The sequence below is a fragment of the Camellia sinensis genome, chromosome 8, assembly GCF_055761805.1.
Source record: "Camellia sinensis isolate YWXY chromosome 8, ASM5576180v1, whole genome shotgun sequence".
Lineage (NCBI taxonomy): Eukaryota > Viridiplantae > Streptophyta > Magnoliopsida > Ericales > Theaceae > Camellia > Camellia sinensis.
Window position 1 is genome coordinate 107,429,938 of NC_138968.1, and position 72,089 is coordinate 107,502,026.

The 72,089-nt window shown below is 38.0% G+C and overlaps 3 pseudogenes across 1 annotated transcript; 1 reads left to right on the plus strand and 2 right to left on the minus strand.

The window, feature by feature from the left end:
* Nucleotides 1–5,323: 5,323 nt before the first annotated feature.
* LOC114323528 (uncharacterized) lies at nucleotides 5,324–37,338 on the minus strand (annotated as a pseudogene).
* Nucleotides 37,339–44,083: 6,745 nt separating this feature from the next.
* Nucleotides 44,084–49,811, plus strand: LOC114260044 (uncharacterized; annotated as a pseudogene). The gene is made up of 12 exons (XR_014337967.1): nucleotides 44,084–44,124; nucleotides 45,062–45,153; nucleotides 45,243–45,322; nucleotides 46,257–46,355; nucleotides 46,529–46,651; nucleotides 46,819–46,882; nucleotides 47,309–47,395; nucleotides 47,514–47,579; nucleotides 47,691–47,783; nucleotides 47,891–47,947; nucleotides 48,995–49,085; nucleotides 49,557–49,811. The product of XR_014337967.1 is annotated as an uncharacterized LOC114260044 (transcript).
* Nucleotides 49,812–54,565: 4,754 nt separating this feature from the next.
* On the minus strand, nucleotides 54,566–60,351 carry LOC114278325 (uncharacterized; annotated as a pseudogene).
* Between the last annotated feature and the right edge of the window lie 11,738 nt (nucleotides 60,352–72,089).

Below are 72,089 nucleotides of genomic sequence, written 5' to 3' on the forward strand. Positions count from 1 at the left end.
AATGCGACAGATAGGTTTGGTTCGGTTCGGTTCGGTCAATTTGGACAGATCGGAATATTCATTGCTCACCCCTAAATTACACCCCAGTGAAATTCAAAAAAAAAAATAATTCATGAAATAGTGTATAATTTTAATTATTAATATTCATAAAGGTATCTCATTGATTTGTAATTATTTTTTTAAAACCCGATAATATGATATTTCCCTATTTTAATTTGGGCTTTATTTTATTAAATTCAAAATATATTAGTAAAATCAAAAAATTTATAATACAAGATTTTGAAGCACATTACAATAATTAAAATTGAATATTAAATCATGAAAAATTAAAAATATAACTTTATTTTTTGGAATATTGTTTGGGGTTTTATTTATTTATTTATTTATTTTTTACTTTTTAACGTTTTACAAAAAGATGTGTAAAAAAAATAAAGAGAGTGATTTGATAACTTATATAACTTTTTTGCTTTTTGGCTTATTTATAGTGTCCCTAAACCACGCATTTAGATCCTTTAGAGTGATCCTCCAGAGTGTGACACATGTTCCCCTAATGGAACCAAGGGCTGACTCTCTAATCAAAACAATATCGTTTTGATAAGGCAAAAAATAAATAAATAAATAATATTTTGGATTCAAGTAGATTGAACGCGACTAAGAGTGATCTAGAGAAAGAGATATGGAAAAATGAGAGAGAGAGAGAGAGAGAAGAGAACGTGATTGAGCTCGCTCGTTGACGCCTTGTTACTGGTGCCAACAAAGTTGCATCGCCCACCGCCGCTCTGCCACCACCGAAGCTACTCTTCAAGAAACTTCAACAGATTTGAAATAAACACAAATTCATCCTCCAAACTTGAAAAATGAGGGTTTTGATTTCAAAATTTAGGGTTTTTTTTTTTTTTTTTTTTATGAATGGTAATGATAATACAAGCTTGTTGAATGTATTAATTGAGAGATTCCTAGCAAATAAACTAATATTATTTGATTTGGAGCTTTTTATATGATTTCTTTCAAATCTATTCTTGGGTATAAATTAGTGTTTTGATTTGGGGCTTTTTACATGATTTCTTTTAAATCTATTCTTGGGTAAATATTAGGGTTTTGATTTGGAAATTTTTACATAATTTCTTCCATGTTTTCTGTGTTGATTCAGAGATATCTAATTTTTTTTTATTAGTTTGTCAATATTTTCATTGGGATGATATTTATTGTCAAACAAAAAATTAGCTCATGGTAACTTATTTTTTTGATAATATTATGAAAAATGAAATTCTTCACTTTGAATATTTGTCACCATCTTGAATATTTGTCAGCTTCTCTCTCTCTCTCTCTCTACTTAAACCCAATTTTTTTTTCTTCCTCATCAAAACAATGTCGTTTTGATGAGAAAGTCATCTCAGCCCTGGTTCCATTAGTCAGACATGTGTTGCCCCATAGTTACTAATTTCATAGTTGGTCTACTACTCTCTTAATTTCTCAATTTTAATCTTAATATTATATTAAAGATGTATATGTGTGTATATATATAAAAATAAAAATAAAAAGAATAAATTATAAATATACCCTATAAGACTTGCTTAAAATATATATGTTGTTCTAGAAATTATATCATGCCCTTTAAAATCTTTATTTTCATAATAAATAATCTTTTCATTAATCAATTATTAAGTCAATTAACAGTTTTTAATGATGTTAGCAATATATTTTAATAGTTCTGATAATTTCATTATTGTATAAGAGGATAGTCGGTAATTTCTTCTTCTTTTTTTTTTTTTTCTATCATGTCCTTTTTTAGGGGGTAATTTTTTTTTTTTTTCTATCATGACCATTAAATGGCAAATTTTAACAAAAGGGTATGCATAATTTTCAAAATCACAGTGGGTTTTAAGAAAATCTCATGACTTTATTTGTAATTTACCCAAAATATATATATATATATATATATATATATTGTTGAGTATATATAGGCCTCTACTATGGGCTCATTACACGAACTCATTGATTAAAAATTTAGTTGCAAAAAATTCATTTTTAATCGTTAAAGTCATTTTACAACAAATTTTTTAGTTGTCACTTTGGTCGCAGATCCGTTATTAGCAAAACTCTTATACAACTACAAAAATATCATTTGCTAGTAAAAATTGATACTATTTGGCAACTTAATTTTTGATTGTTGAACATATAAATATAAGGGTAAATTATCAATAGATTCTAATAGTTAGATTTAATTTCTATTAAGTTCTAGTAAAATCGTCACTAAAAATAACTTTTTGTGACAATTGTTTTGCATATGTCACTAAAAATCAATCGTCACTAAAAGTTGACAATTAATAACTTTTTTTGTCATGATTTTTATAAGTTGTCTCTGAAACTTACAATTAGTGACATTTTTCTGTGATGAATTTCTCAAAATGTCGCTGAAAGTTGAAATTAGTGACTTTTTTGTGACTTTTTTTTTAAACTGCCACTAAAATTTATAATTAATAATATTTTTTGTAATAATTTTTAAAATGTCGTTGAAAATTAACAATTAGTAACATTTTTTTATAGTATTTGATAAAAAAAATATTATTAATTTTCATAAAACCTATTGAACAATAAACTTATTAGAATTTACACGTAAATCTACCATATATAATTATAATGACAAAGGTTTTGTAGCTGAAACATTTGGCCAATAAAAGTAACCAAACCCCGACTAAGAACTTGATTGCCCAAAAAGAGAGACTCTAAACCTGACCAAAGGAGAGATTCTAACGTTTGTTGGGTCAGGCCCGAAAAAGCCCATAACTTTGGCCATGGGCCTTACTCCTACGGCAAGCCCAACCAATACATTTTAGGATCAGGGTGGGCGGAAGCCCAATGAGCTGGCGTTTGAGAAACTATTTGGATATTCCTCAAATATTGCAACATATATGAGAAATCAACCAAACAATAAATAAAGGGAAGTTATCTAAATCGATGGTGCTATATGTACCAATTAGTATACTAACTGGTATATCAACACTAGTTATGATATTATTATTAACTCCACTCATTAATCACATTACAAATATCAAAAGCCTCTTAAATTATGTCACATTATCAATTGGTACACTAGTTAGTACACTAATTGATGCATATATCATTATTTTATCTCAATTATAGAAGTAATGGGTGCTCCATAAAAACATAAAGACATGGTACTGTGTGAAAGTATATTTTACAATTTTTTGCAAATTTAAGGTTGGTTTGAAAATTGACTTTTTTAGTAATTTTTCAACTTTTATCAAAAGAGATGTAAAAAAATGAAGAAGAATGGATTAACTTTTTATATTAATTTTTTAAAACTTTTTGACTATTTAAACTAATTGACAAACATCTCTTTATTAGGTTCTTTAAAATTTTAAAGGCCTATTTGGTACAACTTTTCATAAGCTAAATGCTAATAATTAAAAAGTGAACCTAAAAGCATTATTCACCTAACTTCTTAATAATCTTTTTTGTCACGACCCAAACTCGCCCCTATAAATTTAGCGTCATAAATCCTTGGATTACCAAAGGCCTCTAAACAGAATAACATATAATTAGGGACTGCTGAAGCAAATAGATAAAATATATATAGTCCATTGAGCTGATACATAGGATAGAAATTTAAAAGTTAAATATATTTACATATATACAGAAGTTTTACGTCACATTCATTACAGATTTTGCCAAAAGGGGACTTAGCCCGTTATACAGATAGACAAAACAAAACAGAAACATCTTTCACATGGGTCACAAAACTTGACTTCTACCAACGGGAACCTCTCTAGGAGGCACAAGGGCTAGCTAACAAAATACAAGCTCTAGCTCATCAACTTTGAGTGTGGTCACGCGTTTGGTCACTTACATACATAACATAAATAGTGAGCAGGAGCCTAGTGAATAATAACAGAGTAAAGGGTTAAATGAAGATGCCCTATAACAAATTTAGAAAACAAAAACAGGTACAGGTTCATATTCATATTCTTGTTCGAATCATATACAGAAATCAGAGTTCATGCTTGATCATATGCGGTACATCCAATAACGCTAACAGATAAAATACAGAGCATTAGGGGTCATACTTGTCAATTCTATAACGAAACCTTCGGTACCGGGAACAGATAACATATGTAAACCACGGTGTTGTTACCCCCAGGCGAGGGCTATGAAACCACGGTATTATTACCCTCGGGCAAGGGCCTTGTTTTAAGGATGCCACGAATATATTTCAAAAACTTGGATAATCATTCATTATACAAAATATAACATTTCATAAAATGGATCTTAATTCGTCTTACAGAAAATAAATTAAGTTAAACATAACTTTACTAAGTTATTACTCATAGTTGGCTCCAAAAGCAAAAAGACAGAATAGACTTATCAAATAGCATACGACGCATGACCTATGCAGCACAACATAACAGATATACATAATGAAATACACGCTCGAATAGTACTTCACTTATTTCATCTCGTTCTTAGTGTGTTTCTACATCTTATCCTCATTACTATGTCTTAACCATGGCCTAGGAATGCCTAAGATGAAACGAGGATGCTAAAATGTACTTGAAAACACTTAATCAATATGCTGAAAACAAGGGCCTTGCTCGAGCGCCAATTCCTTCGCTCAGTGGAGGGCCAAAAATGTGAGTGGTCGCTCGAGCACAACTTTGGTCGCTCGAGCAGTCTGTAAACCCTGCAAAAGTATTGGTTGCATGAATTTTTCGCTCGACGGTCGCTCGAACATAAGACTCAGGTATCCGCTCAAGCATAACTCTGGTCAAGCCAACTTTAGGTCGCTCAAGCGTGAATGCAAAATACAGAGTGGTCGCTCGAGCGCAAGGTCTACCGCTCGAGCGAAGAGGCTGAGTTCTGAAATTTCCAGATTGCACTTCCAAGCTCAAAACTCAAATTCAATGCTGCAAATCAAGCTCTCTTGGGCCAAAAACTCAAGGAAACTTGTGTAAGCTTGGAAAACATCATGAATTCAAAACCATTACTCAAAATCAAGGCCCAAGAGTAAGTCAATTGATCAAGAACAAACTCAAATCTTTGAAAACATAACATGCATGGGATGGTTTGGCTTCAAGGTTTCCAAGACATGATCAATTGGTATAAAATGATGGAAAGATTAAAAACGTTATCATTTTTCAACAAATCCTTTTTGTTTCTATCAATAATTCTCTCCATAATTCTAAGATCAAACACGACATTAGGATAAACCAAAAAAGATTCATGTAGTTCAAGAAAATTAAGTACATCGATAAAAATACTTAAAGATGACAATGAAAACACATTATATCGAGAACACGCATCCATGACAAGAACATAAAGTTCCTCCCATCCAAAATGACAATCACATTAAAGTTCTTCCCATCCAAAACTAGACAGCTGAACTTGATTTCACATTACTTGGAGATAACAGAGCCGTCTGTCATACTCAAGAGAGACATTAAGATCTAACCAAGAGCTAGACTATCATTTCAGAAGTGCACAATCAATTTCTTGTCTGTAAAAATTTGGGTCTTGAAGCTTTCCTCTCTATCTTTTCTCTCTTTTTTCTCAACTTTTCATCATCTCCAAGTCTTTGTTGAACATTATTTTGATACTAGTGAGAACTACTTGTCACACCAACTCTTACAGATGCTTTGTATTTGCTTACAAAGATATAACATATATTTGGTGGAAAAAATACCTTGGAACCAAGTGACATAAATCCTTTCACAAAACCAAGGAGTTTGTATGCTGCAAACATTGGTATCTGGAAAGCAAAAGCATAAGACAATTTGGTTTAGGTATTCACTTCAACAATATTTGGTTCTTTCACCAATACAGAACTAAATAATCCTCACTATATAAGTAACGGCCTGGTCAATTTACATTGTAAATGTCAAGTCAATGTAAAATCTTGCAAATATATCATGTGTAGACTCCAAAAGAATATTAACTTAAGCATTGTACAGGTCCAAGCAACATCTGTTTAAAAGGAAACACATTCAATAATAATGTTCTCCATTACTTTATTTGGTCAAATGATTATTCCAACAATGTAATAAATCCTAATTTTTTTTTATTCTTTTTACCACACATGACAGTTTCACTAAAAGTAGTGCAACCTTTCTCTAATTTCATACTGACGCAAACTTAATCATGCACTTTTATACCTATGACCACCTCAACTAGTAATCACATGCTAACCAATCTCTTCTTGAGATTGTGACCTTCAAAGAGCTACGGAATAAAACGAATTATTCAAAAAGCTTGGCAAACTTCCAAAATCAAACCTTGTGTGCTAGCCTAAACCTTTTTCTAGCCAAATTTTGAATGAACGTGAATTTTAATTAAAAAGGTCAAGCAACTCCATCATCCACCTTACAATGTCCCAACAGGTTTTCTAGATGCAGTTATTCATCACCATCTTGCAATTAGATGTACTCATTAAAAACCCTCTCAAAATTTCAATGGCAGCAAATAAAAATGATGGAAACACAAGAAGCAAGCATAGCAAGGTCCTCACACAAGCAGTGCCATACAATACATAATATTGAATAGTAACAATAAAAACAAAAACAGCAGCACAAATAATAACAAATTCATTTAGGAATAATACTGGGGATCATGAAAAAAATATCGCGAAATGCTTCATGAAGATTTTTCATCATTTGTTTAGTGTGTGGTGTTTTTATTATATGTGTAATCTAAGGGTGAAACTTTTTTCATGATCTTCATGATATTTTTTTAATAATCCCTAGCATTATTCTTCATTTAGTGGTAAGATGAGATAGTTCATTAGGGAATCCAAGTCCTCAAGAGCCATCATATTAAGTAGATGAAGAACATAGTTTCAAGTCAATCCATTAATTTAGTGATTTTTCTTTGAATGAATAAGCTGCAAAAACATATAAGTTGATCCTTTCCTTATGATAGTGCTGGCATTTCCTTAACATTAACCACTGCATTAGAATCCTAAATCTTAAACTGCATACTTATATATATAAACGCCAGCAACCACAAGCTGGCCTCTTTTGTTAATCAGTAACTCAAAAGCCTGACAACACTATAAAATAAGTCAGCTAATGCAGGTAGCAAACCAATTCAGGAAATGGATCTTACCACTAAATAAATGTACCAAAATTTTTCTGAGATGATAGTCGTGAGCTGCACAAAGCCAATAATGTAGATTACTTCATGCACATATCTACAATATAAAACCATTGGTTAGGAAAAACTCTTTTTATCACATTTATAAACAAAAAATACATGTTAATTTAATTGTAGCTACAAAGCATCTTATAAATATGAAAGACGATATGCATGTACTAGAGAATGATGTATACCTCCCTACAATGTAAACAAATCTTGTAACTCATATCAATTAGGAAACCCTAAAGAAGGGTCATAAAATACTACAAATTTCACATTTCAAACCAAGAAGTGATATTCTTCCAAAAGGTTATGACCACAAAACTAGAAACCATTTATTTTAACGACAGAGATTATCATTTATTATCAATTCACAACTTACAAAACCACTGACTTGCAATCAGGAACTCTTTTCTGCTCTAGACTTCCAGGTGGAGTAAGATTGAACAAGTAAGATTGAAAAATATTAAGTATTTTCTTTACTCTAAAACTTACTCAAAATGGACAATACCACCAAACTGCAAATATCATCCAAAACTGAATCGTATGTATGTTACTTCAACATAACATCAAAGGCGAAAAGCTTCCATAATCCCCAACTTCACCCAACAATTGATATTCATAAATGTTAATTTTAGGTAGAAGGAACAAGAAGTCTGTATCTTTAGGAAGCATCGTTGAGAAAGTAAAGACATTATAATTTTTGTTAGTATCAGCAATAGCACCAAAAATAAATGCCTATATTTATTCCAAAAAATACATCTACAATATGAATGAAACTAACATAAATTTTGCTGAAGTTCTCAAGTGTCGAGACATGATATATATCAGTTTTTGAATGGAAGAACATTGGTTCACTCAATCCTTTTACAATGATCTCAAGATTAGGATACTAAAAATACATTTGCCAACGTTAGTAACTAACTATCATATGACCAAAAAGTAACACATATACTACCAGCAAATAACCAAAATATCTTGATTGTTTCCTCATTGACTAGTCTGGACACAACTCTCTAATCGGATTCAACACTGATGTGCGGACCAGTTTCCGCAATAGATTAAAAAGGAACTTTGTGGACAAACCCTGGTGCACCGATGGGTGAAGGCCTGCACAAAGAACAAATGATTAGGCTGCCTGACCGGGGGTTGGTCGAAAACCCATCCGACGGTCGAGTCAGTACCGGAGTTTGGTAGAGAGAGAAGATAGAGAAGACCAGTGTGTTTCTACAGTCAAGAGATCACCCTTTCTCAAGGAGAGTAAGGTTACATTTTATAAGGATCATATGACTTGCTCATCAAGATCTCTCGTTCGCCGCCTGGTATTCAGCCGTGATGCTAATACAACCCTTAATAGAGGAGAGCGAAGATTTTGTTGAGCGGTTCCATCGTTCACGGGCACCACGCGCCCTTTACTTACATGGTGTTAGTTGACCTGTTAGCTCTCATGCGTATTGGAGTAGAAGGCTTGAAGCCCAAGTTTATGAACTAACCCACTTCGGAGTAGGGAGGGGGTGCTAGGGCCAGGCCCATGGTTTCCCCTCTTTGGAGTGGGGATTGGGCCAAGACTGTTCCCTTAGCTCGGCCCATCACAAAGTGAGAGAAAGGGCCCACTTCGGAGTGTGGACCTTCGTTCAGCCCAATGAGGTTTCATACAAATAGACTTGAGTAATTGTGTCTCGTTTATTTGGCCCCTAGCTAGCACTAAAAATTATTGAGTAGAAGCCATTATTTGTATCTTAGCCTAATTTGCTCAAACTTGCCTTCAAATTTAATTCTAACCCTTTTTTTTTTTTTTGGTTTAACAACATCACGGCCATTTTGACTTGCAATTGCAAGGTTTACTAATCAAAATGTGCGATTTTGCAGGTGGCCCCCCAAATCCACTAAGTTTGTAATTTATTCATCAACAATGATTCATCCTACTAAAAACATCACCACTAATAGCACTAATGCATTAAAAAAATTTAAAAAAAAAAAAAAAAAAAAACACAACTCCAAGATCAAAACATCATATCATTAATAACGAGACCCACTGCTACCTAATTAGTGAGAGCACTAATTAGTGCTCCCAAACATTTTTCTTTATTCATTTGCTCGGTCATGTATCCATGGCCTTTAATTTATATAAACAATTAGCCTGAGTGCTGGGCCATTGCTTTTGACTTTTGAAATATATATATATATTTTTTTTGTTGGAAAAATTGGTCATTACTTCAGTCTCCTGAGTAGCTCGGTCATCCTTCGTTAGTTGTATCCCTGCCTTCTGATTTTGCTCTGTCTTTGCACATGATGTGCAATTTACATAAACATAAACAATAAGCTTGAGTGCTGGGCCCGCCGTTTTTATCACTTGTACATTGAGCACGCTGTATGTATAACCACCTTTGTGAGTCCCAATATTTATTTAGATCCTCTCGGTCATTTCTTCGGCCCATTGCACGTGGCCTTCATCTGAAACAAATATCTTGGATGGCTGTTTGCTGATCGGTCGGTCCGAATAAAATAATTCGAAAATTGGTGCAGGAGTTTGGCCTTTCATAGACTCACAGTATAGCTCGGCTCTGTCCCTCCATGTACTATTTTCTACCAAATAAACACGTGGCCATCTTGGGTTGGCCTCCAAACTAGACGTTTTTGCACACTCTCTTTTTAAGAATTCAAATTTCATGAGCCCAGCTACTGTTTTTTTCTTTTTCTTTGCTTCTAAGACGTCTTCGATTCATTTTTTCCAACATCTGTTCTTGCTTCACCGTGGATTTGCCTTTGTTGGCGTCAACTTGTGCCACCAGTTCTAGTATTTGCATAGTCGCTGGGCTGTTGCGAAAAGCTACTGCTTTGCTGCCGGTGAGTTCGTACCATTTATTTCCGGCGTTGTTCATTTATTCCGTCGTTGTTCACAGTTGGTCCGCGACTTTCAACAAGCTGGTCTCCTCGACGTTGCTTCATCTTCAGCACTGTGCGAGATCGACGATTTGATCGCCAACATCACACCTCATTGCTTCAAGTTGCTGGTGGCAATTTGTTGCTTTTGATTTTGCTCCAATAAAGTTGAGTTTGGTGTCTTCAATTCCATGAACCCACATTTTCATTTTTGATTTGTGTGATGGTGAACCCCTTTTGGCTGTCTGATAGGGTGATTTATATGAAAATTGGGCCGAGTTAGGTAATGGGCTGTTATGGGCCACAGTGCGAAGGGCTGAGTAAAAAGGCCATGAAGTTACTCCGGCCCAAGAGAGGTGTAAAGTTACCCGATCCGCAAGAGGTGTAAAGTTACTCCGGTCCGCGAGAGACCTGAAGTTACTCCGGTCCCAAAGAGCTTACGGTAAGTTCGGTCGACACTCACAAAGTTATCCCGGTTTGGACCGGAGTATTGGTTATTCCGGTCTAGACATACCGTGGTTAGCGTTAAGAAGAGCCAAGCTAATGTTATCTCGGTCTAGTCTGCGGCTTAGCATAGCCATGCTTACCTCGGTCATGTTGAAGTCTGACCATGGTAGAACCATCTCACTTGGTTTATGCAGTGGGGGTGTTGAAGGATAAGTATTATCTTTCAGGAGTATGAATCCTAGGAGGACTCTACATAGAGGAGTAAAAGTCCTACTAGGATTGTGCCACGCGGAACCTATAAAAGCTTACAACATCACCTATGGAGAGGTAACACAACTTTGATTCCTAAATACACAGAGCTTTTGTCTACTTGTCTATTTTGCTGACTTAGGCATCAGAGAGGTTTCCGGCACACACCCGCCGGCTAGCTCACGTTTGTGTTTTCAAGGAGTAAAGCGACGACGTTTGGAGAAGCGCAGACTTGATCAACAGGATTATACGAGGAGGTTTATTTCTTTCCCGTACAATTGGCGCCGTTTGTGGGAAAGTCAGACTAGAACAAAACCTTTTGATCAAGCTTTTCCTCTTTAGAAGCAATGGCGCACAACGAAGATTTGCCGCAGTCCGCTATCGACGGACAAACACCAGAGGGGGGTACAAGGTGTGAAGGCCTACCTTCTATCCCTCCCATGGCGGACTTGGAGCCACAGCGGCAAAATCCTAGGAGGGATACAAGGGGGAGGAGGCGGACTAACAGTCCCCATCACTCTTGTTCACGAAGTCCTGACAGACAAAGGTGGAGGATTGATCCTCAAGTTCTGGAGGACCGTGTGAAGGAGCAAGATGAATTGATAAGGAAGATGGTGGCGAACATGGAGGCCATGAAGTGCTAGATCAAGGGAAAGGGGGTGGCGACAGGAGAGGGGCGCAAAGGCAATGCGCCTCCTCGCCACTCAGAAGATCGTAGTAGGCATACCACGACATCGCAAGCAGAGAGTAGAAGCCTCAGGACGAGCGACACTCAATCAAGGATTTCCAGAACTCGTTACTCCAGGTCTGAGAGAACGAGATCATTAAGGTCTTACACAGAAGGAAGTACCTATTGGCCCTCACACACGCATCATACATCATCCAGGCAAACGGAGTTGCCTAGATCGTCCGACTTACGAACTATGCTTGAAGAAAGGGCGCGACAGAAGGAGGATACTAGGGCACGCGACCCGCATAGAGTTTCAGCCCTTCGGCAGTTGGTTCCTCGGATGCATGGAAGGGTCGAGGTTGGAATGCCAGCACCATACCTTGCCTACGAACCAACGGATAAAGCGTTTGGCAAGACTACATAGCTCGCCGTTCGTTCCGGCGATAGAGAACACATCATTACCCTCAGGCTTCATCCAACCTAAATTTACCACGTACGAAAGGAAGACAGACCTTTACATGCATCTAAGCCACTTCCGCCAGGTTATGGCGGTATATCGACGAAACGAGACTTTGATGTGCATCCTCTTCCCATCAAGCCTTGGTGACCTCGGCTTGACTTGTTTCGAAAAACTTCCAGAAGGCAGCATAGCCTCCTGGGCGCAATTGGCGGAGGCATTCGTAACGAGGTTCAAAACAAACACCAAAACCCCGGTGGAAATTGATCAACTGCTCTCCATCGACATGGGCGAAAAAGAGTCATTAAAATCCTACAATAACCGCTACTGGGAGACCTTCAACCAGATTAGGGACTGCCCCACCAATCTCGCTATCGCACAATACAAAAGAGGCCTTTCAGTCGGGAACAGACTAAGGGACTCAATCACTATGACACCACCGCTCACGATGGAGGCCTTAATGGAAAGAGTGCACCAACACATTCGGGTAGAAGAAGATGGCGCTCGTGCTAAGGCAAAGTCTAGCACGACCGTAGTACCAGGTAAAAAGACCGCAACAAAGGTCAACGTAGTAGAACGTCCGAACAAAAACGGACGAGGCAGGCGGGACAACGGAGAAGACCAAGATAAAAGATGGTTGAGAATCCGCACTGCCATAACCACGGTATTCAAGAAACCGATCTATTGGATTCTGAGCGAAATACGCGATGAGCTTTTCGTCAGATGGCCAACTAAGCTAGGAGAAGCACAGAAAGACTACGATAAAAGATCGCGATGCACCTTCCACAAAGAAAAGGGGCACCGCACTGAAAATTGCATGCCATTGAGACAGTATCTGGAAGAGTTGGTGGCAGCCGGTCACCTGGATAAATACATTGAAGGAGGGACGCAACCAGCTCCCCAGGACCACAATAACTCCAATAGAATGCCAATTGATGCCCCACCTCAAGGTGTGATCAATGTGATACATGGAGTATTCGAACCTGAGCGTGTATGCGAGCTTAGAGGGTCGATCAAGAAGGCTGAACACTTAAGGGAGGTACTAAGTGCCCAACCTACCATCAAAAAGGGGAGAACAGAGGCCACGAACGTCATGTCTTTTTTCAGACAAGGACTTGGAAAGAATATATTGCCCTCACAACGATGCACTGGTCGTCACCCTCCGCATTAAGGACTACGACGTCAAGCGAATTCTGATAGACCAAGGTAGCTCGTATGAGATAATGTACTACGACACCTTCAACCAACTGAAATTGGAGGACAAAGACCTGGCACCGGCTGTATCCCCCCTAATCGGATTCAACTTAATGCCAGAATGGCCAGTCGGCAAAATTATCCTGCCAGTCAGGGCAGGAAGTGTGACAAAACAAGAGGAATTTTGGGTGTTGAAAGTCCCTTCCACTTACAACATAATCTTGGGAAGAACATGGCTCCATGCCATGAAATTAGTAGCATCATCCTACCATCAAGTAATGTGGTTCCCCAACAGAGCCGGAGTAATTGAAGAGGTCTTTGGAGACCAGATTATGTCCAAGCAATGCTTTGTCACGACTAATGGTAGCCGCGCTGCCAAGGGATATGTTCATTCGGTGGAAGAGCCTGAGAGCAATGAACTGTTCGCAGATGTCGGCAAAGCAGCTGATCAAAAAGCGGTGGAAGACTTGGTAGAGGTAAGAATAGATGAAAAGAACCCTGATAAGTTCTTTTTGCTCGGTTCGTCGTTGTCCAGCACTGAGAGATTAGAGGTCTTGGAATTCTTGACCTCTAACATCGAAGTGTTCGCCTGGACACCCTACGACATGCCAGCCATTGATCCAAACTTCATTTGTCACCAACTCAATGTCCACCCATCCGCCAGATCAGTCATTCAACGCACTCGCAGATCGGCATTCCACCACGCCGAGATAGTGACGGAAGAAGTGGGAAATCTGCTAGAGGCAGGAGCTATCAGAGAGGTGCACTACCCCAGATGGATTTCCAACACAGTCGTGGTACCAAAGAAGAATGACAAATGGCGTGTCTGCGTCGACTATAAGACAGTCAACAAAGCATGCCTAAAAGACAGCTTCCCCCTACCACGAATAGATCAATTGGTAGACCTAACGGCGGGGCACAACCGGCTTAGCTTTCTGGATGCGTACAGAGGCTACCATCAGATTGCCATGTACGAACCAGACTAGGAGGTCACGTCCTTTACAACTCCAAGAGGACTGTATTGCTACAAGATCATGCTCTTTGGCCTAAAGAATTCAGGGGCAACATTCCAACGGATGGTCACCAAGATGTTTGAACCATTGTTAGGCAAAACAATGGAAGCTTACATCGACGACATGGTGGTCAAGAGCAAGGACAAGAATGACCATCTAAGGGACCTAGGTGAGATGCTCCAGATTCTGAAGAAACACAAGTTGCGCCTTAATGCATCTAAGTACGCGTTCGGTGTAGGATCTGAAAAATTCCTAGGCTTCCTGGTGACCAACCGGGGTATAGAGGCAGACCCCTCCCAGATCAAAGCTATTCAGGATCTGAAGAGGCCTAACTCAGTAAAAGAAGTACAGCATCTCACCGGCATGGCTGCTGCACTCAACCAATTCATTAGCCGGTCGTCAGACAGACTACGACCATTTTTTCAAGCATTGAAAGCTAAGTTTGAGTGGGACGAAAAATGCAACCACGCTCTGGAAAGCTTGAAAGAATACATGTCTTCTCCACCACTACTGGTAACCCCAATACCTGGAGAAGAACTCTTCCTGTACCTAGTAGTCTCTCAGCACGCAATTAGTGCAGTGTTGGTCCGTGCGGAAGGAATCCAACATCTGCCCATCTATTATGTCAGCAAGACATTGCTGGGTGCCGAAACAAGGTACTTGTCACTGGAAAAACTGGCCTTGACCTTGATGATGGCCTCAAGAAAGTTATCGCACTACTTTCACGCCCACACCATAGTCGTCCTCACAGTTTTCCCATTAAAAGCTTTGTTTGAGAGGGCGAACTTTTCTAGGCAAATCTTGAAATGGGTAGTAGAGTTGGGACAATTCGACATCAAGTTCCAACCCAGAACCGCGATAAAGGCCCAAGCTTTGGCTGACTTTGTCGCAGAATTCACTCCAGGAAGTCATCATATCTGCCCAGTCGACCTGACTGATACAACCAAACCAGGGATAGAAGTTGATGCCGAAATAGCGCAACCCCTGGTGCAGGATATTCAGTCAGACCCCAAGGCAGACCAAAATAAAGAGAGCAAAGAAGAAGCGAACCATGCTACACCAAGCCAAGGCTCACCAACAAATAAAAACTTGGTTCAATCAAATAACGAGGGATAGACAGCCAGTATGGACCTAGAAGAAAACACCAGCAACATCCTTGACCCCACGGCATCATCTGATCCCTCCACTTGATGGAAATTGTTCGTTGGAGAGATGTGGAAGCTCTTTGTGGACGGAGCATCCAACCGGCATGGTGCATGACTTGGCATAGTCCTCATCTCACCAGACGGCCTAGTTATGAAGCAAGCAATCAACCTTGGCTTTCCAGCATCAAACAACGAAGCGAAGTATGAAGCACTTCTTGCAGGACTCAAATTAGCATTCTACATGATGGCCACCGAACTAATGGTCTACAGCGACTCACAGCTGGTGGTAAACCAAATTTCTAGTGACTATGAAGCAAAGGATGACAGGATGGCTAAGTACCAAGAATTGGTCAGAACAAAGATCAAGAAATTTGAAGTAGTAAGGATAAAACAGATTGGCAGGGAGGAAAACAGCAAAGCAGATGAACTAGCAGGTTTTGCGTCAATGGCAGATACATCCATCCCTCACCCACTACTAATTGACTACCTACCGAGACCAAGCATTGAGGACCCCGAAGTAGAAGAGGTGTGTTGCGCCGAATTAGGCCCCTCATGGATGGATCCCATCATACTGTTCTTAAAAGACGGCGTCTTACCGGAAGAAAAGAAAGAAGCCAACAAAATTAGAGCAAAATCGCAGCGATTTTGGCTCTCCCAATCTATGGCATTGTACAAAAAGTCATTCTCAGGACCTTATCTAAAGTGTGTCCACCCCAGCAAAGCAGAAGCATTCTTGTTTGAAATACACGAAGGGGTGTGCGGAAGCCACCAAGGAGGAAGATCGTCAGCTTACAGAGCCATTTCACAAGGATATTGGTGGCCATACATGCAGGCAGACTTAGAGAAGTATGTGAAGAAGTGCGAAAAATGTCAGAAGTTCGCACACCAAATACATCAGCCGGCCAGAGAACTCCTACCATTGACCAGCCCATGGCCCTTTGCAATGTGGGGCTTGGACATAGTAGGACGACTTCCAACAGCACCCGGAAACAGGAAATTCTTTCTCGTAGCAACAGACTACTTCACAAAGTGGGTGGAAGCAGAAGCATTAGCATCAATCAAGGAAAAAGATGTGAAGAAGTTCGTCTGGCAGAATATTATCACTCGGTTCGGCATACCTAAAGCCCTAATATCAGACAACGACACTCAGTTTGATGGCAGAATCTTTAGAGGCTTTTGTGAAGAATACAAGATAGAATTCTACAATTCTACACCGGCGTATCTCCAAGCAAATGGCCAAGCAGAGGCATCAAACAAGGTTGTTTTGGATGGATTGAAGAAGAGGTTAGAAAAAGCAAAAGGCAAGTGGGCTGAGGAACTGCCTCATGTTCTGTGGGCTTACCACACCACACCTCGGCGATCAACTGGAGAGACACCATTCTCTTTAGCCTATGGCATGGAAGTGGTAATCCCACTGGAAGTTGGCCTCCCCACAATTAGAAGCAAAAATTTTGATCCAGACTTAAATGGAGAAGCCATAGCATTGGAGCTCGACCTCGCCGAAGAAAGAAGAGAAAAAGTACTGGTTCACATTGCCTCATACCAACAAGAGTTATCCAGGAAATACAATAAAACAGTGCATCCAAGGCAATTCAAGATCGGAGATTGGGTACTGCGCAAAGTGATGGGAAACACCATGGTTTCAGGAGATAGCAAGTTAGGGCCCAATTGGGAAAGACCTTACAAAGTGGTTGGAATAGCAGGCAAGGGGGCATACCACTTAGAAGATGAGGACGGCAAAGCAATTCCCAGGCCATGGAACACTGCCAATCTCAAACTATTTTATTTTTAGTTTTTCTTCAAAATACTTGTAATTTTTCTTTTCCCCAATAAAACAAGTAGTTTTTTCAGTATAAGTGCTTTATTCTGTAAAAATTGTTTTAGTAAGTTAGGGGCATTAAAAACATGGTTGGCTGGAAAAATCAACACCCTTCCTAAGCCCAGGATAAGGATCCAGGTTGCAGGACGTTTGGTCGGAATACCCAAACATTTTACTCTAGGTTGGCTGGAAAAACCAATCTAGAGGTTGGCTGGAAAAACCAACACCTCTCCTAAGCCCAGGATAAGGATCCAGGCTGTAGGACGTTTGGTCGGAATAACCAAACATTTTATTCTAAATTGGCAGGAATAACCAATTTAGTGGTTGGCTGGATTAAACCAACTCTCAGTACTCTTTAGCCGAAGTAAGGATATCGGCTAAAGAGTGGTTGGCTGGACTAAACCAACTCTTAGTACTCTTTAGCCGAAGTAAGTATATCGGCTAAAGAGTAGTTGGCTGGATTAAACCAACTCTTAGTACTCTTTAACCGAAGTAAGGATATTGGCTAAAGAGTGGTTGGCTGGATTAAACTAACTCGTGGTACTCTTCAGCCGAAGTAAGGACATCCGCTAAGAGTGGTTGGCTGGATTAAACCAACTTTTAGTATTCTTCAGCCGAGGTAGGGATCTCAGCTAAAGAATGATTGGTAGTTGCAATATAAAGACCGAGATAAAGTATCTCGGCAAGAGAATGTTGTACCCAATGCAAGACATCAGTTAGAAAGTAAAGGTATAAAGATCAACCGAAATAAGGATCAAAGCCAAAGAGGCTAGAAAAACCAAACTCTTATTATGCTTCAACCGAGATATAAATCTAGGTTGAAGCGGTTGGCTAGTATGGCCAGTCTGATTACAAAATTAAAACTGGGATGAATTATCTCGGCAAGAGAATGCACTACTTCATTCAAACTACAGTAAAAAAACAAGTACAAGTAGAGCAACAAACCGAGAGAACAGTTAGAGCAATAGAAGATTTTTTCATTAGCAAAGTTTTAAGCAAATACAAAGAAGGGGCCCCAACCTGGTTACAAACTTTTTTTCCAACAAAAGGAAGAAAAATACAAAGTCAGTCAAACAGGTCATCAAGATCGGCATCAATATCTACACGAAGCCCAGTTTCATTTGGTAGCGCGGTCTCAGTTGGATGAACGGTTTTAGTAGGCAGCTCGCTGGTCAGGTCTTCCACCAATGGCTCCAACCGAGCTAATTGTTCGATAGGGTCATTGACAACCGAAGTATCCTTTGGCGCAGCTTCTTCTCCATCATCTGAGTCCTCAAGAAATTGTTGCTGAAGAGCAACAGCATATTCCGTCATAGAGCCTGGAATGAAGTATGCTGGAGTGTTGAAGAATTCGGTCCCTGGACCGTGACCGAGCTGCTCTACAGCCGCCCTCCAACCGCACTTGAAGAAGAGATCCTTGGCAACTTCACATTGTTTAATGTAAGTCGCCTCTCCCTCCTTGAAACCCCGGAGCTCGGCATCATCAGCATCCTTCTTCAGCCGCTCTATCTCGGCATTTTTCTTGCCCTCAAGTTTAGCAAATTCGTGCAAATATTTGTCTTTGATCACGGCTGCAGCTTTTTGTTTTTCTGCTTCAGCCGAGCTAACAAGACCGGCCAGACGACCGTTCTCGGATTTTAGCTCGGCTAGCTGCTTCCTAGCCTCTTCTAGCTCAGCAGTTTTTTCAGTTACTTCGGCCATGGCTTACCTTGCTGTTTTTCGGAGCTCCAACACACGCTTGTGGGCAATTTGACTCTTTTGCATGGCCTGCAGAAGAATGCAAAGAAACTAAAGACAAAACCGAGCAAAAAATTGGAAAAATTAGAGAGACCAGAGGGACTGCTTACCAGGATCATTGATTTCGTTGCAGACCGGATGGCCTTGAGCTCGGTCAAATTATTATGATGCTCCATATCAGGGGGCAGACATACACTCTTAGCCAGATTGAAGGCTAGCATATGATCTTTGTTAGCCACCACTGAGTCAGTATCACAGACAGCGCGGTTTTGGAAAGACATTTTTGGAGCCCACTTGGAGGAGCTAGCCCGGTCAGAATGCTCCGGCTGAGGGCTTAGTGGAGGGTAGTGGTTTCATCTTCATCAACAAGGCGTTGCTCGGTTTGGGTAGTCCGGGCACGCTTGCTGGGGCGAGATGAGGAAGGTTGTTGAGATGGAAGGGCCACCACGGTTTCCTGAGTCTGGTTCGGTGGTGGTGCCTCGGCTCGATTTATTTCAGTTAGCAGGGCCCTTACTTTATTCCTCTTGGCTATCTCTTCTTCAGCAGTAGTACGGACTAGGTTAATTTGTGGCAAGGTCGGATCCGGTTCAGGAGATGCCTCCAGCAAGAAGTCTGTTACTCTGGCTTTTCGTCGACTGCTGTATCGGTACGTCGGTTCAAAATTCAACAGCTTGGCCCAACTTCTTTCAAAATATCGTAGTGCGGCGCGAAGTGTGTTTAGATTGGGGTAGCTGTCCAGTGACTTGAGGTGGGCTGAATCTGTATAAAGAAGACAACTGTCAATTCGGTTAAGGAATAGAATACCGAAACAAAACAAAAGCATGCAAAGAAACTGAAGTAATGATACCGGGGGTTCCTTTATCCCAGTTTATACTGCGGCCTGGGATCTGAGCTTGGTGGTCTTCGAAATTGCCAGATACCCAGAAAAAATCGTCATCATTTAAGTCTTTGTCCGGTGTGTCCTTTATTATTTTCTCACGCCGGCGTCGTATTCTTAAATAATAAACCCACTCGTCTTCTTTTGAGCCTATGGAGTACTGATGGAAGAGTTCGGCTAGGCCAAGGTTAATACTAGCTCGGCGGTTTAGCTCGGTTAAGACATTTATTATGCGGTATGAATTTGTAGAAAGTTGGGTGGGACATATCCTAGTTTGCCTGAGGAATTCACAAAGTAAAGGCTGTATAGGGAATCTTAGTCCAGTTTCTATAATGGACAAAAGTGTAAAGGGAACAAAACTAGGGTTTCCCCATGGTATGGTATCTAGATCGGCTAAAGTTAGATGGACGTCGTCAGGAATGTTATACTCCCTTCGGAATTCAGCCAGGCCACCAGGTGTTTCTACTAAAAACCTATATTTACCCATTTTGTCTTAAGTTATGAATAAATAATACGTGGGTGTTAGCCTGGTCGCAGAAGTGGGCTGAGTATCTCGGTTGAGCGCTCAAAGGAGTGTCTGGGCAACCTAAAGTCTACAAAGTGAAAAAACAAAGGTGTTAAGCACAGACCGTTGGACCATGCTAAAGAGAAATAAAGGCAAGATATTTCAAATCTTAGCTCGGCTATGTGAAATGCTATATGTATTAGCCCGTTTTGTGCAAAGGTTAGTGTTAGCCCGGTTAAACCTCTAGGGGCAGCGCTCTTAGTTCGGTTTTAACTACGAAGGCTGGGTTAGCCCTAAGTTATAGCTCGGCCGTGGTTGAGACTAACAGACGCACTATTACGCAGACTTAGTATGGTTGGATAGCTCGGTTGAGTTAAAACAAAAGGTGGTTTGACTTGTTGAAACTATTGTTATAACGTGAAGTGTCAGTTCGGTTGAATGGCCTGGCTAGAGTGACATCAACTACAAACGACTTTTTAGTTCGGTTATATAGTGATTTTGGATCAAAATCAGTGTTTCAGTTTATTCGTGAAAAGCCAGAGGTTCTATTAAACGAAAGAAATGTATGTGTTTGAAAAAACACACAAAAAACATGTATTGTAAAAGCAAATGCAAAAACAACAAAAACAAGGCGGATTTGAGTAAACTTACCAAGTCAAGAGGAAGAAATCAGAGATGGAAGCAACGGCAATGAAGAACACGAACTCAGCAAGTTCAGGGTTGAAGAAGCTCAGGAACAAGAGAGAGAGAAGAGGAAATGAGTAGTGTGATGAGTGATTCAAAAAACAAAGAGTTTTTGTTTTGATGCAAGGACCAGAGGCGAGAACTGTTCAAAATTCATGGAGTACGAAGACGGCTTGACAGCTGCATTGGGCCAATCAGAGGGGGCCACTTGTCACAGGAATGAGAAGTGATTCAGTTACTGTGATTGAAGAGACGTTTTGACCGGACAGGTAGAGCCGGCGTGAATTTAGCTCGGCTGGAGAGGCTAAGAGTGTCTTTTAGCTCGGTCGGAAAGGCTAAAGAGTTTTTTAGCTCAGCTGGTAGACAAGGTAATCCCTTTCATGCTGCGCAGATGGAATTAAGGGGCAATTGAGAGGGTAATTTATATGAAAATTGGGCCGAGCTGGGTAATGGGCTGTTATGGGCCATAGTGCGAAAGGCTGAGTAAAAAGGCCATGAAGTTACTCCAGCCCAAGAGAGGTGTAAAGTTACTCCGATCCGTAAAAGGTGTAAAGTTACTCCGGTCCGCGAGAGACCTGAAGTTACTCCGGTCCCAAAGAGCTTACGGTAAGTTCGGTCAACACTCACAAAGTTATCCTGGTTTGGACCGGAGTATTGGTTATTCCGGTCTAGACATACCGTGGTTAGCGTTAAGAAGAGCCAAGGTAAGAGCAGTGAATGGAAGAGCCGAGCTAATGTTATCTCGGTCTAGTTTGCGGCTTAGCATAGCCATGCTTACCTCGGTCGTGTTGAAGTCTGACCATGGTAGAACCATCTCACTTGGTTTATGCAGTGGGAGGGGTGTTGAAGGATAAGCATTATCTTTCAGGAGTATGAATCCTAGGAGGACTCTACATGGAGGAGTAAAAGTCCTACTAGGATTGTGCCATGCAGAACCTATAAAAGCTTACAACATCACCTATAGAGAGGTAACACAACTTTGATTCCTGATTACACAGAACTTTTTGTCTACTTGTCTATTTTGCTGACTTAGGCATCGGAGAGGTTTCCGGCACACACCCGCCGGCTAGCTCACGTTTGTGTTTTCAGGGAGCAAAGCGACGACGTTTGGAGGAGCGCAGACTTGATCAACAGGATTATACAAGGAGGTTTATTTCTTTCCCGTACACTGTCCGAACTATATATATATATACATGTTTTATGTGTCTGTGTAGTGGGTTTGCTCCTCCATTTTCAATTTGATTTTGATATTCGCTCCTTGACTTGGACAAATGTGATTCTGATGCTACTTCAATAACTCTCTGTCAACAGGCCGGTCTTGCTATTGTGGGTTTTGCGTTGTTTGGTGGCTGTCATTGGTTCGTAGCTGGTGGCACTAACTTTGTATTGTAAGTCACCATGCTTGTTTTATTTAATAAGTAAGTTCCTTCCCTCCTTTTGCACCTTGGTTACTTGTGGTAATTTTGCTGTTGGACATGCCCGTGTTGTTCGGTTAGTTCTTCACTTGTTTCGAACCCTTGATTCTATCAAATAGGTAAGTTTAGGAGTCTAGTGAACACACCATCTAAACTAGCCCTCTTTCGCAAGAAATACCATATTCCTGAAGACGTTACATTGGTGTTAGGGGGGGTAAACAGACTTCAGACTCCAACCGATGACACTGTACCTTTTCCTATAGGAGCCATCGTAGAATGGGGAGTTCGGTTCCCCTTGGACCCTTTGTGGCTCAAATTCTTCCATTACTTCAAACTCCACCTCATGGAGATAACTATGAATACTTTTAGGATTGTAAGTGGCTTCGTGGCCCTTAACAAATTGCTTGGCCTTAATTTAGGAGTATGGGACATACTCCATTGTTACAACTTCTCTCATCACCCGAGTGTCACTTTCTACCTTAGAGTTCGGTCCGATGTACCCCAAATGATCTTAGACCTTCCTGATTTCGATAAGCATTCGAAAGATTTCTTCATGGTAAGAGGGAATTTCGAGTATCCTACCGATGTAGAGGACCAACCAACGCGAATATGTCATGAAGGTGGTGGTCCAGGTTAGCTTTTATCCTTAATGTTTTACTTCTACACTTTTGATGTTAACTCTTACTTTTGTTGTATGGCTTTGATAAGTGCTTCTCGAATGAAGAGAAAGATAAACAAAGAGCATCCAACCGACCTTAAGATTGTCTTCTCGTACCCCGACCGAGCTATGACAAAGTTGCTTAGTTACGTGGCCATTTACAAGCACAAGCTTAACGAGAGGAGGGTTCGTGTGGTTGACTACTTTAGAAAGTCCCCAGAGAGGTCATCCAAGCAACAAGCTTGTGACAACACCAGAGCTTCTACTTCCTCTATTGTTCGGTCATCAAGCGAAACTACGAGTGAGGACCCTCGTCTCGACGACCAAGAAGGCATGGCTCGCCGAAAGCTTGACCTTGCAGCTCTTGCTTATGGTACAAATCCTGTTTCTGAAGTGGCTACTATGACCATTCAACCAGCCGAACAAAGAGTCTTGGTTCCAAAGCGATCCGTATAGACTTCTAAGGAAGTTCCTTCTTCTATTCCACCTACTACAACCCATATTGAAGAATTGAGGGTTCCAAAAGGAAGAGGAGTAAAGGAAAGGATGTTGTTGAAGGCTTAGAAGATCAGACTTTAGCTGAGGAGTGGCTACCTCCTTTGGAGTATAAAAGTCGGCCTATCACTCAGCGTGACAGATTCTCATAAGCTGGCATTCCATTTGTCCAAGGCATTACTCTTACCCCTAGACATGGTTGAGTGTAATGTGGATTCTGAATCTTTAATCAAAGGATCTATTCAAATGGTGACCAAATTAAGTATTCTTCTCTTGATTTGATTCTTTTCCTTTCTTTTTTCAAGAAACTTCTCTGAGTGTTTTTATCTTGGTCCTTGATAGTTGGCCCAGCGACTTCATGTTTTGGAGTAGCATCGCCTGGAGTAAGTAACAGACTATGACCGAACTACAAAGGTGCTAGTTAATGCGGACCTTGCTCTGAAGTCAGCCGAAGCCGATCAGATAAGGGCCAAAGAGGAGGCTGCCACTGCTAGGGCATCGACTATTGCTAGGGAGAAGGCGTTATTGGAGGCTGAAAAGACTGCTATAATGGCTCTCACTGCCAAAAAAGAGGCTAAACAGAGAAAGGCTGGAGTGGAGGCTGAGCTAGAGGCAATGAAGGCCAACCAAGCTAAGAAAGTGCTGGAGTTGAGGGATGGCTTATTTGCCAAGGGTTGGATAGAGGTCCTTCGTGCTATTGGAACTGAGGAGACTTCTACCCTCTTTAAGGGCATCCTCGTCCCATTTAAGGCTACTACTGCAAGGGTTGCTAAAACAAAGGAAACGTTAGTGGCTGAGACTTCGGAGGCCACCCTTTCTGTTTCTCTCATTCGTCTACTGAGCCCTAATTCTGAATGAGCAAAAGCAACCTTGTGATGAGGCATGAAAGCCCATTACTTTATTATTTTTTGTTGTGCAAGTGTTCGAGTTCGGCTAGTTAGACATCGTCATTTTGTAAGGCCGAGCTCCCCTTTTGTAATGGGCGCTTCATAGTAATGCCATGCTTTGTTGAATTTTTGTAAGTCTTGAACTTCAATCTTCAATTTTTTGCTTGTATGTGTTATGCTTGCCCCCGGCCGAATAGGGGCTTTGTAGAGAAGGAGGTCGCCTGTTCGGTCTAACTAGGCTTTGTGCCTTTGAAAAATTGGAAGAAAGAACTTTCCATGCCCCCGGCCGAGCAGAGGCTCCGAGACTATATAGGGCGTTTGATCAAGCAGACCAAGCTTTGTGCCTTAGAAATCTCTAGTTAGATTCGGCCGAGTATTTCGTCGCTCAGCCTTTACTTGATTCGATCAAGTTTAACTCATCATAGAGTGTAACTCGACTCTTCGTTGAGCGCGAGTTGTTACCATGGACTGTGCTTTCAAGTAACAATACTTGGAATAAATTCCACCAAGCTATACCACTTGGCGCCCTATTCCGACCGAAGGACTGAGTTTGCAGGTTGGGGCATAGGTTAAGAACTATAACCCGTTCTTTCTCAATTACCGAACAAAAATATGTACACACACATATGTAAAAGAACACAATTCATAAGAAAAGGTGATTTCATTAGTACTTAGAAACTTGCGATTACATTCGAAAGTTGTTTAGATCATTACATCACTGATAGTATTTCTTCAAGTTGGCAACATTCCAAGGACGAGGAATGGGCTTGCCTGCAAGGTCAGTCAGGTAGTAAGCTCTGTTGCCCAAGGCAGAGGTAACTTTGTAAGGCCCTTCCCAGTTAAGGCCGAGCTTCCCTTCTCCAGGGACCTTCTTGTGATCCATGACCTTCCTTAGCACCAGATCTCCAGGTAGAAATTGTCGAATTAGCACATTTTTATTAAAACTTCTAATAAGTTATTGCTAGTACTGTCACGAACCAAACACACCCCTTAAAGTTTGGTCCATGACCGGCCTGTACATAGGCCTCAAAATAGAAATTTTAGAATAATATTTAATTACCTACGGGGCCTTAAGCGGAAGCAATATCAATAAAAGACAACATCCATTGAGCTTGTGCATATGTGATGGCTTAAGTAATTTAGCAGTTAAATACATTCCCATAGTTACATATACAATCACAGAATTATGCAGACCTCACACACACTTAAATAAACTCCAGAAATTACATAACTCCCAGTAATCAAAATTAAGGCCTCAACACGGAGGCGTACCCCAGGCGGCTTGGCAAACAGGTTGACCTCAATACAATTCTAGTGCCAATCCCCGATGGCTCACCTACATAAACATACATAAAAACAGAGTGAGCAAGGCTCAATGAACAATAGTACTTGAATGCGTTAATACTCAATTAAACTTGTAACACATATAAAAGCGTAAGTAATGCAGAAATCATGTAATTAGTCTGATTCCGTAAATCATTTGCAGAACGACTTTGTCGGTTCACAACTTCACAATTTGGCCCTTGGCCTGATGGGTTCACATATTCACAAATTAGCCTTTGGCTTTATAGATTCACAAATGAGGCTCATGACTTCACAAATTGGCCCTTGGCCTTTTGGATTCATAGTTTCACAAGTTGGCCCTCGACCCCGTGGATTCATATTTCACAAGTTGGCCCTCGGCCTCATAGATTCATATTTCACAAGTGGCCCTCGGCCTCATAGATTCATATTTCACAAGTGGCCCTCGGCCTCATAGATTCATATCTCACAAGTTCTTTTGATGTTTCCATAATTTCACAATGTTTCTCACATAGCATACATGTCAACATAATTTTTGCGAAGAATATAACGTCAATAACAATAAATATTAACGGTTAAAGGTACATTGAAGTACTAACAGAACAATTTATATCATGTCATGGCATAAACATATCGATTAAACCGAATAGAATATCCCTAGGTCCATAAAAATATAATTCATAACAGTGTTCATAAGATACCCCATGTCTCCTTGCAATTCAACATAATTATCTTATATGTATCAGAACATTAACAATACTCATCGACAGAAGTCACAGGTATCATTATTGTACGATCAGTAGGGACAGAATAATTCACCTTATAACGCGAGTCACATGATAAAGGTATTGATTTCCAGTTCCTTCCTCAGTAGTCATTAACGTATAAAACACCCTGTAGCTTTATTTGTTTATTATTTTCGGTGATCATATTAGGCAAACATCTATGTCATAAGGCATGTATTGCAACATATAGACTATTGAAGTCCTTGGTAGGACCTTCAGAATCTCATATTTCCGGTAAGCGGGATTTACATTCTGAATTCATTTCCAAACAACGTAAACGTTAACGTAATTACTTGCAACGAACAGAGTGTTAATAATAAGAATCATTAACGGTCCTAAACGTATAATTATAGTACTACTACTCACAGTGTTCAGGTGCTTGGTCCGCCCCTGTAGCTAACCCTACACAATTCACGTAATTCAAACATAATTCATCATAGTACAACACTATTCAATTCAATATTAGTCAACACGACATAATCCAACAAAGTCAACACCACTTAGTTCATTAACACCATTTGCAATTCAACATAATTCAAAATAAACCCTTGAATCTCATTTCAACAGTCCAAAACCGAGTTCATATCATCCATGTCAGTCATAGATTATTTCCCCAATTTTCCCTTCACATTATAGCATGAATTACAATGTTCATAACATAGTTCATTCGCAAATTTTTAAACATAATTTTCAAACATTTCTAAATTCCAATTAAACTTGAACACATATAATTTAATACCTCAATTTCATTATTCTACTTTCAATTTGGGCCAAATCATTGGTTATCATCATTAATCAACCTAGGGTTTTAAAGAAAATTGGGGGTTTTCCTATTTTCTTAGTTAAATCTTTAAATCAACAATTACTATTTATCAATATGCTAAAAACATTCAACATCCTTTGAAAATTGGAGTAGAAACCCCATTTGTAAGTAAATAACAAGCCATTAATGTTTCTAACCCATAATTAACTCAAAATTCCAAAATGTCAACAAAATCCCAAAGTGGCAACAAAATCACTTTGAATCATAAACATTCAATGCTAAGAGAACCCCCTACCTCAAGATTGGAAGCAAAGAAGCTAGATCGAAAGCGTCCTCTCGAAAATCTCAAAATCTAATTGGTTGGAAAAGTTGATATTCACTTCTTCTTCATCCCTTGATGCACGATCCATGGTGGATTGTTGGTGAGAATAGATGAAATCAAAGGTTTGAGGGTTAGGTTTTCGGACCTTGGAAGAGAGGAAGGAAGAGGGAAGAAGAAAATATAAGAAATGATCCAAAAATTCTGTTTTTCCGCTGCTGAGCTCGCGAAACCCGCTCGAGCGTCCCTATTCACGCTCGAGCGTACCTGCTCCCAGCACAAATTCCAAAACTTCAAACAGGTATAACTCTCCCATCCGGACTCCGTTTTAGGTCATTTTTGTGTCCAAATTGAAGCCTCAGAAATAAGCTTTTTAATGGTTCTAACCTCACATTCAAATTCAAAGTGTGGAAAAAGTAAAGGGCAAATGAGTGACAGCTGATCATAGAATAACTATCTGGATTATATTCTTTGGTCCAATCTTACTTTATCATCATACCACCACCTCAATCAATACCCCAAAATAAGATAAGAACATTCCAAATACACTAATAAGAATGTCAAAAATGAGCCCACGTGCCTCAGAAGTCCAAACTTAACCAGGCGGCCTGCTCAAGCGCCCAACCTTGCGCTCGAGCGTGGAGACCAACAAAGCCGTCCGCTCGAGCGACCATTTCTACACTCGAGCGGAAAATCACCACTCCCAGAATTTCAACCCGCCTGCACAATTACTGGAAACCCCAAAAGTCCGCTCGAACGCCAACTCCCCCTGCTCGAACGGAGGGAAAAATTTCAGACCGTTACAGTAAAGGTCGTCAATTCCAGTTTTAAAGTCATAACTCAACAGATAGTTCTTCAATTCCAATAAATATAGTTGAATTAAAACACATTAACCCCTACTTCCTCTACGTATTTTGGGGTCATTACAGGTATGCTGCCAAACGAATAAGCGCGGCCTCTCTGCACTCCTCTGCCAGGTCAAGAGCTTGGGCGATAACCTTATTATTGTTTGATGGTTCAAAGATTTCAGACCGAATAGTGGGAAGGCTGACCTCTAAGGGGATGATGGCCTCCATCCCATAGATAAGAGAGTAAGGTGTCTCTCCTATCAATCGCTGTGGTGTTATTTTATACGCCCACAGAACGTTTGGCAGTTCTTCCACCGATTTGCCTTTGGCATTCTCTAGCCGCTTCTTCATCCCATTGATGACCGTCTTATTAGACGCTTTAGCTTGACCATCACCTTGAGGATAGATTGGAGTAGAATTTTTGAACTTAATTTTTAAGTCAGAGCAGAGCTTCCTGAAAACCTTCCCATCAAACTGGGTGTCATTATCGAATAGTAGGGCCCTTGGTATGTCGAACCGAGTAATGACACTCCTCTAAATGAACCTTTTTATGTCAGCTTCCTTTATGCTTGCTAAGGCTTCAATCTCCACCCACTTAGTGAAATAGTCAGTGGCAACAACAAAGAACCTTTTGTTAGCAGTACCCCTTGCTAGAGGTCTAACGATGTCCAAACCTCATTGTGCAAATGGCTATGAGCTAGTGAGGAGAGTTAGGTACTTGGTTGGTTGATGAATGAATGAGGCAAACCTTTGGCACTTGTCGCATTTTTGGACATACTGTTGGGCGTCTTTCTACATATGCGGCCACTAGTACCCATGAGTACGGGTTCGGTGTGCCAAGGACCGACCTCCAGTGTGACTGCCATAGATCCCCTCGTGGATTTCATAAAGAAAGTTCTCCACAAGATTAGGGTGAACATAAAGAAAATATGGACTAAGGTAAGACTTTTTGTAGAGGTTGCCCGAGGGTGAGACCCAAAATCGCGCAGCTCGGTGCCTTATTTTATGTGCTTCTTTTTTGTCATCTAGAAGGGCACCATTTTTTAAGAAGGCAAGGAGATGGTCCATGTAGCTCGGATTGAGGTCAATACAGAGGACCGAACTGGGTGGATTGATAATCAGTTGAGGAACAAATTCGACCCATATCTTGCAACCATTTTTGGAGTCCACCGAAGAGCCAAGACAGGCTAAGGCATCGGCGTGGCTATTTCAATCACAGCCAATTTTGACAACCCTAATAGCTTGAAATTTGTGGATCAGGTGCTTGGCTTGTTTCGCATAGGATGCCATCCGGTCATCACGAGTTTCGTATACTCTAGTCAATTGGTTCACCACAAGTTGGGAGTCGCTATAAACAATCAACTCCTCTACATTAAAGTGTTCAGCGCTACGTAGACCAGCTAGCAGAGCCTCATATTCCGCTTCGTTGTTGGAAGCCTTCCATCCCAATCTGACGGCTTGCTCCCAAACAAACCCTTCTGGTGAAATAATGACCATTCCCACTCCAGAACCCTTTTGGTTGGAGGATTCATCAACGAACAGCTGTCAAACATCTCCAATGAAAAGTTTCCATGCCTCAACGGGGGTTTGATGAGTGTTGTGGATTCCGGTTGCTAAGGCTGAGCTCCATTTGGAGGGGCCAGTCGGTCCTGGAGTGAATTCAGCTACGAAGTTTGCTAACACTTGAGCTTTGATAGCAATCTGTGGCTGGAATTTAATGTCAAACTCTCCCAATTCTACTACCCACTTCGCTATCTGGCCCAAGAAATCAGCTCGACTGAACATAGACTTTAGAGGGTACTCTATGAGGACATTGATAGTGCGTCCTTGGAAGTAGTGAGCAAGCTTCCTAGAGGCGATCAGTAGGGCGTATGCCAGCTTCTCTAGTGGCAGGTATCTGGTTTCAATATCCAACAGGGTTTTGCTAACGTGGTATACTGGTTTTTGTTCCTTCCCTTCATTTCTAATCAAGATTGCACTCACAGCATGATCGGAGATAGCCAAGTAAAGAAAGAGCTCTTCGTTAGGGACTAGAGTAGACAAAAGAGGAGGGGAAGAAAGATACTTCTTCAACTCTGTGAGTGCTTCAGAGCATTGGTCACCCCATTCAAAGTCTGCTTTCTTCCTTAGGAGTTGGAAGAAAGGTCTCATTTGATTGTAAGACCGACTAATGAAACGATTCAATGTTGCGGCCATACCAGCGAGCTTTTGGAGTTCCCTAGCCTTCGTAGGTGCCTCAATGTCATGGAAGGCTTTGATCTGGTCAGGGTTGACTTCGATGCCTTGCCTAGTCACCATATATCCCAAGAACTTCCCTAAACCTACCCCGAATGCACATTTCGAGGCGTTCAAGCGAAACTTGTGGGTCTTCAGGATTTGGAACACTTCCTCTAAGTCTCTCAGATGATGTTCGGCCAATTTAGTTTCGACCACCATGTTATCTATATAGTCTTCTATAGTCTTGCCTAGTTGGTCCTTGAACATTTTAATGACCATCCGTTAATAGGTCGCACCGGTGTTCTTCAGGCCGAAGGGCATCACTTTGTAGTAGTAGGTGCCCCTTAGGCTAATGAATGTTGTCTTCTCCTGGTCAGGGCCAAACAGGGAGATTTGATGATAACCACTATAGGCATCCAGGAAGCTCATTTGTTCACGTCCGACAGTTGCATTTACCAGTTGGTCTATCCGTGGGAGAGGAAAACTGTCCTTAGGAAAAGCTTTGTTGAGCCTGGTGAAGTCGACATACACCCTCTAATTTCTATTCTTTTTCTTCACCATAACGGTGTTAGACAACCATTTCGGATATTGTACCTCTCGTATGACCCTTGCCACCAGAAGCTTGTTTACTTCTTGGATGACCGCTTTTGTGTGTTCTGCAGATGATCGTCTACTGTTTTGGACTACGGGCCGAGCTGCTGGTTGGACATTGAGTTAGTGACATGCAAAGGTTGGGTCCAACCTAGGAGTCTCGTAAGTAGACTAGGCAAATACTTCGATATTCTTGTGGATGAGAGCTAGCAATTGCTCCTTCTCTCCGGTGAGAAGCGAAATATTAAGCAGAAAGAACTTATCGATATTCTTGTGGATGAGAGCTAGCAATTGCTCCTTCTCTCCGGTGAGAAGCGAAGTGTTAAGCAGAAAGAACTTGTCTGGATCTCCTCCGTCCACCAAGATCGTTTCGAGGTCCTTCACCATCTTCTCTATTGGTACTCTACCAACGTCTTCCAGTATAGGTTGATTAGGCAGTTCGACCATTTGGACTTCCTTGCATGCTTGTTTAGACTTCATGGCGGCGATGAAACAGTGCTTTGCTGCTACTTGGTCACTCTTGATCTTCTCCACTCCATTCTTTGTTGGGAACGAACTACCTGGTGGTAAGTGGATAGCACCGCCTCCATTGTATGAATCCAAGGTCAACCGGGATTGTATTGTAAGGAGATGAAGTGTTGATCACCAAGAAGTCGACAGGGATCACTTTGGACTTTGCTGTGATGAACAAAGTGATTCGGCACTCTGTTTGTCCATTAAAGCCGACCAGAGGGGAGATTGTGGGGATTAAGTGTTGCTCATCAAGACCCAGGTTTTTGAAAAGGTCATAATACATAATGTCAGTGGCGCTCCCTTGATCAATTAGGACCCGTTTCATATTAAATTTGTTCGCCACACTGAAGGTGACGATTAGGGCATCAGTGTGAGGATGTTGGATCCCTTCCAAATCCTTTTTAGAGAACACAATGTCGAACTGAGAGGGCTTTGCTTCCGTTCTGGACTTCTTGAGCAATGGTCCTACTGACATGACTTGTTACAAGTGCGTGGCTCTCTGAATCTCGCCACGAAGGGCATTCTCCCTTTGGGGGTTGGTCATCCCATGGATGACGTTGTTCACTAGCCTTGGGGCTTGGTCCTCTGGTGGAGAGGCTAGGGGTTGCCCATGATTAGCCCTTGTCTTCTCTACATCAATCCATTGCTGGAGATGGCCGACAGTGACCAAGTCTTCAAGACACCTCTTAAGGTCTCTGCAGCTCTGCGTCTTATGCCCTTTCTCATGACGGTAGATGCACCGCCACTCCTGATTGCGCCGAGTAGGGTCCCCCATCATCTTAGGAGGCCAAACAAAGTAGGGTTCTCCCTTGATTTTTTCCAAGAGCCTATAGATCGGCTTCGTGAACACAATGGTTATGGCTTTGTAGAATCTACTCCTTTCTTCTTCGATTTCCATGGTCAGTTGCTTATTTTGGTTGTACCTCATTCTTTGGTCCTCTCTCCTAGGCTGTTCGACCCTATGTTTCCAAGAGGCCTTAACTCCCTCATCTGCAACTGACACTTGTATAGAGGCTATGTCATCTTCTATATGGGCTCGCTCCTCTATTCGAGCCCTCAGCTCTTTTAAGTCAGAGGCGGGTCGTTTCGTCCATGACTGCCTGAGCTTATGTGAAAGGGGGAGGCCTTGCTTGAAGTATAGAGCTGCCAACGGCTCACTACAAACATCTTCTTCCAAATCACCATACGCCTCCCAATACCGTCGAGCGTATTCGTGCAAAGACTCCTTTTTATCCTTCCGAGTATTGAACAAGGTGTCCAATCCCTTTGGGATTCGGCTATTAGAAACAAACTGTGCGAGAAAGGCCTTGGAGAGCTGAGCTTAATCATAGATTGATTGAGGAGGAAGCTTTTCATACCACCAGAGGCTGTGCTCACCAAGGTTAGAGGCAAAAACCTTGCACATGAATGTATCGTTCTAATTCCAAAGTAACAAAATTTGGCAATAATGGTTGATATGAGTCAGGGGGTCTGACTTTCTATCATAGAGGATGAATTTTAGTGGACTGTACTTATGAAGAGCTTCCACCGCTTCAACCTCAGGGCAAAAGGGGGAAGAGATTAGTTGATCCACAGCACGACGCTCTATCTGATGAATGGACCGATTTAGATGCTCCTTTTCCTTTTCTAATCGCCGCTCCGCTACTTTTTTCGACCGTCAGTCATCCCTTCGGTTATTGTTCAACCATGTCCTCAAGTCATGCAGTCGCTCATCACGACGACGTGAAAGAGGAGAGATTGCTGAATAATGACTGACAGACTTTTGTCACTTGCGAGAGTCTTCTTGGGGATTCTTTATCTTACTATTGGCTCGCTTACTACGTACTGGAATCGGTCGGCTACGCTCACCACGAGCAGGACCGTAGTTAGACCGTTCCCGTCATGGTGGTAACGGAGGAGTGTGCCTCCATCACTACGATGGTCTCCCTCCGAACTTCCTTGGCTTACCCTGAGGTATCATCTGCTTCCTCAGTTGAGCACGTAGCTCCTCAATCTCTAGACTCATCGAGTCGATGACACGATCACAGTGGTCCTTCTCAACAAACAGCCGTTGAGATGACTAATAGGCAGCAAGATGACATCACTCCACCGTATCGAGGGTCAAACTGTCGTGGTCCATCAGGTTGTCATTCCCGGTAGGGAAGGCTAGACCCTTGTCTTTGGTTCTCTCCGTTCTTGGAGTCTTCTCTCCAATCTAAGGTTGCGAGGTTCCTTCAATACCCATCGTCGGAGTTTGTCACAAAGCAATCAGAGAACAATTCCCACAGATAGCGCCAAATGTGCAGACCAGTTTCCGCAATAGATTAAGATGGAACTTTGTGGATGAACCCTGGTGCACCGATGGGTGAAGGCCTGCACAAGGAACAAATGGTTAGGCTGCCCGACCGAGAGTTGGTCAGAAACCCCTCCGACAGTCGAGTTAGCACCAAAGTTTGGTAGAAACAAGATAGAAAAGACCAGTGTGTTTCTACAGTCAAGAGATCACTCTTTCTCAAGGAGAGTAAGGTTACCTTTTATAAGGATTGTATGACTTGCTCATCAAGATCCCTCGTTCGTCGGCTGGTATTTAGCCGTGATGCTAATACACCCCTTAATAGAGGAGAGCGAAGATTCTGTTGAGCGGTTCCATCATTCACAGGCACCACGCGCCCTTTACTTACATGGTGTTAGTTGACCTGTTAGCTCTCATGCGTATTGGAGTAGGAGCCTTGGAGCCCACTTCGGAGTGGGGACCTTTGTCCAACTCAACGAGGTTCCATACAAATAGGTTTGAGTAATCGTGCCCCCTTCAACTGAGATATCAAGAATTTAGGTATCATTAAATAACTAATGCCAACTCAAATCTTTATTGATCAGTAGAGACTGGAAAAGGTAACTACACAAAGGCACTCATACATACGACATACATATACATGTTATAAATTTAAAGTAGTATTATGTTATTTTTTTCATTACAAAAAAATAAACTATTGATATATTTGACATAAAATAAATTTATAAAAATATAAATTGTTAACGTGTCCAAGACATACGACGCCTTCTATTTTTTGAAAATCTTCATGTCGGCGTGTCTGTGTTGTGTCACGTATCCGTTTTGTGCTACTTTGCCAATATTTTTCAGAATTTCATAACAATTATACACTGTGGATACATATTATTTGAGGAAAAAAATAGCAGGTCTATTGTGTTTGAGTTAATCGAGCTTTGCAGGTCAACAAAATTGTCATGATCAACCTAATATTGAAAAAAAAAGTGTTACAAGCATTCCCAAGTTTAAAAAAATACGAAGATCTAGATAAATACACAATGAAAAAGAGGTCATTGAAATTTATTTGATTGAGAAAAAAGTAAGGAAGTTTACTAATAACGATAATCAACAAGTTTGAATGTAGTCCAGACAACTAATGTCTCGCCAGTTAGCACCTTAAATGCCACAACAGTACATGCAACAAAAGATTATGTTACAAGTCCACAAATGGGACAAACACAAGAGAATCAATTTACACATCAAAAGATGTAGTACAAACTATAGGGGACAATTCGTATTTTGAGCAAATCTCAAGGGGTATATTTGTAATTTACACAATTAATATTGTACTAATTTTGGAAAATTGTCACATAAATATCAAGTTGGGGAAAGATTAATCTTGAATACAAATCTAATGCGACAAGTGTAAGCATATCAAATTACTTCAAACAATTGAACTCAAGGATGAGGGGTTTTTTTAAAAATAAAAAATAAAATAAATAAATAAATAAATAGAAGGAGAGTATGATGTAGGACAAGTTTTTCGGATTTTCTATATTTTCATTTTAGTATTTTGGAATTAGTATTTTATTAGAAATCTGGCAATTTGGCATGGAATAGATTATAAATATTAGATTCCCTAGTTGATGTTGATATAAATATCTACGTAAGCCTTGGGGCAAAGACAACATTTATCAATAATATTTCAAAAATTTCTCTTCCTTGTGGATTTAAGATTATGTCTTTCTCATGGATTTGAGTGCCCCTTTCTTCTACTAGAACAATATCCAATTCCCGTGTATATTTGATTGCGTCATTATCCTTCAAGATTTAGGTTTTCTAAAGCTTGAAAAAAAAGATATGAAAGAACAAAGATACCAAAACTTAAAATATGAATGAGCTTCTCTCTTTGTGCATGCTCTGCTTCTCTCAACCTTCATAACCCCACCCTAACTTATCTCTCTTGTTCGTTCTTTCTCCCTTATCCTCTCTTACCTTCCTCTCCATCTTCCTCTTCCTCTTAACCCTCATCTCTCAAAACTCTTTCTTCGTCCAACTCTTCTCCCTCCCAGGACTTTTCTCCTACATTCTTTTTTTTTTTTTTTTTTGGTGTAAGTTCTCCTACTTAATTACATCTCATTCCTCTTTCTTGTTTCCCTTTTCTCTATTCTCTTCCTCTAGCCTCATTTGTAGAAGCCCATGTAGGATAGATCAACATCACTTCCACAATTCAACCATCATTTCTATTCTAAGCATTGCAACTTCTCCACTATTCGAATTCTTAGATTTGCACTCCTTGCACTTTTCAAAAACTTCATTTTACAAATAAGCAAAAGGGTTTTGGTTCAAATATAAAAATGGAACCAAAATATCAACAAAACCAGAGAAGATTAAATATGAAACCTGGAAGAAACAAAAGCAGAAATAACATTAGGGAAACATACCCACAAACTCCATCAGTAGTCAAATCAAACCTACCATCTTTAAGCTCCCCACTTTCAAAATATGTAGGTTTTGCCATCATGGCAAGTTGTTGATAGGAGATAACGTAGGCGAAAAAAGTCAACATGAAACCAACCTAATGCTTCCACTTGAAAGTAGAATGGAAGATCCCTGCCCTCATCACAAGATAAAAAAACCCTAGATAAGCACAACTTTAGATTGAGAATAAAGTGCATTGATTTTAAAATAGACTATATTGACAACAACCACAATTAACCAATAAATCAATTTAATGGAACAAAAAAATCTAACTAGAAACAGTCACAAAGCAAAATCAAGATTCAAAAAACAAGACCAAGTAACAAACATCAAAGTTCAAGGAAACCGAAAAGTAACAAGTTAAGAAGTGAGACATAATTCATGTACATAGCACTATCATAACTTAAAAATTCAGTCTAGATACTTGAAGTTGTAACTATTTTTTCTTTAGTAGTCCATCCCATAGTTGCAATTCATTACTTAATTCAGTATCTTTTCACTTGTAGAAAAAGAAAAGAAAAAAAAAAGTTGGAGCTTTGTTTGATTGTTGAAAAAAGGCAGGACAAAGGACATGTACTTTAAAAAAAATTTAATCTTTATATAGGTTGAATTGAGTTCTTCGATTTTACTTCTCAAATACTATCATATTAATCCCTGATTTAAGTTTTATTCTAGTTAAAAGATCACAGAGCTCCGTTTGGTAGCTGAGAAAGTGCAAAGGGAAAAACAAATTGAAAATTGATTGTTAATGTGCTGGGGATGAAATTTTGACTACAGCAACAATCCAATCATGATAGACACATAATATTTCTAGTAATTAAAAAGCAACAAGAAATTGATGATAAAGAGGAGTTAATTGAAAGTGAAATATGGAGAAATGATAAGAAGGTGAGAGAATCTAACATTGGAAAAGATGATAAAGCAAAGGACGTTCTTCAGGTGACAACTGTTCTCTTCCTTTCGCTTCTTGGCCCCTTGATTCACCATCTCTGATCTCTCTCTCTATATATATATATGTATGTGTGTGTGTGTGTGTGTATAGTACTACAAAGCTACTCGAACAGAATCTCAAAAAGAACGACGCAGAAGCAGAAATTGGGGGAGAGAGAGAAAGGAAAAAGACTTCGATCATCTGGGTCAGTTTGGCTGCGAGGTCATATAATCCCTAATCACGAAGAAGATATTCCTATAACTGTTTTTAAGGATATCCAATTGGTATGTAAGAGCATCTCTGATTGTATAATTTTTTTCATTAAATTTGAATAAAAATTTGAGTAATAATTTTATTTGATATCAAGTGTTTCAACGGATGATTTTAGGTTTTCATTAAAATACCGGTCGACCAAGCGGATGTCTGGCTAGTCAATCGACCAGTGTATTTTTTTTTTTACAAATTTTTTGCCTAAAGGTGGTCATCTGGGGGATATCCAAGAGACATCCCGTGGTGAAAATCAAACTGTTATGAACAGTGATTCGATGAAAGCTTCCAAGCATCTTCAATTTGGTGAAAGATTTTTGATATCCTCGATTTGATACTCATTTGATGAAACCATTTATTGCAATTCTAATTTAGACCAGACACATTTGATGTTCTAGATCCGAGTTTTATTGTCTTATACGATCGTTCATGTCTTATTTCTCCTTATTTCTCATTGAGTTTGGTTATTTGAGTATCTTAGTTGCGTTTAGAACGGGTTGGGAGTTAGTTTTTTTCAAAATAATTCCTACCCAAATTTCGCCTTCTTCACTCAAGCGACACTTCTTGCGCTCGAGCGGTTTTTGAGAACTCTCAGTACTTTTGTAGGCCTACAGAGATACTGGGAGTTGCCATTCTTCGCTCAAGTGGTACTTTTTGAGCTCTAGCTGTGGTCTTCTATCTACAAAACTTTTAGGAGTTGTATTCTTCACTCGAGCAGTCCAACTTATTATGTCTGGTCACTCGAGCGACCATTCCTGAGCTTGAACGGTCTATACGTATATCAGGTCGTAAAGTTCACTTTTTGAGTCACTTTTTCACACCACTCTCTCTCTCGCTCTCTCTAGAAATCATCTCTAAGCTCCAAGTACACCCTGATCCACTCATTTCTACACCTAGTCCCTTTGTTAAAAAGAGAGAGCACGTCGAAGGTTTCATTTTAACCGATGAAGTTCGTGTTTTCGGCCCCGTTGAGTTCTACCCATCTCTCATTTGGGTCTTTTTCTTTGAGGTAGAGATTACTTTGACACTTTGTCTGGTTTTTACCTTAGTTATTTGATTTTCTAAGCTATGTGGTGGTTTGGGAGTTTTTAAACAAAGTCTAGGGTTTGGTTTAAAGATTCAAAATAGGGGTTTTCAAATGGATTATTGTATATGATTGTGTCTTTGTAAAAATGATTAGGTTGTGATGAATAATGGATTTTATCCTTGGGAGATGATTTTAAAGAAAGTGGATTTTTGCCCTAAACGGTGAATATTGGATTTTGTAAAGAGAAAATGAAATTGATGTTGGTTTTATGGAATTGAAAAGAGGATGATGATGATGATGATGATGATGATGATGATGATGATGATGGTAGAGTTGGATATGTATTATCATTCTCGTCTTGTGATTTTGGAAAGTATATCTATACTGGAAATTATTTATTGTTTAGAGATATTTGTTTTGAGCTATCAGTGGGGGATAACTATGATTGTTGCAGAAAATGCGTGTGAAATAGGTGAATTGAAACTATTTTGTCATTCATTTGCATTGAGCATTGTAACAAATCTACACATTGAAAATGTATACTATTTTGAGAAAAGTTGGTGAATACCTTGGTGAATCTAGGTAGGAGTGTAGTTGTGGTATTATGTTGGCCTATGTGCCCTTAGTGAAAGTCCAGAAACTTGCGCAGTTAGGTGTCTAGCCTTTCTGTAAATACCGGTAAAAATGACAGATTGGTACTGCTTGTAGCCTACTTGCAAACACATCTCAGAGATTTCCAGTGTTGTATCCACTGCCTTGTTTTCTATTTTAAAGGAAATGAATTCATGAACTGAGATACAAGCTTGGCGTTGCATGGTTTTGGAAAGAGATATAAAATGTTTTTGGTATGAGCATTGCATATGCATTCACCTTATGACTTTATTAAGATCCATATATTGTGTTAGAGTATCTTTATTGGGCTTTGGCTCACCCTATGCGGACAACCATTTTCAGGTGCTGATGATATGCCTCCGCTAAAGCAATAGCTTGAGGGGACTTGGAGCAAGAGCTTCATTTTGTTTACTTATTGTAATTATTTTTGTACAAGCCTAGGACTTTATTTGTATTGAGTTTAAAACTCACTTTTGTTGTAATCAAGTATCGTGTTGGAAAATTGTAACTATTAGGGCGTTCTCTTATTTGTTTATGTTCTCCTTATTTCCTTATCATGTAACATATGTTATAAATTTAGGGTTATACTTGTGAATGTATATCTGCACATGTTATTCTTTTGTACAACTAATTGGAATTAAGGGAGGGTAATTATTTTATCATATGTTGTTATTTAATTAACATGATGTATAGTTTATTGTCATTTATTTTCAGGGAGTTACACCCTTGGAGTAGGAAACAATATTATTTTTTTTATCAAAATTAAATTTGATGACAAAATTGATGAACCATTGGAGATGGTCTAACTAGTGGAATTTTAAGGGGGCTTAATGGATATACATTTTAGCACCTATTGTTAGAACCTATCACCTCAACAAGTTGTTAGGAGTATGAATTTTGTGATACATATGTCAGTTTTATTGGTATAAAGGGTCAACTATTTTTGTTGCTTGAAATCGAACTGGAGCATGTTTGTCAGGATTTTGTGGATTTATTACGGAATCTATATCGATAATTCAAACTGTTCAATATATAGGGTTTATTGAGTATTCCATCCCTGAAAAAAATTACGTTGATCATATATCGATAGTCACTTGATCAAATTAAATTTGTGTCAATGTTAAGTATGATTTTAAAAATAAATTATTTCATAAATGTGATATGATCAAGTACCTATTGATATTTGATCAACATCAGTTTTGCCAAGAATTAAGTACTCGATGAGCTCTACATATTGAACAATTTAGATTATCACGATATACCCAAAAGAGGCTGTCCTGTTGGAAAAACCAACTGGAGAGAGTCCAATCCTTTTTTTAAGTATTTGTTTAAAATTTTTATCTTCTATTTTGAGATTTTTTTTCAAACTAATAATATATTGTATTATATTTTTATAGTGATGTAATTCATTTAATTTATTGTAATATGATATATTAATTTAAATATATATATATATATATATGATGCCTAGTATAATTATTTAGAGCAATTCAGATGGTTGGTGTCATCAAAATGATAATATCAAAGTTAATTTTTGATATGTTATAATGTTAAAAAATTTATAATTTTACTCTACTGCCAATGCCTTTTTATTTTATCAATAAAATTAGGAATGTATAAACCAAATATATAATCAAACCCAATGGGTGTAATTTTTTTACAAGATTTGTTGATATGTGTTCCCAAACATGTTGTTCTTCTATTTTAAATTCCCCTAACAATATTTGTTTTACCAATGAATTACACAATAAATTGTTAGTTTGCCTATACAATTTCACAAGTTCAGATCCTTAGTAGTTAGCGCACTTTGTAATGCTTCCAAGACGATGTTGTTTTGTTTTGTTTTGTTTTGGGATTTTTTATTTTTTTTCTGAAAAGGCTATGAAGAGATTCGGCTTTCTCAAACCTCTATACTCTTGAACTCTCACACAATAAATCTAAAATTTTGCTTTCTAGGTTTGATAATTAACCGATCTTCAAGCTGCAAAATTGTAGAAAATTCAATTTGGTTCTTCACTCATTGAAACACATAAATTTGCCAAATAACAAAATAATAGTTTGTTTGGTTTGAATTTTTAGGATTCACTTTTTAAAAAATTAAATTTTTTTTTTTGTTTTTCATGTTTTTTTGTTTTTACAGAAATTTTTTAATATTTTAAGCAATTTTTTTTTAAAATTTTTTTTTAGATACATCTAACATAAATACTCTTAAAAGTATAATATTTATGAAAAAAATCTTTAGAAAATTCACTAAATATAAAAAAAATACAAAAAAAATACGAAAATTTAATACATTTTTTGTATTCTTATGTATTTATTGATTTTAAAAATATTTTTTTACAAATATTTTACTTTTTAGATATATCTAAGTAAAGTGTATCTAAAAAAAAAATGCTTAAAATTTTAAAATATTCACTAAAAATAAAAAATATATATATATATATATATATATATGAAAAATAACAAACTCAACTTTCAAAAAATTGAATCTAAAAAATTAAAATCAAACACACCATGGTTTTTTGTTTTTTGTTTTTGTTCATTTGATGGTTTCCCTCCTTTTGGTTTGGTTTGGTCTCAAATTCTTGAACCTTTCACTCCACAGCTTCAATGGCCAAGTGGGTCCAAACATGGTCCGGAGATTTTGGATACTTTGCTTTTCTTTGGTAATTTCAATTTGGGAAAATTGATGAAAAATTCACTTTAACAATTATCTAAGGTATTAGGTTTAGTAAATATTCTTTATTATTGAGAGGTCCACGTTTTGAAAAATAACTTGGTAGGAAGTCCTGAAGAACATTTTATTTCCAATTTTACTTTTTGACTTTTTTTTATCATTTCGTTGACTATCTGTTCAAATTTATATCTATTTGTTGAAATTTTTTCTATTTGTTCAAAAAATTTCCTATCTGTTGAAATTTTTCCCTATTTGTTCAAAATTTTTGTCTATCTGTTCAAATTTTTTCAATGTAAAGTTCAAATTATTTTTATCTATTGAAAATTGTCGTTATCCGTTGAATCTATCTGTTGAAATTCTTATATGTCGAAGTTTTTATCTGTTTAATTTTTGTCCAAATAAAAGTTATCTGTTGAAATTTATCTCTTCAAAAATTATGTATATTCAAATTATCTGTTGAAATTCCATCATTTTTTTATATATTATTTGTTCAATTTTTTGAACAAATTTGTTCAATAAACAACAGATTTTCTTTTTATTTGTTTAAATGCTACATTTGTCAATCAACAACCACAACATACACATACACATTTCTTTGCTAGAATAGAGAATCAATATATATATATATATATATACATCAGTAGATCTATAGCGTCACACCCATGGAACAACATACCAGTGCAGTGAGAATCTGATCTGGTCTATTTTTTAAAAACAGTTACCAAAATCACTAATTTTGTACCATAATTAGACCTACATCAGTAGATCCACAGTGTTATACCCATGAAACAACATAAGCATACACGTGCATATCTATACCTATATATATAAATGATCTGCAAGTTCTCTATTTCATGTTCCTTCGTTGCAGATCTATACCTATAAGCATTTGATCTCCGCTCATCAGCATCACTACGGCGACGGGGATGGTCGATGTTTGCCATAGCAGCATGGCTCCTATAGCAGAGCTAACTCTGTTAATTTTTGTACAACCAGATCTATGTGAGACAAAACTGAAGAATGAGATTTGCCGAAGAACCAAATCTGAGTGAGGTTGAACCGTCAATGAGTTTGGTTTTGTAGATGCCGTGCAAAGCGATGAGGGCAAGACTGCCACGATGGTGACGGCGACAAGTGACGGGTGACCACGGATGTAGAGAGAAAGAGAGAGAGTGTGTGTGTAGTAGTAGAAGAGTGTTTTGATGATATTTTAACGGTGTATAATTGAATATATATAGCTAAACTAGTTTGGTCATTTTGTATGAATTTATCTTTGTAGATAAAATAATTTAAATTGTGAATCTTTAATATAAAAAAAATTAAATTAAACTTTTTAACCGAGTGCCCTCTCAATTTTTATGTCACACCTCACAAATCACTTAAAAATAAGTGAATGAAAGAATAAGCAGAAGCAGAAAAATGAGCCGCAACACTTCTCCACCCACAAATAAATAAATAATAATAAATTAAAAAATTAAAAAATCTAAATCGACGTGGATTAGTAAGACACAATCTCAACCTTCCATTCCTTTCAGTTTGACGTGTGGCACTCTCACTAAAAGCACAAATTACACCACAAAACTATCACTAGGAGGATCTTCAATATTCACTCACATGAATTTGTTGTAAAAATTGAACTAGGTGACCTTAACAATTAAAATATATTCTAGTGTCCCTTTTCATATTATAAAACTGTTTTGGGTTTTTTCACAAATTAATTTTTTTACGCTGTACTTGGTTAAAAGATTGAGGAAGGAATTTAAAAAATGAAAGGAATAAAATACATGAAATCAGATGAAATGTATATATATATTCTATTCATATTTTATTTATTATTTTTATTTCTCTTTTTAAATCTCTCCTTAAATCTCCTAATTAAAGAAAAAAAAAAAACAGTTTTAATACCTATTTTTATAACCAACTAGTCGGTTTGTTAGCCAAATTCTTGCATCATACAATACATATATTTTTTTTAATTTTTAATTTTTTTTAAGCTCTTCCTAAATACAAAAAAAAAAAAAAAAAAAAAAGAAAAAAAAAAAGAAAGCAGTAAGAATTGAGACCCCTTCTCACATGACTCTCACAAAATTTCCATAAATTTAGACCTCTCATAATATTATATAAATTTCACACATGCATACATAAATACACATATATAGGGCGAGAATTACTGGGGTGTGGGGTCATCCAAAGGGAGTGCAAACATTCTGCAGAAGAAAATATGGAAATATAGATGGACTTCCACACCACACTGTCTCTGTATTTTTCTCTCTCTAACCCACACTCTCTCTCCTCTTTGATCGAGTCACTTCCCGAGATTTAGGTTTCTCTGTTTTTGTTGCTTCCAAATCCATTGCATACATATACATAAATATATAGCCATGTCTCTACAATAAATTCATTCATTCATAGGTATAGGATTGTTCGATCTGTGAAAGATCAGTTTTTTTTTTTTTTTTCCTTTTTTCAAGTTCAGCACAGTTCTGGGTGTTTCAATTTTTTAGGATTCTTCTCCTAATTCTGCTAAAGCAAAGATCTGTACGTTCATTTCTCTCAATTCCTGTATTACTGTAAATTTCATTAGTTCTTTAAAAAATGCTTTATTTTCTGGTGAAAATACTGGTTTTACTTTTGATTGGAAACAGCAAAGAAAATCAATAATCATTCTTTGATATTTTGTGTATGTGTGTGTGTTATTTTTCGAAATTCCAGTTGGGTTTTTGTAATCTTGAATTTAGATTACAGTAATCTAGGGTTTTTTTTTTTTTTTTTAATCTTCTTTGGTGACGTGAATGTTCAAATTTAACTTTTTTTTTCTTATGTAATTTTTTATTCTTGTCTATCCCCTGTTTTACATTTATTTATTTTTTTAACAATTGTCACTTTTTAGTGTGATATTACTTTTTAGTAGCTCTTTTCTGAGTTGCATAACTGTCCAAAGGGTTAATAATTGTTTATAGTTGTAGGAATATTAACAAAATATAATATTTGAGTCCTATTTGTTTCAGAACCTTTTTGCATTTCGGTTCTTGTGAATTACTCTTGAAGCACTTTAACATTGGATTGGTTCATTCTGATTGAAGATGAGAACAATTGTTCGACAATTTCAATCAGCTTTTCGGCGTCAAGGATATACTATATTAAGTGGGTTATCAAGAAAACAAAATTATTTGGGTAGTACTTGCTCTGTCTACAGATTCTCCTACAATGCTGAAATTTGTAGATATTCATATCCATATATGATCTCAAGAGCTCTGTTTTCTGATGCTGCTAAAGTAGCTAATGGAGGTTGCCTTTTTATCCTTTTCAATTTTGTTAAATAATCTTTAGCATGATGTTCATATTTCGATTTGGGTTTTAATTTGATTTGATTGTAGAAGTAAGCAAAGCAGGACCTCTGGTTGAGTATGAGCGGAGAATTGAAGCGGGTGATCTTGTGTATGGGGATAATTGTCAGGTATTGCAATCAATTCACTCTTCATGTTTGATTATAAGTTTCAAAGGAAAAGCTAGTAGTTTGTATGTCTCTTCCGAATTTTCTCCAGCCCAGAAGGTTAAGTTTCTCATCTTTGATTGGAATTTTCTTTAGTTTGTAAATGTTTGAAAATTATGCTCTTACTCCCTTAGATGGCTTGCATTTGTTAGCATTAATTAGTTTGGTTGTTGGTGGGGTAGTAGTTAGAATTAATGTGCATTTGCTAGGTATCATTTGATTTGCTTTTAGGACCTAGAATTAATGCAACTTTGGTTCTTGGATGTGAAAAAGTACTTTTAAATGGTTACACAGAGGATGTCTAAATTGTGAGAGTGATTTATTAATCCACATGTATTATCTAATTTGTTTGGTTTAAAAGTGTTATGAAGGTTGCATTGAGTCATGTATAGGCTACACTCCCCAAAGGCTTGTGCATCGCAGTTTGAAGCGTGCACTTCACATATGCCTGGTATGCCTTTTACTCATAAGCATGTGAGGAGTACGTATAAGGAGAACTTGTTTTGGGCTATTGTTAAACTTAATCTAATATATGGTTTAAACATAAAAGTGAACCTCTTTTGTAATTATATTCCATGGGGAAAACATCAATTACATGACCAATAAAAATAAAAACGAAGCCAAGGCTTAATTGAGAAGCTTGATAACTAAAACTAAGAATGTTGTTTTTACCTTCGATGAGGGTAAGCGTCTTTATTTGTAGTGAAATTTTCGATGTATTGAAGAAAAATGTATTCACACCTTTATATTTAATTTTTAACATTTTTTTTTTACTATTGTAAAATATTTTCTATATGTACTATATAAAAATTTAAAATTAAAAAATGCTTACACCTTGATGCCTTGAAAGATACACCTTGCTTCGTGAGGGGTTAAAATGCATTGGGTGATTGTGTAGGTAGGCACCATAAGAGAACTTCAGAGACTATGATGAACTTGCCAAGCCAACTGAAGCATGCCGGTTAGATCGGTATGCAGCTTCTGAGAAAGCTGGCAGGTAATTGTTCATTTGGTTTCCTGATTCCCGAGTCACTTGCTCATAAGGCATATCATGATCTTGTTGTTTGAGTTTTACTATATATATATATATATTTTATGAACTGCAGTTGTCAATTTTTAATAGAGTTTATAACTTCATTGTCATTGATTCACTGTTTCTTTTATTTTTAGGAGTAGGTGGTTGTGGTCCCGTTTCATTCCTCAGCCTTCATACTCACCTGTGAAAGGACTCTATCTCTATGGAGGAGTAGACACAGGAAAACCCATGCTGATGGACTTGTTTTTTGATCAATTGTATGTTTGATGTGCATAATTAATTTGCCTTATAGGTGACCTTGACTTGAATATGAGACCATGAGCTGCCCACCATCAATTGCAAATCATAAGCATAATGCCGAGGGAATACTAAGCAATTATTATTCACTGTTTTTTTTCCTCGTAATTTGTATTTATACTTTCAGGCCTAGCAACTGGAGGAAAAAGAGGATTCATTTTCATGATTTCATGTTGGATAGCCACTTGCAAGTAAGAATTATCCATATTTCTTCTAACTGCAAACAAGATAGAAAGTTTGTTACAAATTGACTATTTTGTTTGCCGCTTGTCATTTGCACCACAACCACAAGTAATTGACACTAGTACTAACAATTAGGTCAGAGTTTTTAATGAGCCAGTGAGCGTCTCCAAGATGAGTTGCTATCTAAATGTCATACCACAAAAATCTTGGATATATGATCTTCTTCTCTAGCCGTTCATTTCATTGAATCGGTGGTCAAGATAGCTAAATTTTAGAGTTCATGGACTATGGCTCTATCCTGAAAAGTACTTTCAAATTTAGTCAAAAATATCTTCTTTTGGACCAATTTTCATCTTCTTCTTGGCGACTTCACCTGGAAATAGGTGGTGTGTACTGAAGTATAAATTTAATGCTATAGTATTGTATAATTGCAGAAGCATAAGGGTGTGCTGGATCCCCTTGAATTTGTAGCAGGGGAGATATCTGATGAATCAATTTTGTTATGCGTCAACGAATTTATGGTATGTCGGAACTTGAAAATAGCGGCATCATTTCTGTTTTTTATCATCATGGATGGTATCTACTAGCCTTTTACTCTATTCCTGTTGTTAAGTTCCATTTTTCTATGTTTTTTCATAGGTGGCTGATGTGGCTGATGCATTGATATTAAACCGTTTATTTGGACATTTATTCGGCAATGACGTTGTAAGTAGTTTAATCTACTAATTTTTATATGTTCTCAACCTCTAGGCTCTATGCATTCGACATGTGGATTTTGGACTGAGAAATAAAACTTGTATATTTCTGCAAGTATAGATTCTTGTTGATACTTCAAATCGTGCTCCAGACAACCTTTATGAAGGTGGATTGCAGAGAGATCTTTTTCTACCATTCATTTCCACGTTGAAGGTATTGCTTGTAGATGAGAAACTTATGGCCTCATTGACCATGTCTTCGTTGAATTTTTTTTATTTTACTTTATATTTAGTTAAGCTTGGAAATTTATTTTGATGTAGGAAAGATGTGTAGCTCTTGAGATTGGATCATCAACAGATTACCGGAAAATGACTTTGGTGACGTTATTATCTTTTTTTTTCTTTTTTCTTTTTTTCTCTTTTACTCGTTGAAACATCATGTTTGAATTTTCACCTTGTAATTTCTTCTCATATAAATTCTTCTTGTTATATTTCACTTGAACTTTAGGCTGAGCAAGGTTTCTACTTTGTTGGGAAAGAGTTAACTGGCCTTCTTAAGCAAAAGTTTCAACATTTAGAATACTAAATATTAATAAAATTTCTATTTAGCCTAAAGAAGAAAAAACAAATAAACATAAATATTACAATTTGTAAAATTATAAATAAAATCTTCACCAACAATCGGTGTGTGACCTTTGGTTTATTAAGTCATAAGACTGTTAGGGAAAATCGATGATTCCCCACAAGTAAATCAATCAATGGGAATAAAAACTAATGCGGAAAAATTAAATCAAAGGCAACACAAGAATTTTTACGTGGTTCCCTCAATGTGAGGTACGTCCACGGGATCGAAATCCGATTCCACTATCAACCAAATAAGTTCCAAACGATTACAAGCGAGACACTAATGGTCTCACAAAATCACCCTTAGGTGAATTCCAAATAATCACAAATAAACAAAGAGGAAAGACCTCACCAAATAGATGAACCAAAATCTTCAGAACCAAAGTTGAAGAAGACCCAAAATAACGAACCAAACTATCTTCAAAACGAAGCAGCCGAACAAGCACACTAATGGTGCTTCCAAGAACAAAAACCAAAGCACCCAAAATTTGATTCCACCAAATTGATTGATACCCCAACCACTCTCACAGAAAGAAAAAGAATTGCTACTGCTGCGTTTTTATTTTCTTGGGAAAAACAATACACATCATATTTTGAATCTGGGGTTTTCTTTTCAAAACCTAATTGTATCCAAATTGAATTGGGTTTCTTCAAATATAATATATAAAAATATATTATACTAAACCAAGCCAAATTAAACCTCTTTTAATAAATCAACTGGGTCCCACACTCCAATAAGGAGGTATACCCAACAAAGACAGAGAGAGTAGTTGTTTTATTTTATTTTTCTTCCACTGTCAGGTTCCATTGGGTGCTAACAGATGCGCATATTTTCCTTTTGAAGAACTGTGTGACAAACCACTTGGTGCTGCGGGCTATTTTGGATTGTTCAGTAAGTCACTTCTAGCTTGAGTGGGTTCAAACCTCAAATTCGTCTTCTCCTTAAAATTCAATACCCAAATCAAATTGTTGGGATGAAGCTCAATTTTGTTTACTTCAGTGTTTGAGTATCAAGAATAAAGTCCAATAGAACTTTGAAAATGGGTATGCTTCCCATGTTAGTGATGAGGGTTCAAAGCCCCTCCAGTTTGCCCGGTTCATTGGCTTAGAAGGTGGCCTTTGAACCTCAACTTTACCTTCTCGACATGGGTCTAAAGGGCCTTGCCTAGGATGGGCTCTTGATTAAAATAAAAAATAAAAAATACAATAAGATGAAGGAAACGAATGAACTGTTGAAATAATACCCGTTATGAAATAATAGTTATAGAATTTTTGTGAATTTAATCATTAAATTTATTTACATTAAATCCCATAAATACAAGATAAATTGTTGGGATTTTAATCTTGCATTAAATCTTGTCAGGCAAATGGATCCCAGCGTAAAGATGTCAGGCAAATGAACTGAGAGCTTCTTTAGCAAAGTTCATGCATTGATGTGTAGTTGATCATGGTTCTCTCCATCAACTTTCTCTTCAACAACATTATGAGTTCGATTGCCATGGGAAAAATGGGCTTCATTGGTGTCGGTGTGATGAAGAATAAACCTTGAAACCACAACGATGAGTGCAAATACTATAGGAAGGAATGAAAATTTGATGGGGTCATTTTTTGCATAAAACTGTAGAAAAATAAAATGGACAAAAGAGGTTATTGTCTGAACTAGGGCAAAAGCAACATTAATCCATAGAAATCTACAATTCATCCATCTTCTGGAACTTAGTGCTTTTTGTATCATCTCAAGTAGTGCCAGGATTAGTCCTAGGAGTGAAAATACTGTGGCAAGAAGAGTCATGACATATAGTCTTCGATCATTTGTCGCCTTTGGATGTTATTCTTTTGCTTTTGTCCTTGTTCAGACAATAACCTCTTTAGTCCATTTTATTTTTCTACAGTTTTATGCAAAAAATGACCCCATCAAATTTTCATTCCTTTCCATAGTATTTGCACTCATCGTTGTGGTTTCAAGGTTTATTCCTCTTCAACCTGCAGACTTAAATGATACTGTAAATGTCAGATTTAAAGTGAAGGCAACCTGCAGACAGCTATCATTTAAAATTTAAATATTGATAATAGTGCACAAGTATTGAATTTAAATTTACCAGCAATAGCCTCTTCAAAGTGTTCAAGTTTTTCATGAGCCTCTCCTCTTCTATGTAGAGCTTTCACATAATTAGAATTCAGTTCTAATGCTTTTCAGCATTCCTTTATTGTGTCCTCATTTTTTCCCTGAGATAAGTCACATACCCAAAAAAATTAGAAACAATCTCAGACAGGAAACCAACAAATGCCATGACAAACAACCTGTGGACTGAACGAACAAAAGAAAGCAATAGTAGAAGAAACAGCAATTGCAACAGATATTGAATTGAAAGAATTAAAAACTGTTTCTTTTCTCTCTTATAAAAATGAAAAAGAAATTTAAGAAAAATAAAATATAAGAAACAAAGTTTCAGCCCGAGAATTTAAAGAAACAACACAAACAATTCAAAGGATAACTATCGTAAACATACAATGCCATTTTTATTAGAGAAAAAAATTATATTGTCAAAGATATGAGAAGATAAGGAAGATATCAGAATACATACAGATCTCATATTTGTGCTTACTATGATTTTTTGTATTTTTAATTTATTTCAACTTCTTAATTAAAGGGATTTGATTGTATCTCTCACTCTATACATATGGTGTATCATGTAAACAAGAGTATTAAAGTCGAGTGAATGAAAGATGTATCCTTCTAAGGCTTTGTGTGTGGATGTAGGTCAGTATTGGCCAAATCACGTCAAATATTAAAAACTCACGGTTTAACCATTATCTATGAAATAGTATCAAAAGAAGAACAATAAGTCCATAATTTAAACATCTATTTATCAAGAAATATCAACAAACAAGTCAGCAGTCCAATTAGATTCCCCAAGCATAGGCCTGTAGATATACTTATCAGCAAAAATAAACAAACAAATAAATAAAATAAAGCAGCATAGACCTGTAAATGTATACTTGTAAAGCAGCATACTTAAATGTCATCACTGTTCTTAACTGAGTTTGAAAACATCCAGGTGGGCATTCCAACTTGACATCCAATAAAAAGAAGGTAAAAAAAAAAAAAAAAAAAGAAGAAGAAGAAGACGAAAGGTAGAAAATCATTGCAATCAATATAAAAATGAGAATTTCAAATTAAAGATCTCTTGCCTCGACTTTTAAATTTATTATAGAAAGATTCCCCTGGTAGCACAACAAGTTCTATTGCTTCGAAACAATGACCATCTTTCACAAGTGCCTTCTTGCATGCCCACCTTTTGACATGGCGATTGTCAAATCCAGACAGGCTGACTAGGGTTGTGAACAAGCAGGGAGAAGTTTTGTAGGCAGGTCAAGAAATGAATTGTTGAGCTTGGTTCAATAATTTCTTGAATGCAGCAGTAGCTTAGTTTATCCTGTAGCATGGACTTTTTTTCTTTTTTTTTCAATTTTTTATAGAAGTTTGCAAAATGGTTTATCTTGGACCCAAATACTATAACAAGTTCACGAGCATCTTTGAAAAAGGAGGAAAAAGTAGAAAAGAAAAGAAAAGAAAAGGTATAAGTATTCCACGTAGGGCTTTTTGGATTGAAGTCGATGGCATGGTTTCTTTGGATAAAGAAAAACCGACATAAAATTCATTCACACTTGCAAACCAATTCAATATTTAGCACAATTGTATGGCTCTCAATTGAACTGGTTCTTTGGTTTCACATAAAACTCCAATTACCAAAAACTTATCAAGTTACATTCGAGCTTTACTAAAAAATCAACCAACTTCACAGTGGAACTTAGCTCAGCTAATTTATGTATCAATGATCTTAAGCAACTAGACTAGATTTCTTCATCTTACAACTCTGCCTCCAAGTAATATGAAATCTATGTTAGCTGTGAAGAAGTACAATAATACTATGATGACCATATTTTCTTACCATATTATGTTTATCATCTCATGCGTCACTACTGCACTATAAACAAACAATTGTTCTGTTTGAGGATACTTCTGCAATAACATTATAATGACCACTTTTTCTTACCATATTTTATTTACCATGTCATGTGTCACCACTGCATTGATAACAAAGATGAGTGGTGGAACTCATTAAACCAATGAAGTATTGACACATCACATGGTAAAAAAATATGTTATCAAAATTATTTGCAGAAGTATCCTCAAACAGAATAGTATACTAGAACGATAGCAAGTGTTTCCTGTGAAATTTGTATCTTGCAAGGAAGAAGAGTGACAAGAAATGGGGAAATGACTTCATGACTACATCGTAAATGATAGGGCAAAAAGTACCAAGTGCAGCACAAGTAAGGTGGCCAAACTACCATCAGAATTTGATTCCATCGGTTTGAATAGAAAAACCATTTTTTTTTTCTTTTTTTCCTCGAACATCCCTAGGTATGCACCATGCCATAGCTATCAGTTTGTATTTTCTTCAAGCGGCTAAAATATTGTATGATGGACATTCATGGGGACGTGTGTGTGTGCAAGTATATTACTATACATTACCATGGCATAAAACATGAGTTTGATACATTTCAGAAGTAATTGTTCTACAATATAGGCCTTGCTACCCCCAGTAAGGAATATACACATAGTATCTATATCTATATTGTTATCACAAAAGGAAGCAAGAGAGTCTAATCTTGCACTTCCACATTTCTTCCATTAGGATGTTGTAATAAGCAATCCTTGAATTCCAACTAGCCTCTCTAAACACCTATCCCTTCTAGAATATACAGTAAAAGCAAAAAACTTAGAACTCTCTCTTTCCAATGGACTTCATCAATGAAATTCTAGTTTCAAATTTGCTATTTATTTATTTTTATTTTTAACAAGAACATTAACTTCTCAATTCCATTGATTTCAATAATGGGTTCCTTGTGGCATTAATATCTTCTACCGCAATTGCCTGTCAATTTTTTATTCTTATTAGTGACTTTTCAAAACCTTCTTATGCTGAGTACATACAGCTAGTCAGAAGAAAATAAACCAAACAAAACCAAACCTTTAGTCCCATCAAATGGCATCAGCTACATGAATCCTTCTTCTCTACTCGACTCGATCAAAGGCCATTTGGTTAGTCAAATTAAGGAGATTCATATCTCTATTTACTAGATGGAGCAGATGGTGGATATGCTTACAGTAAGCCAGACGATGGTATTTTGGTTTGAGGAAAAGAATTTGTATATCTTGGAGCTTTATAGGATTGTAGTCTCATGTAGTTTTTCCAAATTTTTATGAATGTTTTTTACTTGTTAGACTCTAGTTGCCCTCAGAGCCAAAACCCGAAAAGAATACAAATATTGTAATACAGATTATTACTAGCCTTTATTAAATCGTGATGTTTCCTAAGACAATTCCAATTCAGTAATTAAGAAAAATCTTTGTCTTGATTGATCCAGAATGAATTACACTTTGATTAGACAAACCAAAAACCTTAGAAATTTCTCTGTTTTCTGTTTATTTTTTCATATATATATATATACTAGCAATTTGCTCATGGGTTTCATGAATGGAACATTATACAAATACAACATGAATTTTATTGATTATGGCTTGTTGGAAAATTTTATTTTATTTTTTGATGGTTTGTTGATGAGCCTTTTAATTTACTGGGATTGGGAACTTCATGAGCACCCATTCCTTTTAAAAGTGAAGGGTTGAGATTCAAAATAATGTATCATGACACTCATGTATAGATTAAAACTAGACCATGCATTGATATTTTTGAATAAAATTTTAAATATGTGATGCAGTCGATCATCCACTATTTGTTTTGTGCTTCTGGTTAGCCGTTGAATGACATATAGAGTTTGATTTCATAACTTCCTCAAAATAGGAATTAGAATTCCTCATATGATGTTGAGGAGCAATTTGGTATGTTTTCATTCTTCCCTTTTCATTTTGGGTTTTCAGATTTTAAATTTTTGGGGAAAAAAATGATGGAAAGATTAAAAACGTTATCATTTTTCAACAAATCCTTTTTATTTCTATCAATAAATCTCTCCATAATTCTAAGATCAAACACGACATTAGGATAAACTAAAAAGATTCATGTAGTTCAGGAAAATTAAGTACATCGATAAAAATACTTAAAGATGGCAATGAAAACACATTAGATCGAGAATACGCATCCATGACAAGAACATAAAGTTCCTCCCATCCAAAATGACAAGCACATTAAAGTTCTTCCCATCCAAAACCAGACAGCCGAACTTGATTTCACATTACTTGGAGATAACAGAGCAATCTGTCATACTCGAGAGACATTAAGATCTAACCAAGAGCTAGTCTATCATTTCAGAAGTGCACAATCAATTTCTTGTCTGTGTGCACAATCAATTTCTTGTCTGTACAAATTTGGGTTTTGAAGCTTTCCTCTCCATCTTCTCTCTGTTTTTTCTCGACTTTTCATCATCTTCAGGTCCCTGTTGAACATTATTTTGATACTAGTGAGACCAACTTATCACACCAACTCTTACAGATGCTTTGTATTTGCTTACAAGGATATAACATATATCTGGTGGAAAGAATACCTCTGAACCAAGTGACATAAATCCTTTAACAAAACCAAGGAGTTTGTATGCTACAAATGTTGGTATCTGGTAAGCAAAAGCAGAAGACAATCTGGTTTAGGTATTCACTTCAACAATATTTGGTTCTTTCACCAATACAGACCTAAATAATCCTCACTATATAAGCAACGGCCTGATCAATTTATAATGTAAATGTCAAGTCAATGTAAAATCTTGCAAATATATCATGTGCAGACTCCAAAATAAGATTAACTTAAGCATTGTACAAGTTCATGCAACATCTGTTTAAAAGGAAACACATTCAATAATAATGTTCTCCATTACTTTATTTGATTAGATGATCATTCTAGGAATGTAATAATTCCTAATTATTTTTTATTCTTTTTACCACACATGACAGTTTCACTGAAAATAGTACAACCTTTCTCTAATTTCATATTGACGCAGACTTCATCATGCACTTTTATACCTATGACCACCTCAACTAGTAATCGCATGCTAACCAATCTCTTCTTGAGATTGTGACCTTCAAAGAGCTATGGAATAAAACAAATTATTGAAAAAGCTTGGCAGACTTCCAAAGTCAAACCTTGTGTGCTAACCTAAACCTTTTCAAGCCAAATTCTTGAATGAATGTGAATTTTAATTAAAAAGGGCAAGCAACTCCATCATTCACCTTACAATGTCCCAAAAGGTTTTCTAGACGCAGTTATTCATCACCATCTTGCAGTAAGATGTACTCATTAAAAACCCTCTCAAAATTTCAATGGCAGCAAATAAAAATGATAGAAACACAAGAAGCAAGCATAGCAAGGTCCTCACACAAGCAGTGCCATACAATACATAATATTGAATAATAACAATAAAAACAAAAACAGCAGCACAAATAATAACAAATTCATTTAGGAATAATACTAGGGATCATGAAAAAAATATCATGAAATGTTTCATAAAGATTTTTCATCCTTTGATTAGTGTGCGGTGTTTTATTAAATGTTTGTGGTGTTTTATTATATGTGTAATCTAAGGGTGAAAATTTTTTCATGATCCTCATGATATTTTTTTAATGATCCCTAACATTACTCTTCATTTAGTGGTAAGATAAGGTAGTTCATTAGGGAATCCAAGTCCTCAAGAGCCATCGTATTAAGTAGGTGAAGAACATAGTTTCAAGTCAATCCATTAATTTAGTGATTTTTCTTTGAATGAATAAGCTGCAAAAACATACAAGCTGATCCTTTCCTTACGATAGTGCGAGCATTTCCTTAACATTAATCACTACATTAGAATCCAAAATCTTAACTTACATACTTATATATATAAACTCTAGGCAACCACAAGCTGGCTTATTTTGTTAATCAGTAGCTCAAAAGCCTGACAACACTATAAAATAAGTCAGCTAATGCAGGTAGCAAACCAATTCAGGAAATGGATCTTACCACTAAATAAATGTACCAAAACTTTTCAGAGATGATAGTCGTGAGCTGCACAAAGCCAGTAATGTAGATTACATCATGCAAATATCTGCAATATAAAACCATTGGTTAGGTAAAACTCTTTTTATCACATTTATAAATAGAAAATACATGTTAATTCAATTGTAGCTACAAAGCATCTTATAAATATAAAAGACGATATGCACGTACTAGAGAATGATATATACCTCCCTATAATGTAAACAAATCTTGTAACTCATATCAAATAGGAAACCGTAAAGAAGGGTCATAAAGTACTACAAATCTCACATTTCAAACCAAGAAGTGATATTCTTCCAAAAGGTTATGACCACAAAACTAGAAACCATTTATTTTAACGACAAAGATTATCATTTATTATCAATTCACAACTTACAAAACCACTGACTTGCAATAAGGAAATCTTTTCTGCTCTAGACTTCCAAGTGGAGTAAGATTGAGCAAGTAAGATTGAAAAATATTAAGCATTTTCTTTACTCTAAAACTTACTCAAAATGGACAATACCACCAAACTGCAAATATCATCCAAAACTGAAACATATGTATGTTACTTCAACATAACATCAAAGGTGAAAAGCTCCATAATCCCCAACCTCACCCAACAATTGATATTCATAAATGCTAATTTTAGGTTGAAGGAACAAGAAGTTTGCATATATGCTCTTTAGGAAGCATCGTTGAGGAAGTAAAGACATTATAATTTTTGTTAGTATCAATAATAGCACCAAAAATAAATGTCTATACTAATTCCAAAAAATACATCTACAATATGAATGAAACTAACATAAAATTTGCTGAACTCCTCAAGGGTCGAGACATGATATATATCAATTTTTGAATGGAAGAACATGGGTTCACTCAATACTTTTACAATGATCTCAAGATCAGGATACTAAAAATACATTTGCCAACGTTAGTGACTAACTATCATATGCCAAAAAGTAACACACATACTACCAGCAGACAACCAAAATATCCTGATTGTTTCGTCAATAACAAGTCTAGACACAGCTCTCTAATCAAATTCAACACTGAGATATCAAGAATTTAGGTATCATTAAATAACTAATGCCAACACAAATCTTTATTGATCAGTAAAGATTGGAAAAGGTAACTACACAAAGGCACTCATACATACGACATACATATACATGTTATAAATTTAAAGTAGTACTATGTTATTTTTTTCATTACAAAAAAATAAACTATTGATATATTTCACATAAAATAAATTTATAAAAATATAAATTGTTAACGTGTCCAAGACATACGGTGCCTTTCATTTTTTGAAAATCTTTGTGTCAGCTTGTCTGTGTCCTGTCACATATCCATTTTGTTCTACTTTGCCAATATTTTTCAGAATTTCATAACAATTATACACTGTGGATACAGATTATTCGAGGAAAAAAATAGCAAGTCTGTCATGTTTGAGTTGATCGAGCTATGCAAGTCAACAAAATTGTCATGATTAGCCTAATATTGAAGAAAAAAGTATTACGAGCATTCCCAAGTCTAAAAAAATATGAAGATCTAGATCAATACACAATGAAAAAGAGGTCATTGAAATCTATTTGATTGAGAAAAAAGTAAGGAAGTTTGCTAATGACGATAATCAACAAGTTTTAATGTAGTCCAGACACCTAATGTCTCGCCAGTCAGCACCCTAAATGCCACAATAGCACATGCAACAAAAGATTATGTTACAAGTCCACAAATTGGACAAACACAAGAGAATCAATTTGCACATCAAAATATGTAGTACAAACCATAGGGGACAAAGCAAAACTCAGGGGGTATATTTGTAATTTACCCAATTAATATTGTACTAGTTTTGGAAGATTGTCACATAAATATCAAGTTAGGGAAAGATTAATCTTGAATACAAATCTAATGCGACAAGTGTAAGCATATCAAATTACTTCAAACAATTGAACTCAAGGATGAGGGGTTTTTTTTTAAAAAAAAATAATAATAAATAGAGGGAGAGTATGATGTAGGACAAGATTTCCAGAGTTTCTATATTTTAATTTTAGTATTTTGGAATTAGTATTTTATTAGAAATTTGGCAATTTGGCATGGAATAGATTATAAATATTAGATTCCCTAGTTGATGTTGATATAAATATCTATGTACGCCTTGGGGCAAAGACAACATTTATCAATAATATTTCAAAAATTTCTCTTTCTTGTGGATTTAAGACTATGTCTTTCTCATGGATTTGAGTGCCCCTTTCTTCTACTAGAACAATATCCATTTCCCGTGTATATTTGATTGCGTCATTATCCTTCAAGATTTAGGTTTCTAAAGCTTAAAGAAAAAGATATCAAAGAACAAAGATACCAAAACTAAAAATATGAATGAGCTTCTCTCTTTGTGTGCGCACGTTCTTGCACACGTACGTGTGTGCATGCTCTACCTCTCTCAACCTTCATAACCCTACCCTTACTTATCTCTCTTGTTCATTCTTTCTCCCTTATCCCCTCTTCCTCTTCCTTTTCCTCTTCATCTTCCTCTTCCTCTTAACCCTCATCTCTCAAAACTCTTTCTTCGTCCAACTCTTCTCCCTCCCAGGACTCTTCTCCTACATTCTTTTTTTTTTTGGGGGGGGGGGGGGTAGGTTCTCCAACTTAATTATTTCTCATTCCTCTTTCTTGTTTCCCTTTTCTCTATTCTCTTCCTCCATCCTCATTTGTAGAAGCCCATGTAGGATGGATCAGCATCACTTCCACAATTCAACCATCGTTTCTATTCTAAGCATTGCAACTTCTCCACTATTCAAATTCTTAGATTTGCACTCATTGCACTTTTCAAAGACTTCATTTTACAAATAAGCAAAAGGGTTTTGGTTCAGATATAAAAATGGAGCCAAAATATCAACAAACCAGAGAAGATTAAATATGAAATCTAGAAGAAACAAAAGCAGAAATAACATTAGGGAAACATACCCACAAACTCCATCAGTGTCAAATCAAACCCACCATCTTCAAACTTCCCATTTTCAGAATATGTAGGTTTTGCCATCATGGCAAGTTGTTGATAGGGGATAACGTAGGCGAAAAGATTCAACATGAAGCCAACCCAATGCTTCTACTTGAAAGTAGAATGGAAGATCCCCGCCCTCACCACAAGATAAAAAAACCTAGATATGCACAACTTTAGATTGAGAAGAAAGTGCATTGATTTTAAAATAGACTATATTGACAACAGCCACAATTAAGTAGTTAATCAATTTAATGGAACAAAAAATCTAACTAAAAACAGTCACAAAACAAAATCAAGATTCAAAAAACAAGACCGAGTAACAAACATGAAAGTTCAAGGAAACCAAAAAGTAACAATTCAAGAAGTGAGACATAATTCATGTACATAGCACTATCATAACTCAAAAATTCAGTCTAGATGACTTGAAGTTGTAACTATTTTTTCTTTAGTAGCCCATCCCATAGTTGCAATTCATTACTTAATTCAGTATCTTTTCACTTGCAGAAAAAGAAAAGAAAAAACAAAGTTGGAGCTTTGTTTGATTGCTGAAAAAAGGCAAGACAAAGGAAAAGCACTTAAAAAAAATTTATCTTCATATAGGTTGAATAGAATTCTTCGATTTTACTTCTCAAATACTATCATATCAATCCCTGATTTCAGTTTTATTCTAGTTAAAAGGTCACAGAGCTCCGTTTGGTAGCTGAGAAAGTGCAAAGGGAAAAACAAATTGAAAATTGCTTGTTAATGTGCTGGGGATGAAATTTTGACTACAGCAATAATCCAATCATGATAGACACATAATATTTCTAGTAATTGAAAAGAAACAAGAAATTGATGATAAAGAGGAGTTAATTGAAAGTGAAATATGGAGAAATGATAAGAAGGTGAGAGAATCGAAAATTGGAAAAGATGATAAAGCGAAGGAGGTTCTTCAGGCGACTACAGTTCTCTTCCTTTCGCTTCTTGGCCCCTTGATTTGCCACCTCTAATCTCTCCCTCTCTCTCTCTCTCTCTCTTTCTAGACGTTTGTGTGTATATAGTAGTACAAAGCTACTCGAACAAAATCTCAGAAAGAACGACGCAAAAGCAGAAATTGGAGGAGAGAGAGAAAGAGAAAAGACTTCGATCATCTAGGTCAGTTTGCCTGCGAGTTCATATAATCCCTAATCACGAAGAAGATATTCCTATAACTGCTTTTAAGGATATCCAATTTGTAAGTAAGAGCATCTCTAATTGTACAATTTTTTTCATTAAATTTGAATAAAAATTTTATTTGATATCAAGTGTTTCAACAGATGATTTTGAGTTTTCATTAAAATACCAGTTGACCAAGCGGATGTTTGGCTGCTCAATCGGCTAATGTATTTTTTTTTACAAATTTTTGCCTAGAGGTGGTCATCCGGGGGATATCCGGGAGACATCCGGTGGTGAAACGTAATTCGATGGAAGCTCCCAAGCGTCTTCGATTTGGTGAAAGATTTTTGATATCCTCAATTTGATACTCATTTGATGAAACCATTTATAGCAATTCTAGTTTAGACCGAACCCATTTGATGTTCTCGATCCGAGTTTTATTAACTTATACAATCGTCCATGTCTTGTTTCTCTTTATTCCTCATTGAGTTTGGTTATTTGAGTGTCTTGGTTGCATTTGGAACGGGTCAAGAGTTAATTTTTTTCAAAATGATTCCTATCCAGATTTTGGCTTCTTCGCTCGAGCGAGCGCTCGAGTGATCTTTGAGAACGTTCAGTACTTTTGCAGGCCTACAGAGATACTGAGAGTTGCCATTCTTCGCTCAAGCGGTACTTCTTGAGCTCGAGCGGTGGTCTTCTATCTGCAAAACTTCTGGAAGTTGTATTCTTCGCTCGAGCAGTCCAACTTATTATGTCTGGTCGCTTGAGCGACCATTCCTACGCTTGAGCAGTCTACGTGTATATCAGGTCATAAAGTTCATTTTTTGAGTCACTTTTTTCGCACCTCTCTCTCTAAGTCTCAGATATACTCTCTATCTCTCTCTCTAGAAATCATCTTTAAGCTCCAAATACACACTAATCCACTCATTTCTACACCTAGTCCCTTTGTTAAAAAGAGAAAGCATGTTGAAGGTTTCGTTTTAACTGGTGAAGTTTATGTTTTCGACTCTGTTGAGTTCTACACATCTCTCCTTTAGGTCTTTTTCTTTGAGGTAGTGATTGTTTTAACACTTTGTCTGGTTTTTACCTTAGTTATTTGATTTTCTAAGCTATGTGGTGATTTGGGAGTTTTTAAACAAAATCTAGGGTTTGGTTTAAAGATTCAAAAGAGGGGTTTTCAAAATGGATTATTGTATATGATTGTGGCTTTGTAAAAATGATTAGGTTGTGATGAATAATGGATTTTATCCTTGGGAGATGATTTTAAAGAAAGTGGATTTTTGCCCTAAAGAGTGAATATTGGATTTTGTAAAGAGAAAATGAAATTGATGTTGGTTTTATGGAATTAAAAGGATGATGATGATGATGGTGGAGTTGGATATGTATTATCATTCTCGTCTTGTGATTTTGGAAAGTATATCTATATTAGAAATTATCTATTGTTTAGAGATATCTGTTTTGAGCCATCGATTGAGGATAACTATGATTATTGTAGAAAATGCGTGAGAATTAGATGAATTGAAACTATTTTGTCATTCATTTGCATTGAGCATTGTAACATATCTACACACTGAAAATGTATACTATTTTGAGAAAAAGCGGTGAATACCTTGGTAAATCTGGGTAGGAGTGTAGTTATGGTATTATGTTGGCCTGTGTACCCTTGGTGAAAGTCCAGAAACTCACGCGGTTAGGTGTCGAACCTTTCGGTTAATACTGGCAAAAATGACAGATTGGTAGTGCTTATAGCCTACTTGCAAACACATCCTAGAGATTTCTAGTGTTGTATCCACTGCCTTGTTTTCTATTGTAAAGGAAATGAATTCATGAATTGAGATATAAGCTTGGCATTGCATGGTTTTGGAAAAAGATATAAAATGTTTTTGGTATGAGCATTGCATATACATTCACCTTATAGCTTTGTTAAGATCCATATATTGTGTTAGAGTATCTTTATTGGGCTTTAGTTCACCCTATGTGGACAACCATTTTTAGGTATTGATGATATACCTCCGCCAAGGCAATAGCTTGAGGGGATTTGGAGCAAGAGCTTCATTTTGTTTACTTATTGTAATTATTTTTGTACAAGCCTAGGGCTTTATCTGTATTGAGTTTAAAACTCACTTTTGTTGTAACCAAGTATGTTCTTGGAAAATTGTAACCTTTAGGGCGTTCTCTTATTTGTTTGTGTTCCCTTATTTCCATATAATGTAACATATGTTATAAATTCAGGGTTATACTTGTGAATGTATATCTGCATATGTTATTCTTTTGTTCAACTAATTGGAATTAGGGGAGGATAATTATTTTGTCATATGTTGTTAATTAATTATCATGATGTATAGTTTATTGTCATTTATTTTCGAGGAGTTACGCCCTTGGAGTAGGAAAAAATATTATTTTTTTTATCAAATTTAAATTTGATGACAAAATTGATGAACCATTGGACATGGTCTAACTAATAAAATTTAAGGGGGCTCAATGGATATAGATTTTAACACCTATTATTAGAACCTATCACCTTAACAAGTTGTTAGGAGTATGAATTTTGTGATACGTATGTCAGTTTTATTTGTATAAAGGCTCAACTATTTTTGTTGTTTGAAATCGAACTGGAGGGTGTTTGTCGGGATTTTGTGGATTTATTACGAAATCTAAATCAATAATTCGAACTGTTCAATATATAGGGTTCATCGAGTATTCCATCCCTGAAAAAAATTACGTTGATCATATATCGATAGTCACTTGATCAAATTAAATTTATGTCAATGTCTATGATTTTAAAAATAAATTATTTGCATAAATGTGATCTGATCAGGTGGCTATTGATATTCGATCAATATAGCGATTCCGGTATTCCCTTTACTGTTCAGTTGCATTTCGGACTCGATTCCGTGGAGTTGGTAGTTGTGTCTACCTTGTTGTCGTCCTTTAATTCCATTTGATTGAGTTTTAGGATGTGTTGGGCATGTTTCGAGTAGGTGGGTTGAGCCTTGGTCCAATTTCTTGTTGCCAGGTTTTTGGTCTTTCCGCTCGAGCAGGTCGTCTAGCGCTCGAGCGGAGATTGCACACTCCCAGTATTTTCGTGCTCTGCAAAACTTTTGCAGGTGTGATTTCTACGCTCGAGCAGGTCACGCTCAAGCGGGCTTGTTGGCGCTCGAGCGGGTAGTACTTTTTTGGTGTAAGTTCTGGGAGGGGAAAATCTACGCTCGAGCGGACTGGTTTTCACGCTCGAGCGGATGTACTTTATTCTTGTGTCTTGGAGCTCGAGCGGGACTTCTTGCGCTCGAGCGAACTCAGTACTTTGTTTTTGACGCTCGAGCGTTGTGTTTTCCGCTCGAGCGAACCTGTCGTACATCAGAAGGCTGTTGGGCATTTTCAAGTCACTTTTTACATCCTCACTCTCTCTCTTACTTTTCAAAAACGCCATTTGAGAGCTTCTCTCTCTAAAACCTCCACTTCTCTCTAAGTATTGATCTAGTAGGAGTTGTTTCCTCACCTTTGGCCTTTATAAAAAGGTTGTTGATCGTCGAGGGCTATCTTTTGATCCGAGAAATTTGTGATTTAGAGCATTTTTATTTTCGTCATCTCCTTCATTGGGTTTCATCTTTTGAGGTAGGGATTCCTACTCACTCTTATGGGTTTTGACCTAGATTTTTTGGGCACTTTGTTAAATGGTTTTATGAATTGATTTATGGGAGTTAAACATTTATCAACTGCTAATGTCTTAGTTATTGCTCATCTTGTGTTTAGCATATCTCTACTGGGCGTTGGCTCACCCTATATGGGACATTATTTTTCTGGTACAGGTAGCATGCCACCTTTAAGGACATAGCTTGGATAGTTATGGGAGTTGAAGATTCTTTTTGATTAATTTTGTTTGTGCTACATGTATATCAAGCCAAGGGCTTATTTTGTATAGAGTTAGTACTCTTCTTTTGTGTAACCAAGTGTTGACTTGGAAAGCTGTAAGCCCGTAAGGCACTTGCTTTTGTTGATAACATGTAATATTGCTGTAAGAACTACTCTGATGAATGGAAAGGCGTTGATTTTCTTATATTACTGCATATCTGAGTGATGGGTATTATGTATTTTTTGAGGGCGTTACAACTTGGTATCAGAGCGTACCAGGTTCGAATACTTTGGGTATGTGGGAAGTGATTAGTATCACAATGGGTTTGTCTCGCTTGATAGGGACTTAGATGTAGTGTCACATGCTATGTGTTTAATTAATAACATGCTTAGATGACTATGTGAGTATGGAATGTAGTTTCTAGGATGTTGATTGGATCCTTGGGTTTCTGGGAGTCTTGTTGGAAAGGCACTTGATCAATGCTGTTTCTAACCGGAACTCTAGTAACGCTTGGGGACTGTCATTATCCGGAAATGAAATTCGTAGTTGCTTACATGATTATGTGGTTACGTGAAGTGAATTACAGTTGTCCATGCATTAGGACGTGAGTGATATAGCTTCGGTACATTTGTGAATGTGCTAATAGTCTTGGTTACCTTTATCAGGATGTCAGGACGAGGACGTGGTAGGCGTGGCAAGCGTGGTAGGCAGGAGATGCCTTTACCGGATGATATTCTGGCACAGCAGGAGGGAGTTGGTCAGGCCCATGTGGCCGAGCCAGCGGGTCAGCAGGCTATGAGTGCCTTGGCCCGAGAAATAGCAGGAGCTTTGGGTATTCTCAGAGCTGGGAATCAGGAACAGGCCCACGTAGCTGAGGCAGGGCCTTCCTTCTTGAAGAGGGAATTCTTCCGGTCCAATCCAGACGAGTTTGTTGGGGATCCGAATGAGCCACTTAAGGTTGACGAGTGGTTGGAACAGATGGAGAAGACATTCGAGATGCTTGGCATCGAGGACGGGGCTTTAAAGGTGACCTTTGCATCCTTCCAACTGAAGGGAGATGCGGGTCAATGGTGGAAGTACGAGAAGGGCAGTGTTGGTGGTGCATGTGAGGCGTTTGTGAATGCTTTCCAGGAGAAGTTTTTATCTTCAGCTGCAAGGGAGAAGCTGAGTGAACAATTTTGCCAGCTTAAACAGCAGGGTTTGTCAGTGGCCGAGTTTGAGGCTACTTTTACTAGCTTGTCCAGGTTCGCACCTGAACTTATGGCGTCTGAGGAACGCCGTTGCTTAGAGTTTGAGCGGAAGTTGAGGCGAGGACTCAAGTTGAGGGTTGGAGGGTCCTTTATTCGAGAGTATAGACGTTTGGTGGATGCTACAGCTCATATGGCGATTATGATGCAAGAGGAGGAGGAAGGGCAGAGAGGCTCCAAGAGGAGCCAAGATGGTCAGGGTGATGGCAGGAGACAGAGGGGTTCTAACCCTCAACAATCTCAGGGTGGTTTGGCTAGATCGACCTTTCCAGTGCCGAGTGTAGGCTCTGGGAGAGGTAATTAGGGAGGCTTGACTTGTTTTACTTGTGGCCAGCTGGGTCACAAGTCTTCAGTTTGCCCTCAGAAGAGAGGGGGTCAGTGAGCTGCTTCTTCTTCAGGTAGACCTTAGGGCCAGAGTCAGGGCAGGGGCCAACCTTTGTCTTGCTATCAGTGTGGTCAGCCTGGGCACCTGAAGAGGTTTTGCCCACAGTTGAGTGCCACTTCGGGAGCGTCTGGTTCTAGGCAGACGCAGGGTTATCAGCCAGCTCAGTCTGTGCAGGCCTCGAGGGCTAATCCGGGAGCTTCGTCATCCCAGTCTGTGCAGCAGTCTTTTGCTCTTAGAGGTGAGCAGGTGGATCAGGGGCCTACAAGGCGCGTGTATGCTGTTACCGCGCAAGACCTAGTACCGGCTCCATCAGTTGTGAGAGGTACTTTTCTGTTTTGCAACTCAGTTGCTAGTGTGTTGATTGATACGGGTGTATCTCATTCTTTTGTATCTGCTGCATTCGCATCTGTGTTAGAGTTGGAGTTGGCACTATTAGCATCTCCTATATGTGTTGTATCACCTATTGGGGGTGAATTGATTTTGAAACATGGATGTAGAGGGTGTGATATAGAGGTCGCCGACCATAGGCTTCCTTTTCCTTTTGTTGTCATGCCCATGAAGGGTTTTGATGTTATTTTGGGTATGGACTGTCTATCATCATACCAGGTTGTTATTGATTGCTACCGCCAGAGGGTCACAGTATGTACCTTGAGCGGGGAGTGTTTCCATTTCTTGGGGGATCAGGTTGGTAGTGTGTTACCACCGGTGTATAATCCGCGAGGGTGGAGTGAGCTTAGTGGTCTTCTTGCTAGCCTTTTGAGTAGTGAGTGTGACGAGACCCAGATTGTGTTGCCGAGGGTGGTCTGTGAGTATTCAGATGTCTTTCCCGAGGATCTCGTTAGTTTGCTACTCACCAAGAGATAGAGTTCTCTATTGATTTAGTGCCCGGCACGGCGCCGATTTCTATGGCACCTTACCGTTTTGTCCCAACTGAGTTGAGTGAGTTAAAGATTCAGCTCCAGGAATTGTTAGATAAGGGCTTCATCCGCCCTACTGTTTCGCCATGAGGAGCACCGGCCCTCTTTGCTAAGAAGAAAGATGGTGCCTTGAGATTGTGTATCGACTATCGGAAGTTGAATCGGGCTACGGTCAAGAATAAGTATCCTATGCCCCGTATAAATGATTTGTTTGACCAGTTGAAGTGTTCCCGTTGTTTCTCTAAGATAGACTTGAGATCGGGTTACCACCAGTTGAGGGTCAAAGAGGAGGATATTCTGAAGACGGCATTCCGTACGCGGTATGGTCATTATGAGTTTCTGGTGATGCCATTTGGGCTTACCAATGCACCGGCAATCTTCATGGACTTGATGAACCGGATCTTCCGGGAATTCTTAGATCGTTTTGTAGTAGTTTTCGTGGATGACATTCTGATTTATTCGCCTTCTGAGGAGGAGCATGAGGAACACTTGAGAGTGGTGCTTGAGCTGCTTAGAGCCCATAGGCTGTATGCCAAATTTGGGAAATGTGAGTTCTGGCTAGGAGAGGTCAAGTTCTTAGGCCATGTGGTATCCGGGGAAGGAGTGTCTGTTGATATGTCCAAAGTTGAGGCAGTGCAAGATTGGGCACAGCCTAAGAGTGTCTTTGAGATCTGCAGTTTCCTAGGATTAGCTGGGTATTACCGCCGGTTTGTGAGAGATTTCTCCAGGCTAGCTTCATCTTTGACTAGATTGACGCGGAAAGGGATCAAGTTTGTGTGGAGTGAGACTTGTGAAAAGTCGTTCCAAGAGTTGAAAGTTAGATTGACCATCGCTCCAGTTTTGATTATTCCGGAGAGAGGGTTGGGTTATGCGGTTTATTGCAATGCCTCACGAGAGGGTTTAGGTTGTATGTTGATGCAAGAGGAAAAAGTGGTAGCTTATGGCTCACGTCAGTTGAAAATACACGAGAAGAATTACCCTACGCATGATCTTGAGTTAGCAGCCGTGATTTTTGCCTTAAAAATTTAGAGGCACTACCTTTATGGTCAGAGGTTCGAGGTGTTCTCGGACCATAAGAGTTTGAAGTATCTTTTTACACAGAGAGACTTGAATCTGAGGTAGAGGAGGTGGATGGAATTCATCGAGGATTATGATTTTGAGTTGCACTATCACCCGGGAAAGGCCAATGTTGTGGCCGATGCCCTTAATAGGAAATCCATTAGTGATGTAGCTTGTATAGCCATCTAGGAATGGGAGATGTTTGGTGCACTTGGCGAGTTTGATTTGCTCCTGAGCGAATCTGTTGAGGCTGCGGCCTTGTTTTCTATTGTTGCTCAGCCTACACTTGTGACTCGAGTGTTAGAGGCACAGAGAGGGGACCTTGAGGTGGAATCCCTCCGAGAGAAGATCTCGAGTGGGAAGGTTGAGAAGGGTTTGACGGTGTATCCCAACTTGAGTGTGAGATACCGAGACCGTTTGTTTGTGCCGGAGTCTTGCCGAGAGGAAGTACTCTGAGAGTTTCACCATTCACGTCTTGCGGTGCTTTCGGGAGGCACTAGGATGTATCGGGATTTGGGTCGCCAGTTCTGGTGGCGGGGAATGAAGAGCGATGTGGCAGTTTTCGTGTGTAAGTGCCTTACTTGCCAGCAAGTGAAGGCCGAGCATCAGAGGCCAGCGGGTTTGCTGCAACCCTTGCCTATTGCCGAGTGGAAGTGGGAGCATGTCACTATGGACTTTGTTGTAAGTCTTCTGAGGACTCAGCGGGGTAGTGATGCTATCTGGGTAGTTGTAGACCGATTGACTAAGTCAACGCACTTCATTCCTATGCACGTGAGAGATTCGGTAGATCATCTTGCCGACTTGTATATTCGGGACATAGTGAGGTTGCACGGGGTCCTAGTGACGATTGTCTCAGATAGAGACCCTTGTTTTACTGCTAGGTTGTGGCAGAGTTTGCAGAGTGCCTTGGGCACTAAGTTGACCTTTAGTACGGCTTATCATCCTCAGACTGACGGGCAGTCCGAGCGTACTATTCAGATCCTTGAGGATATGCTTCGAGGTTATGTCCTTAACTTTAGTGGGACGTGGGAAAGACACTTGCCCTTGGTAGAGTTTGCCTACAACAACAGTTTCCAGTCTAACATCGGTATGGCACCGTTTGAGGCCTTGTATGGCCGACCGTGTAGGTCTCCAGTTTGTTGGGCCAAGGTAGGTGATGCACCTTTGTTGGGTCCGGAGTTGGTTAGGGAGACGACAGAGAAAGTTGATCTTATCCGTAGGAGGCTTGTTACAGCCCAGAGTCTCCAAAAGAGTTATGCCGACCATAGGAGGAGGCCTTTGGCGTTTGAGGTAGGTGATCATGTTTTCTTGAAAATATCACCTAGGCGAGGTTTGATGAGGTTTGGGAAGAGTGGGAAGTTATCCCCTCAGTTTATCGGTCCCTTTGAAATCCTTGAGAGGATTGGGGAAGTTGCTTATTGTTTGGCTTTGCCACTGCAGTTGTCCAGGGTGCATGATGTGTTTCATGTGAGTATGCTTCGGAAGTATGAGCCGGATCCATCCCATGTGTTAGATTGGACCGACTTAGAGATAGATGAGGATGCCTCGTATGAGGAGAGACCGGTTCGGGTCTTGGATAGGCGGGATCAAGTCTTGCGAGGCAAGACCATTCCCTTGGTAAAAGTTTTGTAGAAGCATCACGGAGTGGAGGAAGCAACTTGGGAACGTGAGTTGGAAGTCCGTGAAAAGTATCCGGACATGTTTGTTGATGTGTAATCATGTAATGAAATTTTGTAATAATATTAAACTTTAAGAACATTATATATGTTTTAAGTCGTAAAACATTGTAAATGTTTTGATAAATGGAAGCGGTGTTAACGTTGTGCATGTTGAGTGTATTGTGAAAATGCAAGCATGATATTAATGTTGCATGTGTTAAGGAATTGTGGAAAATGAGTTGAAATGGGTAAATTTCAAAGGAATGCATGTTGATAATGCAGGTTGTTATGTATAATGTGAAATGCCTCTTGAAAAGAGATGGGATTGACCGGTAACGAGTCGGATTGTTTAACACTATGTTGTAATATTGTTGGGAATGGAGAAAACTTGTTTTTGAAAATCTAGTATTTAATTTCGGGGACGAAATTCTTTAAAGGGGGAAGGTTATAGCGATTCCGGTATTCCCTTTACTGTTCAGTTGCATTCTGGACTCGGTTCCGTGGAGTTGGTAGTTGTGTCTACCTTTTAATTCCATTTGACTGAGTTTTAGGATGTGTTGGGCATGTTTCGAGCAGGTGGGTTGAGCCTTGGTCCAATTTCTTATTGCCAGGTTTTTGGTCTTTCCGCTCGAGCGGGTCGTCTAGCGCTCGAGCGAAGATTGCACACTCCCAGTATTTTCGTGCTCTGCAAAACTTCTGCAGGTGTGATTTCTACGCTCGAGCGGATTTCCTACGCTCGAGCGGGTCGCGCTCGAGCGGGCTTGTTGGTGCTCGAACGGGCTTGTTAGCGCTCGAGCGGGTAGTACTTTTTTGGTGTAAGTTCTGGGAGGGGAAAATCTACGCTCGAGCGGACTGGTTTTCACGCTCGAGCGGATGTACTTTATTCTTGTGTCTTGGAGCTCGAGCGGGACTTCTTGCGCTTGAGCGAACTCAGTACTTTGTTTTTGACGCTCGAGCGTTGTGTTTTCCGCTCGAGCGGACCTGTCGTACATCAAAAGGCTATTGGGCATTTTCAAGTCACTTTTTACATCCTCACTCTCTCTCTTACTTTTCAAAAACGCCATTTGAGAGCTTCTCTCTCTAAAACCTCCACTTCTCTCTAAGTATTGATCTAGTAGGAGTTGTTTCCTCACCTTTGGCCTTTATAAAAAGGTTGTTGATCGTCGAGGACTATCTTTTGATCCGAGAAATTTGTGATTTGGAGCATCTTCATTTTCGTCATCTCCTTCATTGGGTTTCATCTTTTGAGGTAGGGATTCCTACTCACTCTTATGGGTTTTGACCTAGATTTTTTGGGCACTTTGTTAAATGGTTTTATGAATTGATTTATGGGAGTTAAACATTTATCAATTGCTAATGTCTTAGTTACTGCTCATATTGTGTTTAGCATATCTCTACTGGGCGTTGGCTCACCCTATATGGGACATTATTTTTCAGGTACAGGTAGCATGCCACCTCTAAGGACATAGCTTGGATAGTTATGGGAGTTGAAGATTCTTTTTGATTAATTTTGTTTGTGCTACATGTATATCAAGCCAAGGGCTTATTTTGTATAGAGTTAGTACTCTTCTTTTGTGTAACCAAGTGTTGATTTGGAAAGTTGTAAGCCCGTAGGGCACTTGCTTTTGTTGATAACATGTAATACTGTTATAAGAACTACTCTGATGAATGGAAAGGCGTTGATTTTCTTATATTACTGCATGTCTGAATGATGGGTATTATGTATTTTTTGAGGGCGTTACAATCAACATCAGTTTTTACAAGAATTAAGTACTCGATGAGCTCTACATATTGAACAGTTTGGATTATCGAGACGTACCCAAAATAGGCGGTCCTGTTGGAAAACCAACTGGAGAGAGTCCAATCCTTTTTTAAACTATTTGTTTAAAATTTTTATCTTCTATTTTGAGATTTTTTTTCAAACTAATAATATATTGTATTATATTTTTACAGTGATGTAATTCATTTAATTTATTATAATATGATATATTAATTTAATATATATATATATATATGATGCCTAGTATAATTATTTAGAGCAATTCAGATGGTTGGTGTCATCAAAATTATAATATCGAAGTTAATTTTTGATATGTTATAATGTTAAAAAAAAATTATAATTTTACTCCACTGCCAATGCCATTTATTTTATCAGTAAAATTAGGAATGTATAAACCAAATATATAATCAAACCCAATGGATGTAATTCTTTTACAAGATTTGTTGATATGTGTTCCTAAACATATTGTTCTTCTATTTTCTTCACCAAAAATTAAAAAAAAAAGTCAAATATAAAATATCATTTGTGATGGCCATTATGAGAAAAATAAGGAGATGAGCTCTTGCCAAATTTTGGTAGTGGTATAAGAGCAAATTATAACAATAGTTCTTTACTTTTGTCAAATTTATTTGTAATTATTCAGAAGAGAGAGGGAGAGAGAGAGAGAGAGAGCAATAAATAAGTTATGAAAATTACCAAATTTTAATATAATTTAATTTATGCAACATGGCCACCAAAGTGGCATTTTTCTAATCAAAATTGGATGATATATTTTTTTGGGGAGTAAATTGTGAAAAATATAAATATTAAGGGTCAAAATAAAAAATTATAAAAC